Source organism: Pollicipes pollicipes, unplaced genomic scaffold (genome assembly GCF_011947565.3).
Source record: "Pollicipes pollicipes isolate AB1234 unplaced genomic scaffold, Ppol_2.1 Scaffold_2555;HRSCAF=2994_pilon_pilon_pilon, whole genome shotgun sequence".
In the NCBI taxonomy this organism is placed as follows: Eukaryota; Metazoa; Arthropoda; class Thecostraca; order Pollicipedomorpha; family Pollicipedidae; genus Pollicipes; species Pollicipes pollicipes.
In genome coordinates, this window is record NW_023596136.1 from 3,768,872 (window position 1) to 3,840,040 (window position 71,169).

Here is a 71,169-nt window from a genome sequence, read left to right on the forward strand (position 1 = left end):
TTGGGCTAAAGTAAGAAACTCCTCCGACTGTCTCGAACGGCTCGTTTTAGACAAAACGTGGTCAGGATCTGCGTTGGCATAGGCCGCGCTTTGGCCGCTCCGTGTCAAATTAGGGCACTGCATCTCGCCAATGTTCCAAACATTGCATCACTGATCCGCCGGTCACAGACCACTGACCTCCGGTCACAGACCACAGACCTCCGGCCACAGTTCACCATCCTCAGGTCACAGACCACCGGCCTCCGGCCACAGTTCACCATCCTCAGGTCACAGACCACCGACCTCCGGCCACAGTTCACCATCCTCAGATCACAGACCACCGGCCTCCGGCCACAGTTCACCATCCTCAGGTCACAGACCACCGGCCTCCGGCCACAGTTCACCATCCTCAGATCACAGACCACCGACCTCCGGCAGCAGTTCACCATCCTCAGATCACAGACCACCGGCCTCCGGCCACAGTTCACCATCCTCAGGTCACAGACCACCGGCCTCCGGCCACAGTTCACCATCCTCAGATCACAGACCACCGGCCTCCGGCCACAGTTCACCATCCTCAGATCACAGACCACCGACCTCCGGCCACAGACCACCGGCCTCAGTCTGGCTTATGTCTCAGTCGGCCTCATGGTCTGCGACCACCACCGGTCGCAGACCATGCTTCTCTTGTCATAGACTGCCCCCATTTAGTTTCATCACCATGCGGTTTCGTCAGTATTTGCTCTACTTGCGCCACGCCGTCTTAAGTCTCAGGTCTACGGGTCACTTTTCATCTCCAAATGACGCTGGCCTGGCTAGCTTCGAAGATGACACAGTCAAATTGCACGCGAGGTTGGCCTTCGGTCGCGGGTTGTCTTGCCAGGATGTCATCATAGGCCGTTACCTTCCTTCCGGCTGGAATGCATTGCATCACTCTGTAATAGGCCCCCATCCCCCACCGCCCCCTATAGACCGGGCGGGGGCGCGTGACGTCACGTAGAGCGTTGCATCAGACGCGGCGGCGGCGCGGCCGCTGGCGGGCGGGCCAGCGGCTCAGACGGAGCGCCGCCGGCCGACGTGGTGAGCGGCACAGAACAGGGGCGGGCGGCACGGGACGGGACGGCCCGACCGCACACGCCGCGTGGCGTCGACCGGTGTCGGATGAGGCGGAGCGGAGGGCGGAGTGGTGAGGCGTGGTGAGACCAGAGGCTGTTGGAGTGATCCGCTGGTGGTGACGCGGCTGTCGTCAGGCGGTGTGAACCGGAGTGGGGCCACGAGGTGCTGCGGCCAGGAAGCGGTGAGACTAAAAGCCCGCTAACGGAGGTAGAGAGGACGCGGATCATGGCGGAGGCTGCGTGTTTCGAGGTGAGCGCATTATGAGCCGGGAGGCGGAGCTTTGCTTTCTTAATCAGTCGCGAGAGGCGGTGACTCCAGACCCCCAAAGTTGGAAAGGACGTTGGTCAGAGCGCGAACAGTGCCGTTTTGTGAATATGGCAATTAGTTTCCGAAGCTTTTTATATACACATGTATACATGCATGTATATACATATATATGTATATATATATATGTATATATACATATATATATATATATATATATATATCTATGTGTGTGTGTGTGTGTGTGTGTGTATGCGTGCGTGCGTACGTGCGTGCGTGCGTGCGTGCTTATGTGCAGTTTGTTATCTGCTGCATCATCGAGCAAAACAGATGTGCGCATTAAAAGTTTAACTCACGCGACACAAACTCACCGTATCGGAGACGCACATGCGATGTCACGCGATCTACCTTCAGGGGCGCGGATAATGCCACCAATTTTGATAGGGGGGATGAGGTCGTAAAATTATGACCGCACTTGAATGAAAACATGGTTGATAAATCGAGGTATTTAATAACCGGCGTTCTCTGAAAGGAGCATTGCTATGTATATGCCTGATATGCCTTGCACTGCACCACCGTAAGACATGTGTGTGTGTGTGGGGGGGGGGGGGGGTACGGGAGCCAGGGATGGCGGCAGGACTGTCGCGCGCTGAAACTGCATTCAGCTGTGGCTGAACTGCGGGCAGGGTCATGAGAAGCCGATCAAGTTTGACGACTTCAGGTATGGGTTCCCCCGCATTGGGCTTCACATTGCGGAGAACAGGCTGGGGTGGTTTGGGAGGTGGGTGGATATCCGCCCCCTTCACAAACGGCGAGGGGGTAGTTGACCCCTGGCACCTCTGATGGCGCTGCTCCTGGACGCCTCATTAGGGTTGGTATAGGCAGGCTCTGCGCGACCAGAAATAATAGCGTTGCGATGTTGGAGAGCTCTCCAAGTTTGGAGCGGCCCCCCCCCCCGCCCCCTAGCTTTTAAGCTGGGGGCCAAGCTGCCCCCACTGCGTCTCCCGCGTCCTTGAAAGTGACGGAGTTAAAGCAAAACAAGACAGCTTTGGTCCGTCCCGATAGCCCAGTTGACAGAACGCATTCCTTCCGCTCTACCCGCCCGCGACGGTATGAGTTCGAGTCGCTTTAAGTGCTCACTAGTTGCTGGTGACAGGTATAGCTGCGGCCGGCGGCGGCAGCCGCGTTAAAGGTCAGCTGACTTCAGAGTGTATGGCAGACCCTGCCGTGCCCCACGGAGCGCTAAACTTCCGCCTCTAAATTCCGCCGCTGACCTGAAATGGCACGATCGATATTGGGAATGGCACGATAGGGATCAGGGCTCACAGAACAAGCAACGGTCTGTGTGAATTCAGGCCCCAGAAATCGATCCGTTCGAAAAGGTTCGGTTTAAAGCCCTGAAAGTTGCATACGTTCCTGGGCAGCACGAAAAAACCCGTGCCCAGCAAGTAGGAGCATTTATGACCCCGTTGTAGATTTTCTTTCTACCGAAGTATGCCGTCCCGTATTTCTAGTATTTTCTAGTATTCGTGAAAAAATACCCGCGAAATTCGCAGTATATTTTGCAAAGGCACGTATCCAAGACCTTTCTCACGACGGCCTAATGTCAAATGTCCTCTGAATTCCTGCGAAATCGTTCAACATCTCGAATAACTTCTTTTTTCAGGCTGCCATGGCCAAGTGGCCTTGGTACCATCCTGTTCGTTCCCAGAATATCTTTGGATGTTTTGCCTTCTATGTTTTTGGCAGCTTTATATGACATCGTGGGTCAGGTGTTGACAAAGGATAGGTCTTGATATATTTGGCCAAGTCTTGACAAGGGATAGGTAAAGTGCTGTACTGTTGGTGAAAAAAGTGTAAACAAGACAGAAGAATGCCCAAAGATTAAACGAAACCTGTCAATCATATGTCCACACATGAAAGTACGTTTCAGTAAAATTCATCAAATTTGTCCATTCCTAAACAAATTACGACAATCCTCGTTTTCGGACTTTGACCTCAGACTGGCCTTGGCTAGCGTAGTGACCTGCTTGGAACCCCAATGTTCCCCCGGGTGGCCACAACACAGCTACATAAGAAGACAGTTAAAGTTCCGTGTTGCTCCCCTCTGTTGTTTTTTTAGGCCCAGAAACATGATTGCATTACGTTGAATGACATTAGAATAGTATGCAATGATGCTATTATGCATGACACTTGCGTACAAAATGTTCAAAGTGCAATGCACAGAAAAGAGTCGCAAGAGTGCAAGGCCGTATCTAGTTGCCTTTTAAAGCTACTGCAAAAACGACAGTAGAAGTGGTGATGTCACGTGATGGTTGTTTAGAGGAGCGTACGAAAATTACAGTTGCACCTGGGAAATTAATGATATCGCACTGAATATTCATAGGTTATAGATACGTGTTACAGGCGCCATGCAAGTACAAATCAACCCCTAATCCAGCTTTAAACTATAGGCACGGAATACGTTGAATGTGCTCGGCTTGTAAAGGGGAATATGATCGAGTGGCCGTTGAGTGTTAGTAACATCGTATAAGCACTGGTGGCAGTGTTGACCTGCCGATGTGACGGTGGTTCAGCATTGTAAAATTTGTTCGGTGAGGCCCCGTGGAAGCGTGAAAAATATTTTTCTCACGCAAGAATTTTGTTGGGATAGGATGGACTGTCCCCTGACCTGGAAGACAGGGTCAGGTATGAATGATTGACATGGATGATGCTGGTATGTATATTTATTAATGCAATGACATACAACCAATTCTAATTTAACTCCTATTTCTAGAAGCGTATTTCGTTTTGTCACAATTTTTAATGTATACGATGAAGTCATGTGATTTGACGCAGGACATTTTTTAAATATATAAAAACTGTAAAGTGTGCACACCAAGCAAGGACTATGCCTACCCAAGGTGCCAAAATTAGAAGCCAAAACTGGGATGTCGCATGTAAATGCGTGTTCTCGTGTGGAGAGCGGGAGAGTTTTGCAAGAAATTTTCCCGTCCGGGTAGATTTGTCCAACCGCTGCTGAATGCAACTGCACAAGCTCCGGAGGGTGGAACCTATGTAGGATGCCCCACGCGAGGCACAAAAAACTTGTTAACAGCAGTCGATTGACAGTATTTAGATAACTAATCGTTATGTTCTAAGAAAGAACCTACTGAGAAGGAATTCACCAATGCAGTCCTAGGATCTTAAAATGCAAACAATTTTGACAGGAGTCTGATCAACTGGCCTTTAGGCCTGTAGAATCTTAGCCTAAATACGGCAGAATAAAATACTTTTGAATTTCAGAACGTCAAAAAGCCTAGCCGAGGAAAAGTGCGTTGAATAGAGGAGCCCACAAATCATTAAACGAGTGATAGTCAAGGGCAAACCGTTGTTACGGAAATGTCTCTTTATTTCAGCATGGAACTATTAATAAGTAGAGCTGAGATAGCTTGCTCTAAAGATAGCCTTCCATGTGGACTAAGCTTGAATGAATCTGAATTAAAACTGAAAGACTCGTGCTCAGCGCACAGAAAGTGGAATTTCAGTACAAAGTAAGTAAACGACCACCTTGCTTGTGGATGAGGACGTCCAGAAAGAAAATTTTGCCGTCCGAATGCTCCTCCATCATAAATATAATGCTTGGATGCTCACTTTTTAAGAAATTACCGAATAAAACAGCGTGATACTTATCCTAAAAAAAAACACAGCAGTGATCAACATATATACGATAAAAAGAGAAAATAATTCGGTCAGACAGGAACTAAACCGAAGTTTTTTCGTAACGACGCATATAAACGTTAACGAATGTTGGACCCAAGCGCAGACCCATTCTCAACCCTTCCCTCTGTGTGTAGAACTTCTCATCAAAAGTGCAAGTGCAAAAGTGCGCAGCATTCACTAAACACACACACACACACACACACACACACACGCACACACACACACACACACACACACACACACACACACACACACACACACACACACACACACACACACACACACACACACACACACACACGCACGCACGCACGCACGCACGCACGCACGCACGCACGCACGCACTAGCTATACCGTGCGTTCCGTGCCATGGCTAGTGCGTTCGGCATGTTAACATTTAAACATCGGATTGCAGTTCTTACAATAACCATCAACTACCGTAAGTTACAAACACCTTAATCACGCGCCCTACATAAGCAAGAAGCGTTACGAATTATGACAACATAAATCACAAACGAGTGCAGCAAAAATCCATTTCACTCGAACCCCGTCTTGCGGTCAGCAGGGAACTGGACTGAACTGAGCTGAACCGAACTGGACCGTACTGAACTGAACTGAACTGAACTGAACTGAACTGAACTGAACTGAACTGAACTGAACTAAACTAAACTAAACTAGACTGAGCTGAACTGAACTGAACTGAACTGATTTGAACTGAACAACTGAACTAGAAATAAACTATCTCAGGCGCCGACTGTCTTCTCTGCCAGGATACCTTAAACTCATCTTATCGGGTCACTCGATGAAGGGAGGAGTCACGAAAGTTTTCCGCGCCGCGAGATTAGCGTGCTGTGCGCCACTTTCCCGCATTCCAAGTCGACTTAATTTGGAGGCCAAACTCTCACTGGCAAGTTGCGTGTTGCATGAAAACAGTTGTTGATGCAATCGCTGGGAAGCCACATTCCGCGACATACAGCCCTTGATGAGAGGGGACCGCCATGCCAGTATTTCTGTTTATTTCATGAAGCCTCAGCGATAGCATACTTACAGCAGTTCAACGAATGTTGAATAGCGGTTCAGGTATGAATTCGTTCATGGTTGTGGTAATTCGCAATGTGAAATGTAACCATCCCCTGGATTTTGTGGGCAGCCGACAGTATTTTACTGATTTTAGCATAGGGTGTAACAATGCAGGATGTCTGTATTACGGAATATCCTCTGGCCCTAGCTGATATTTGGCAAATGTAACTGCAGGATCAACAATGTTGTGCTTGCTGCTTACAAATTACGGTAAAACATTGTGCTGATTTTGCAGAAAGCTTCACAACAAATGTCGCATGCTGGTTAGGTACGCGCGTGTTTGCCTCAAGATTGTTTTGTGTGTGACAGCACACTCTGGTTTTGTAAGGCATTGAGAATTTAAGGAATAGCAAAAGTAGGTACATTATTTTGCTTGTTAAAGCTTTTGACTCGCAAAAGCTCGCCAAGTTTGGCGCATAACTCAGCCAAAACCCCCCGGGTTATTGCAGATCAGAAATCAGTGGATTGGCAGACGGAAAACATGCGTCTCTAATGCTTATCATTTCAACATTCTGAAGTAGTCCGTTCCTTTGTTATGGGCTTGCTATGTTTCCTCATGTTATCATTGTCAGTCGAGTCATGTGACTCGATGACACAACATTGTATGAAACGATCAGCTCACGATTTAGCGCATGCAAATAGCAAATAATGTGGTTAAACTAATGACTCACAGGGGCATTTTTCCTAGTGAACTGACTCAGCTCGCGACTCATCTCAAAACTGTAGACTCACGAGCTGATTCATGGTTCAGCTTCAGTCGAACACAAGCCTGATTAAGACATTGCATGCGAATATTTCCTCGCCAGACATGTTAGTGAAGATGCATTGGTAGCTACGTAAGACATATGAATATTCGCATACAACATTTGCGGGCATTTACCAGAACATCTCAATACCCAAACCAAACCAAATACTCATCCCTAGCATGCAGCTTTAGATGTGCGGCGGATTGATGTTTCCAAAAGGTATTCTGGCTGTGCTCGAAGCCCGTGAAAGACACATTTCAGTCCATGGCTGTCCCTAATGAGGGCTGAGAAAGACTGCCCACTTGATTGCCCACCTTCCTATCGGCAGCTCCAATCCTGGTCTTGCAAAGCTTTACACGCACGTCGAAATCTTCGGGTGGTAGCCCCCAGAGCTTTGGTGGTTTCCCCGGACATGAAGTCGTCGTGGGGATGAGATGTGTGGTTCGGGCATGGGATATTCATTTATACTGAAGAGGTGAGAGGGTAGAATTAGAGAGTGCAACCTGTTTAAAGTGACAAAAGGAGCCCTGTGGGGGCCTACGCCGTTGCTACCGCCCTTTTGACTTAAGTTTAGTCAACTTCTTAGCAGCCGGCTGCCCCTCTTTAACGGGTTCGAGTCTGCTTAGGGTAGGCAACTCCAAGAACAGAACAGAAAGGTGAACAAAAACACTAGCACAACAGGTCTACAGCGCAGTGAAGGAAGGCTGTGGGGTTGTTTGTCTAGCTGGCAGTGAGTCAGGCACTCAATGAATTTCTCCCGAACAGAGGTGCGCAGCGCAAACTGAGTTGCAGCCCTGCAGGTTTTACGAACGTCGACAGACGGCGCAGACAGTAAACAGGAATGTACCGGCTTTCATTGTTGACGCATGTGTTCCATTGTGGCGCGGACAGCATTGCGTCTAGACGGCGTCAGGTGTGAAATATCCCTAGTGCGTGTGCTGAGATAGCGACGGATCTACCATCCTTGCGAATTTCCAGAACACCTGGGCTACCTTAACGGAGAGCGTCCCGTATGAGGTCTGTGTGAAAGACGAGTTTTGTCATACGTAGTATGTCGTTAGTCGGGTGTAGGTGTCTACCCGCAATGTATGTGTTACGTGCCATGCGGATTCCACAATAGGTTGGTCATGTGGGAACTTAAGATAAACCAATTGCGAATAGTTTGATGCACTCCCGGTGTGTGGCCTATGTCGAACGGCAGGCATGCAGCTAGAATTTCCTTAATGGAGGGATCGGGGGCTGGGTGTGTACGCATGGCTCCGATTGTGTTCTTTCTGTTAGGAGCTGTCTGTGGTGAAAGACAAAAATCCGGGGCTAAAGAAGGGGCGCACCCCACTCCCTCGCCAGGGCCCCTACCATGTATTGTGCCCGTGACGCCCCTGCCCATCAGCTTGTGTCTCCAGCGCCTCCAGCATTATCCAGGTTTGAGTAGATAGGTAGATTCCTGGACAGTTGGATTTAATAGTGCAATTTAAATGTGCCCGCTAAATTGTGTGCATACACAGCATTGCTGTCCGTGATAGGGAACGTATATAGATTTACGTGCTACCCAACGTTGTTTTATGGGATACATGTGGTAATCAGATGTGCATACACCATGTCTTTTTCGGTCTAGGGCTTTGAGTCAAGCAGCGTTCCTTGTGTTTATTCGCGGCCTCAGTTACAAATAACGTCTGTTCGTTTCCAGCCATCGCCAATGTGCGATGTGATGTCACTGGAGGATATGGACGCGGAGATGGGGGCCAGCTTCTTAGACGAGCTGCCGAAGGGCGGCTGCCCGCTGGCTGACCTAGAGCCGCTGGACACGCCGCCACCAACGCCAATCTTCCTCTCCGAGCTGGAGGGCTCCCCGCTCTCATCCACCGGTCTGGCCTCGCCCCTCGGAGAATCCGAGGTGAGCTACGCAAGGAAGGGGTAGAGGCGAGGCAACTGGGCGTAGTGAATTGAGCAGATAACAGGTTCTTAGCCGTGGCGTAAGTAATTCTTCATATACCCAAGTAAATTGAACTTGAGGAATTCTTCTTACGGCGAAACACGTGGGATGCGTCAGGGGAGAGGCACACATCATTGTGCCGCCCCCCCCCCCCGCCCCCATGGAGTTCGGTGCCCTCTTAAAAAGCCCCCCGATTACGGCCATTGAATTTACGGACATTGAATTTCAAAATTCTTATGTATGTTTTATTCAGAATGCGTGTCCCTAAGCGCAACACAAGAAAACTAGTCGTGATATGTATGCACGACACTATTCCAATGTTGGTTACGGCTAGCGGCTGGTCGATGTGATCAACTAATGGGCAATGAGCTGTGCAGAGTTCTTGTTTTGGCTGTGTTGAATTAGTGCAGCATATGCTAGCATTCAATGTGCGCTATGAACATGATGCACAAGTATACGGGGTGTTTTGCGAATTCAATAGCCGACGGAAATAACAAATACAACGGCGGTGGCGCGTAAAATAATCTCCGGCACTAACCCGTACTAATTCATCGGAACATACCTAGCTGCTGCTTGCTCTCTGTGGTTATAGCGCCGAGAAAAATCGTTATCGAGTAGATCTCGAACCCGTGTATGTAAATTAATTTAGCTAGGTTCGTGCATACGAGCAAGGAAAGCGTTATGAGTGACGGAGGTGCTGACGCTTGCGAGCACGTGTCTGACTTTCGGCAACAGCGTTAAGTCCTGACTTAATCGGTAGGGCCCAAAACCAACATGGAGGGCCCGGAGCGATCGAGTGAATGTCCCGGCCGGCTAACATTTAGGTCCCCATCAACAGCGTAGGCCAGCGACCTATACAAGTATGTTATACGTTCATGGTGTAGGCGCTCCAACAAAATGGAAAAAACCAGGATCGATAGGGACGGCACCTAAACGATTGAGGGTGTCGCGGCAGGTCAATGAAAAGGCCCCCAGAAACAGTGCAGGACCGTCCGGGCAACTGGAAAGAACGCGAGACCAACGTGAGGGGCTCCTGAGCAGCCGAGAGTAACCCGGCAGGTTAACACGTGGGACCTCCGGCGATAGCGTATAGAGTCTTTGGGGCGAATGGGGTGAAGTGGAAGGCCCCGAATCGATCAAGAGTGCCCCGACAGGCTAGCATACCGGGCCAGCGATAGCAGCAGCGGTCTCTTCGAGCAAATACAAAGAAATCGAGAGCGACCAGATTGCCGAGAATCGAGAGTTAGCGACCAGATTGCCCCGGTGAATGAACATGTAAGGTCCCGGCTAGCGCTCATGACCTCTTGATGAACTTTAAAGTGAGCCTAAAAACCTCCTCCATCTCCACTCAATCAGCGAAAAACGATTTTTGTATACTCATGGGCCCTTTACTGTCACTTGCGGCTGTGCCTAGTCGTCTTGAGGCCCAAAGACTTCTGAGGGGGGGGGGGGGGCAATTTTGGACCTCAGGTCATTTTATTACTACGTAAAGTAAATGCCCTTGAAAAATGCGAGGATGAGAAACTCACGTATTCATGCCAGCGATGCGATGTGGTGATTCCGGGGACGGGCTGTGATGAAACTAAATTAACGAGGGGCATCTCGGCTCTGTCACACTGCTTCCATCGCCCTAGGTCAGGCGTTCCCAACTGGGGAGGGGGAACACTCCCTAAGGGGGAATTTGAGGATGCCAGGGGAAATTGCGATACGGCCAAGCCATATCTGCGGCAATAAAGCTGGCCGTGCAAACAGCATCAACAGGTAAGAGCTAACTGGAAGGCGATGCTGTCACATGCATTGGCGTCAATTGCACAGCACAGAGCCAACGATGTCAAAAATGCCAACAGCGAAAAATGAGATCGTGACAGGATGGAGGGCTGATGTTGATCGAGCTTTATTTTTGGTGTGACTCCGGTTCAAATCACTATTCAATCAATGTTCACTGGGAAATGGAAACAGAAAGATCGAAAGCAGTGTCCTAGGCTGAGTACGTTTGGTACTTCAAAGCCTTCGATGCCCAAATGTACTGGCTACTCAGCACGGGCGGAGCTTCACGAGAAGTATTGGGTGGACGACCAGAACCCATATTTGAATGGGAGAGGGCCACCCGCATTGTTCTAGCCCCCTCCAATGTTTTTGACATTGGGGCTAGCGTGTTCATCCGGCTGTTTTATCTTCCGACTTGTCTTATCTTGCCTCATCCTGCATCCTCGCGACAACCCGCTTGTCCGGGGCAGGCTGTATGCGTCAGCCATGAGTGGGCGGAGAGGCCCCGTGGGAGTGGGGACCCCGACCAAGCACCCAGCGCACATGCGCGGGTCAAAGCTCGGCGGTTGGCCCCCAGGCGCATGTAAGCCTGCCCCACTGTTAACCATTATCCTTCATCCCATAGGCCTGAAATGATCCTTTCCGGTCGAAAAGGCTTAATTATCTTGTCTCTAATCCAAAAGGGCTATATTATCTAGCTCTAATCCAAGCAACCAAACCAAGCTAGTGTGTTATTGCGTGGTCCGGCTCAGCATGGCGGGGGGGGGGGGGGAGGGTCAGGGTGTTACGAGGCTCCACCCGGCCCGGCGAGGTTTAACGGCCAGCCACGTGGCCCAGAGCCATTAACATATTTTATCTTGGTAAAGTTTTTGCTCATATATTGTATTGCTGAAACCTGGCAGATTGTGGGCCTCTTTCTTTATTCTCGCTACGCCCGATCCGCAGCATTTAATTAAGTAGCTTCCCTTCTACACGCTTTCATGGTATCGCGCTATTTGCTAATGGCCTGCCAGGTATTCGGACCGGACATTTCCGCCCGGTTACGAAGTCAGGAATGAAAGCCCTCCGCCCCACCTTGATCACGTTTTTCCATTCCTAAGGTTCCGCAAACGCAGAGCACTGCGAAACACTGCGGTGTCACGTATGCATGGCATGCGCTCCATTCGGCTTCAAACGGTGGGCAGTGCGGATGAAGGGGAGCGTGTACAGCGGTGTTTTCGTAACAAGTTTGCAATTTCTCGCTGTTTAAACGCTCTCCGGAAGCCCGGTAGTAAATTGTTGTTATCGCCTGCTGCGACGTGGAAGGCGGAGCGGACCACTGCCGACGCAGTCCGATGGTGGGGCGGACCACTGCCGACGCGGTCCGATGGTGGAGCGGACCACTGCCGACGCGGTGCGATGGTGGACCGGACCACTGCCGACGCGGTCCGATGGTGGAGCGGACCACTGCCGACGCGGTCCGATGGTGGAGCGGACCACTGCCGACGTGGTCCGATGGTGGAGCGGACCACTGCCGACGCGGTCCGATGATGGAGCGGACCACTGCCGACGTGGTCCGATGGTGGAGCGGACCACTGCCGACGCGGTCCGATGGTGGAGCGAACCACTGCCGACGCGGTCCGATGATGGACCGGACCACTGCCGACGCGGTCCGATGGTGGACCGGACCACTGCCGACGCGGTCCGATGGTGGAGCGGACCACTGCCGCGCTATCTGATGCATTACGGCTGCTCATCAACTGTGGCTGTAGGCAGCATGGTTCCAGAGCTGTAATGGATGTCACCGGGTCTGTTTTGCGCACCTGACCCCAGCTGTGGCCTGTCTTCATGCGTGACGGCAACCCCATCTACGCCTTTTGCTGCAACTACGATCCGAAAGCCAACCGCAAACGTAAGTCCTGCCATAATATCGAATCACCCAGCGCTAATACCAGCCACGGAAGCATCCTGAAACATACATATCACAAACTCAAACACCAGTTATTTGAGGCTTATCCTACCCCAAGGCTTATCCTGACCACAACGTCACGAAACGGACCTCCGGAGCCGGGTCCCCGGACGCCGTATAAGCCACGCAGTGGACGCGTCCTAAACCCCAGCTCGTCATCCTCATCACCTGGGCCGGGCTCCGTCGCACGCCTGCCGAAGTCATCCCGTCTCGAGCGGGCGGTCGCACGGCGCGCCGCTGCTCCCGCGCAGCAGCCGGGCTGCGACCCGGGCTGCGACCCGACCCGACCCGCCTCGCCGTATGAAAAGTCTCGCCGCTGATCAAAATGCCCTGTGGGCCTCGTAGCTCAGCCTCCGTGACGCGGCCGCCATCATCAGCCGGCCCGTCCGCAGAGGCCCGCAGGTGGAGTGAGCGTTGTCGCGGGCCCGGTCCGACCCGGCCCGACAGCTGCTGGCCGGCGCTCGGCCGGTCCGGACGGCAGGGTCACAAGGGAACATCTCATCAGTCAGGGGCCTCGTGGGCCTGGCCGCCAGCCGGTGATCGATGGCGACGTCGTGACCAGGGGGCTGCAGCCGTTCCGGTGACATTTACGGAGGCAGGCGGCTGATGAGCCGACATCTGTCAACGACTGCGATGCCGTCCAACTCCGAACTCGAGTGGGGCACGTTATTCCGTGGCTATGTGATGGCCATCAAAATGAAACGATACGTAATTGAAGGCGGCTTTCGTATTTAGTTGCTGCAGCTGTGTAAGGAGAACGTGGGTACCCAATCGTTGATTTTTTGGTGATGTGAAATTAAGAAACATTGGTAGCTGGCACTTGGTGACTTTGGCGCACAATTTGAGGCTGCTCTTCCTTGCTGTTGACCTATGCTGACATGGCTGGGCCTTAATTCGTCCCAAACCAGGCTTTTTGGTTGGGTCTGGTTCAGGGAACCATTTTTGCGCCTGATTTGCTCATATCGTGGTATTTGCGGGAGGACACCTTAATCTTTCATCTTCGCTCGCTTAAGCATGCATTGACTTGGCCTTAAAGATCTTTGATGAGCTGAAAAGGGTCAAACTTGACGCCGTAGAATTTCTCAGGTAGTGGGCCAGCAATTGTGCACTTGAGGGTCTAGTAGGGTCCATATGGCGAGGGGTCAGTTAACAGACCACAGTTTGCGGTCTCCGCAGTCTCCACGTTCCTGGACGAGGCAGTGGACGCAACGGTCAGTGGGGTTGTGCAGGAGCGGTGTTCTCGCAGTCATATATGTAATGCTCCATGTTGTCAGGGTAAAAGGCGAAAATGCCCGCCGCACCAGCCGTATGCTTTACCCCGCCTAAGGCATTTCTCAACGTCGCCAAGGTTCACGGTGGAACGCTGGTCAGACCGCATTGCTCAATGCGCTGAACGGCTGACTCTCATAAAACTAAAACATGGTAAGTATATACATACTGTAATGCACCTTTACAACAAAGACATGAGGTGCATGCGCCATGTGGCAGAGTTTCGGCTTAGGCAAATTACAGTCAAATATCGTTTGGCGTTGTTGAAGTAGGCCCGGCTGAAAGCAAGTTTTACCCGTGCTGCGGATTGGAGGTGGGTCGACACGCTGTCGCCATGTAGCTTATAGCCAACCTGGGACCTGGAATAAGTCAACAGCTGGCTGAGCTGCCAAGAAATTCAACGATTTCCGGTTCAATTATCCAACGAGGCACACTACGTTAACTAATGGTGGTCTTATGCCGCAAGTGAAGCGACTGTATTCTGTGACCCACACAAGTGTTTTTGGGTCAAATAAGGCTCGTATTTGCTCCATGAATCCGATTTAGCACAACGACGGCCTTAAGGATCAATGCCATGTCAACCAGGGCGCCAGCCAGGCCATTGCCGCACCAGAACAGCCATTGATATAGACCAGTTTGACCTGACAGATCATTGGGATATGTAAAGTAGCGTGTGGTCAGATCATTGGGATATGTTGAGTAGCGCGGTCACTCAAGCCTGGGCAGTTGGTATGGGATTTATCGCTCCGTTTCATCATTTTGAGGCGTGCGTTGCTATGGAACCACGTACACCTCAATGCACGCTCCAAATTTGCCGAAATAACCTACTTTCGATGAACGCAGAATCGTCCCTCGAGCCTGTGGGTAAACCATCGGACGTCCTGGCTCAGTTGAATCGGATATGTGAATTGGCACCCCAGAGGCCGAGTTTGTGTGACTCTGTCTTGTGTCCTGTGGGTCATTTGGTGACCGGCCAAGAGTGTGCGGTAGATATAGTGGCTGCCGGGCCACGCTGGTGGGACGTACGTTACACGCGGCAAAAGTTATTCGTCGACCTGCAATTACCCTCCCTGGTGGCTGGGTTAGGGCCTTTGTAACTGACTGTGCGTAGTAGGGATTTAGGTTTAAAAGCCATCCCTGCAAAACTTTTCGAAAGTTTATAAAAAGCAGTACAACGTGCGTTCAGTTGTGCAGTGCCAGGCCCGTGTGTGTCGTATCACTCAATAACACCACGCTACCTTAGGTCACGCTACCTAAGATTGCCAGGCCATCCTGTTAAAATGGCCATGTTGACACGACGAGGGACTCTAAAAGCTCATACCAGAAATATATTTTTCGAGCGTTTTTTCCAGCGTGGACGAATGAAATGTTCCATAGGTGACTTGCTCAAGCTCAGGTACAAACTGCGTGTGAGTTAACTCGTGGGAACGATTTTTCAGGATAAAATGGATAGTGGCGTCTTTTTATACCCTTTGGGGCGGGAGGGGGGGTGTGGCGGAAATCTGGGAAGAAACCTGGGAAGAAAATCTGGGAAGAAAGGTATTAGATATAAGTTAGGTTAACCTTTTCGGCCGAGCGCCCCTACCCGCCCCCCCCCTCTCCCCCCCCCCCCCCCCTCCACCCACCCAATCGATATTATAAAGTGACATCCCGGATAACAGATGAGAATGAGAAATCATTACTTTCTTGTCAGTTTGTTGTCCATTCACCGAACGGCGAGTGATATTCTACGTCGATTTAGTCCACACAAGCGGAAAGCAGAAGGGGGGGGGGGGGCTTTATTGTGGGTTTTAAGCGACTGGGAAGCTGGGATTGCCAGCGTTGGTTGCTGTTGTCCATGGCTACCATTTCGCATGAACCATTTTGGAGTGACTGTGTGCTGCCGTGGAGTGCTAAGGGGAAGTCCCGTTAGCGCACGATGCCGTGCCGTTCTTGGAAAGCTCCGGCCGTGGTCGGTGCTCACCTTCCTATAGCCACAAAAAAACCTGCCATCCCTGGGCGCCTGGCCATTTCTCACGCTTTTATCGCCCGCCGCCCAAGGCGGTGATCGCGGGCGAAAGCGCCGTTCTAAGACAGTTTGTAGACATTAGTCTGGAAGTTGTCTGTGGCTGAGACTTGTTGACGGAGGCGGTGCGTTCCGTCCGCCTGCCAGTGGAGTCGGCGACCCTCGCAGTTCCAAAAGTGTGGCGCAGCTGCGCAATGGCGCCGTCGTGCTGCCTCCAGCTGCGCAGGTCGGGAGCGGTCGTGGGCGAAACCACGGTTCTTCTAGATAAGCGGAAGGTCTTGTCGCCAGCCGAGACCGTGACTACGTCAGAACACCAGAGCATCTGCGGGCCTGGCCCCGTGCGGTGGCTCATCGGCCGCCGGCCGGACCCGTACTCCCCCCCCCCCTTTTCCCCCAACATCGCTGCTGGCTGGACCCGTGCCTCCCCCAACACCGCTGCTGGCTGGACCCGTGCCTCCCCAAACACCGCTGTCGACCGGACCCGTGCCTTCCCCAACACCGCTGTCGACCGGACTCGTGCCTTCCCCAACACCGCTGCTGGCTGGACCCGTGCCTCCCCAACACCGCTGTCGACCGGACCCGTGCCTTCCGCAACACCGCTGCTGGCTGGACCCGTGCCTCCCCAACACCGTTGCCGGCTGGACCCATGCCTCCCCAACACCGCTGCCGGCTGGACCCGTGCCTCCCCAACATCACCGCCAGCTGGACCCGTGCCTGACAGGCCTGAATGGGACCGATTCAGCCAATAATGTGCGCGCGCCGCTGCCGGGTTGAGAGCCGGGACGCCTGTTACCAGGCGGCGGCGGGCCTCGCCGTTCGCCGGACTCCAAAGAGCTGCAGTTTTACGGCCGAACGAGGGAACCGTCGGACGAGGCGAGACCGACGGCTGTCTCACTCCTGCCGGGCTCGCCGCGGCGCCGTACGGCTGCAGTTTCAGGGCCGAACGAGGCGACCGTTGGACGAGACGAAACCGCCGGCCGGCTCGCTCCTCACCACCAGGTCCGCCGCGGCGCCGGACTGAGGAATGTGGTCAGGTCATGCAACGTCGTGGCTGGCGGGGACGGACGTGCCCGGCGAGGCAGCGGCCCCGCCGGACCGACGCCACACGGTGTCTGGCTGATACCAGCCAGCGCCGGACGGCTGGCAGCATCGGACTGACACCAGCCAGTGCCAGCTGACACCACTCGACCAGGCTCACCGACGACCAGGCGATCATCGCCGGCTCGCGCTGGACATCCGAGAACGGGTGCGGCCGGACTCGACCGATGGGGCTCGCTCTAGGCAGCGGGCCAGACCCGACCGATGGGGCTCGCTCGAGGCAGCGGGCCGGACCCGCCGACTGTTGGGGCTCGCTCTGGTCAGCGGGCTGGACTCGACTGATGGGGCTCGCTCTAGGCAGCGGACCGAACTCGACCGATGGGGCTCGCTCTAGGCAGCGGACCGGACTCGACTGATGGGGCTCGCTCTGGTCAGCGGGGCGGACTCGACCGATGGGGCTCGCTCCAGTCCTCGGGCCGAACTCGACTGATGGGGCTCGCTCCAGTCAGCGGGCCGGACTCGGCGTCCCCAGACGGCCGGTGGCGTCGGCAGTCGGGTGGGGACGGCCGTGGGGACGGGCCCGGCTCGGGCCGGCACCGACCTTGGCGCCGTCTCCGCCATCCGGCGGCGTCGCGCCGCCTGTGGGTCTGGTCCTGTGCGCCGGATCGGGGTCCACGTGGTTCCGGGTCCGTCCAGTCTAGTCCGCAGGCCGGCCAGCACGTCGCTAGCCCGAGGGTATTACTACCGTCGATCAGGCCGAACGGAGGACCGTGTGAGGTCAGCAGTGACCCGGGCTGACCCTGTCTGACCCGAGGGAGGCCCGAGGGAGACCCGAGGGTATTACTACCGTCGATCAGGCCGAACGGAGGAACGTGTGAGGTCAGCAGTGACCCGGGCTGACCCTGTCTGACCCGAGGGAGGCCCGAGGGAGGCCCGAGGGTATTGCTACCGTCGATCAGGCCGAACGGAGGAACGTGTGAGGTCAGCAGTGACCCGGGCTGACCCCGTCTGACCCGAGGGAGACCCGAGGGTATTACTACCGTCGATCAGGCCGAACGGAGGACCGTGCGAGGTCAGCAGTGACCCGGGCTGACCTCGTCTGACCCGAGGGAGGCCCGAGGGAGGCCCGAGGGTATTACTACCGTCGATCAGGCCGAACGGAGGACCGTGCGAGGTCAGCAGTGACCCGGGCTGACCCCGTCTGACCCGAGGGAGGCCCGAGGGAGACCCGAGGGTATTACTACCGTCGATATATAGGCCGAACGGAGGACCGTGTGAGGTCAGCAGTGACCCGGGCTGACCTCGTCTGACCCGAGGGAGGCCCGAGGGAGACCCGAGGGTATTGCTACCGTCGACCAGGCCGAACTGAGGAACGTGTGAGGTCAGCAGTGACCCAGGCTGACCCCGTCTGACCCGAGGGAGGCCCGAGGGAGACCCGAGGGTATTACTACCGTCGATATATAGGCCGAACGGAGGACCGTGTGAGGTCAGCAGTGACCCGGGCTGACCTCGTCTGACCCGAGGGAGGCCCGAGGGAGACCCGAGGGTATTGCTACCGTCGACCAGGCCGAACTGAGGAACGTGTGAGGTCAGCAGTGACCCAGGCTGACCCCGTCTGACCCGAGGGAGGCCCGAGGGAGACCCGAGGGTATTGCTACCGTCGACCAGGCCGAACTGAGGAACGTGTGAGGTCAGCAGTGACCCAGGCTGACCCCGTCTGACCCGAGGGAGGCCCGAGGGAGACCCGAGGGTATTACTACCGTCGATCAGGCCGAACGGAGGACCGTGTGAGGTCAGCAGTGACCCGGGCTGACCTCGTCTGACCCGAGGGAGGCCCGAGGGAGACCCGAGGGTATTGCTACCGTCGACCAGGCCGAACGGAGGACCGTGTGAGGTCAGCAGTGACCCGGGCTGACCCCGTCTGACCCGAGGGAGGCCCGAGGGAGACCCGAGGGTATTACTACCGTCGATCAGGCCGAACTGAGGAACGTGTGAGGTCAGCAGTGACCCAGGCTGACCCCGTCTGACCCGAGGGAGGCCCGAGGGAGACCCGAGGGTATTACTACCGTCGATCAGGCCGAACTGAGGAACGTGTGAGGTCAGCAGTGACCCGGGCTGACCTCGTCTGACCCGAGGGAGGCCCGAGGGAGACCCGAGGGTATTACTACCGTCGATCAGGCCGAACGGAGGACCGTGTGAGGTCAGCAGTGACCCGGGCTGACCCCGTCTGACCCGAGGGAGGCCCGAGGGAGACCCGAGGGTATTACTACCGTCGATCAGGCCGAACTGAGGAACGTGTGAGGTCAGCAGTGACCCGGGCTGACCCTGTCTGACCCGAGGGAGGCCCGAGGGAGACCCGAGGGTATTACTACCGTCGATCAGGCCGAACGGAGGACCGTGTGAGGTCAGCAGTGACCCAGGCTGACCCCGTCTGACCCGAGGGAGGCCCGAGGGAGACCCGAGGGTATTACTACCGTCGATCAGGCCGAACTGAGGAACGTGTGAGGTCAGCAGTGACCCGGGCTGACCCTGTCTGACCCGAGGGAGGCCCGAGGGAGACCCGAGGGTATTACTACCGTCGATCAGGCCGAACGGAGGACCGTGTGGGGTCAGCAGTGACCCGGGCTGACCCCGTCCGACCCGAGGGAGGCCCGAGGGAGACCCGAGGGTATTACTACCGTCGATCAGGCCGAACTGAGGAACGTGCGAGGTCAGCAGTGACCCGAGCTGACCCTGCCTGACCTGAGGCGCCAGACCCCGAGCTGACCCACAGTGGTGCCGTGGGTCTGCTGACTGGTGACTCAGTTAGAGGGGGAGAGGGAGGGATGGCGCCGACCCTTCGTCCCGCAGCCGATGGCGACTGATGACGGCGTGACGCCTCCGCGGTCAGGCAGGGCAGTGACGCTGCTGGCTGGTGGTGTGCGGCGCGACGGCCGGCCGCCGCCCAGCGTCGGCTCCGGCTGACACCGGCAGGGCCGGCACCCGAGCCGGACCGAGCCGCTTCCGTCTCACCCGGGACGCCGCTGGAACCGGTGCTGCGGATGGTCTTAACTAGTTGTAGAATTCGCAACAGGCGCCGTACACTGGATGACATGGGCCTTCGCTAAAGAAGGTGCTAAGATAACAGGAACTATTTTTTATGACATATATATATATATATATATGTATATATACATACACCAATATAGTATGGAATAGTACTTTCTTTGATGCATATATGATTGAAAACGACCGGCATTCATACGCTTTTATGCGCGGCCCGAGGTTCCGGGCTTTTGACTGTGCAGTATCGTCAATGTAAAAGGTTGTTCATATAAATACACTTGTACCTAAAACGTGGTGTAACACATTTTAATCCTATCCATCGTCGCCTAGGACGTATTCACGCGGTGTCATACGCAGATGTACGCCTGCATATATGAGACCCATGAGTTTGAGAGTGCAATACATGCCCTCAGTTCCCAGTTCAGCGCCGAGGGCATTTCAGTATTCCCGACGTCATGAGACCAGTTAACTTCCACTTTGTTCTCGGCAGCAACAGCCTCTGGCCGCCGGCTGGGCCATGCATTCAGAGGAGGCTGTAGCGGGTCGCCGGGTCGCCGGGCCGCCGGGCCGCCGGCCGCCGGCCGCCGGGCAGTCGGCCGCGGCCGTCTCAGATGGCGGCCGCCTGCCGCAAGCCGGCACCGTCTGGTGGGGCGGGGCCGGCCGGCGGCGCGCGAACGGTGGCGGGAGCCGGCCCTGGTCGTGGTGAGAGCCGGCCCGGGTGGTGGCAGGGGCTGGCCCGATCGGTGGCGGGGGCTGGCCCGGGTGGTGGCGGGAGCCGGCCCGGGTGGTGGCGGGAGCCGGCCCGAGCGGTGGTGAGAGCTGATCCGAGCGGTGGGAAGTGGCCCGAGTAGCGGCCGGTCCTTCCCTTGCCTGGGCGCTGAACAGTGAAGATGTACCTCTGTCCGACCGACGCGCCGTGTCCTGCTTCGGGCCCGTTGAAGGGACCCTTCCACGTTTCCGTTGGGTTTTGAACTATTCACGTTTATTATTTAGCACATTTCTGTTGGGTTTTCTGTTAGGTTTTTGCCTTTTGGATTATAATTCTCTGCAGGTTACAGCCACATCCTTTCTAAGACTTCAAATCGTCTGGTTTTTGACGTGGATGGTCGTAAACTTGTACTGCCTATCACGCGCCGCGTATGGGAATTTCACCCAGATATTTATGACGTCATAGCCAGGCCATACGAACATACCACCTCATTGGCTGTGTTGTGCTCATGGTCAAGAAAAACATGGTTGCTGAACCTTCGTGTCTGTGGCGATACAGCACAAAGTGTCCCAACGCCAGGGGACAATTGGCTCACAGTCAGCTTGCGCAGCTGATGCCTTTATCGACCACGGCTTAGGTTGTTTCGACTAAAGCATTTCGGTCAGTCATGATCATTTTAGGGTTATAAGATAAAAAGGAGCGTGAGTAACGGTTGGACATGACTACACGCGCCGGGGGGTTCATCGGCCGAGAGTAAGCCCGCGCTCCTTGCGGTTTTTGCACGGCGTGATGACGAGGCCCCCACCAGGAAACACTGAAGTCCACTCATGGCTGGACCATGCAACTTGTCCCGGGAAATGTGGTGTCACGAGGTTTTAGGATGAAGCTAGAATGATCACATTAGGGCGTATATCTCGACCACGCGCCGCGTTTCGTCACAAATAGCACAGCCATTTAGACGTGTATTAGATATGACGGACACTAGGCTGAGAACCGACTAACTAAGCAGTTATGTCGTTACCGAAAATGCAAATGCAAGTAAAAAAGTGGCATATCGGCAGAATATATCAGGACACCGTGCAAAAATACCAAAACACGCGCGCATAACGATTGTACATTAAGTCTGCACTCAAAGGCAACATCACCTTTCGGCGCATATAGGTACCACAAGTGCGTCATGTTATCCGCTACAGCGATAACTTTGATGCGGTGACTTTGGTATCGACTCTCACATCATAAGGACGTCTTATGGCTTAATCAAACGATGACGTTTTGAGGATCATATACACTAAGTAGTCAAATAGTGCTATTTAGAGCACTTTTGCACCTAACACTGGATTTCCTGCTCACCACTATGAAAGTAATACATTTTCTTTGCTTTCCGTCCGTCAACGTATGTGTTCTGTAATCATTACAGCACATCAATTCGTCAAAATGTTTGCATAATAGATACTACGAAAGCTTCAAACACTGTTTACACAACCATACATACGAATGTAAAACCATTATCCCGCGAATTCAACGAAACGTGCACTATGGCTTTGATTCCTCCGGTATGACGTTTACCACCTTGGCTTTTTTCAAGGCACACCTTGGCTGTGGGAATGAGAGTATCACATAGTCTACAGTGACGCACTGGTTCCAACTATAACCAATGCGGTCCTCGATAACAGTCCCTTGCCGCCCGCTAGGCCAACACAAACGTTGTTTTACTCTTTCCAGAAGTCCCACGACGGTTGTCATGGTAACGACGAAAGCGACAACTGCAGGGAAGAAGCGTTGTGTCGTTACAAATAGTTGACAGCGTATATTGGGACTCTAAAATAATTAGAATGGATCTCCTTATAATGTTTTGACGGTGCTGCAATGACACCGCCCAGTGATATCTTGACGTACTTGGACCTGAGGTTTCACTAGAGAATGTGTTTGAAATATGCCCCAAAGGTGGGACACTCCCCTGAAGAGGACACTCGCAAATAATGCGATGTTATTTGATTTTATTGCGTTGCGCTAGATACGTGGACCGCCTTCACAGGCGGTTTGTTAACCAGGTCCGGGGCGTCCTGCAGCCGCCTGCTATCGATTCCTGCAGCTGCACTGCCGAATGACAACCAATTAGTCGAATTACCTTGGTGAACGGATGGCGTGCCGAACGTAATGATAGTCCGCCTTCAAATACGGCGCTGTCTGAACGGTTGCCATACAGAGACCGCAACACATATGTAATGGGTGGGCGTGTAACGTCCCAACGCCTCAGTCATAATCGCTCGTAATGATCTCACTAATCGTCCTGTAACGTAAAGGACGTCGCCTGGAGAGGTGCAATTTAAAGTTTAAGCAGCTCGGTGGGTATCGAGTCATTGCCAGGTCTGATGTGAGCAATAGGTGTGAACACATGTGACGTGGATGTGAGCCTGTGTGTCGAGGTGCCGTCGGCCGGCTGCTGAGACGAGCTGGGGTATGATTGGACCAGGCATGATGGGCACAATTCCATCGGGCCAGTCATGATGGGCTCTGCGTGTCTCCTTACTCTCATCCTCTCCAGTCAAACGGCTGGCTCGGCCGCCAGTCTTGCGTCTGCTGAATAACCAGCCGGCCGTTGTCACCGTGCCGAAGAACCCCACTCTTCTCAACATGGCGCTGAATGCAACGGGACGGCTTGATTTGCTGAACGCCAGGTCGTCCGTGGAGTTCGAAGCGGGTTCATGGCTGCCGCACGGCGACCTTGAAATGGCGATCAATGCCAACACCACGGACGGCGCTCAGCTGACTGGGGATACATTCCGCTTGACCTATGGTGACGCTCTGGGGAGCGTGGTATCGGCTGCTGACCTCTGCTGACCTCTGCCGGCGCGCTGCCCGCCTCATCAGGCCGGCCGCTCTAATTGGACCCTTAAAGTGGTCCGGCGGCGGCGGCGGCGGCGCGTCCGACAGCGGCTGGGCCACGTCAGCGGTAGCGTCCCTCCGCACTGGAAGCCGCCCGGCCCGCGTCCAGCACCGTCGCACGGGCGGCCGACGAGCCGCGGTCTGCTGCTCAGCTCATCTGGAATGGGCTGAGCACAGACAGCCTTGTTTACAAGTTATGACATTTGGGAGAGGTCGTTCAACTGTATTTATGTATGGGAATGGAAACCTTCCATTCGGTAGATAGAATGGTTGTGACCCTACTGTAGTCGAGACTGAAATGAGAGGAAAACTCAGTGTTCAGGTTTATTGGCGGACCCTGTCAATTGAACGTCGTATTCTGGCCACGATGACCATTCGGTAATTACCACCTTCAAACCAGAATGGCCGTATCCCTGGTGCACCTGCCTCATGTCGAACGTCTGTCGTTTCGAGCCGTGGTGTTGCCTGCTCTGTGGAGACCGTGGCAGGACGGCCGTCACGCGTCGTGCCTGGATGCCCTCCCACCTCCCCGGTTCACGGTGGGGGGACGACCTCGTGACCCAGTGCCGCCGCCCGGGCGTCCTGTTACGTGACCTTGAACAGTGGACAGCTGATCCCCGGCCGGCTGAACGCACGCCGCTCGGGTGGGGCGGGGGAGGGGCGTGTTACATCAGGCCGTAACGGTAATCAGCGCCGGTGCCGGGGTCCACGGCGGCGGCAGCGGCAGAGTAGACTCAGTGCGGCGGCAGCGGCAGAGTAGACTCAGTGCGGCTGGCTGCGGCGGCGAGCTTTGACGATCGGTTGCGTGCCGCTCCTGGCGCCCAGAGAGAAGACGCCCGTGGCGGGCGGTGCTCATGGTGGGCCGCGCTCTGCGGCGGGCCACGGGTGTGTCAAGCGCAGCCTAGCCTGGTGTCATTGTCAGCCGGACCTGGCCTGATCTAGTGTGACCTGACCTGACCGGACCTGACCTGACCTGAGCTGTGCCGGTGAGCGCGTGGCCGGCTGACGGGCGCCTCACTCACTGCCGACAGCTGGAGGGCCCGGACCAGGACCCGCTGACCATGGAGGCGCTGCTGAGCTCGTGCGACGCCGTCAGTCCGCCGGCCGACAGCCCGCTGCTCTCTTCGCTGGACCTCATGTGGGGCGCCAGTACGACCTCCGTCCAGCTCCAGGCGACCAGCGGCGCCACGCAGCCGGCCCCACACCACCAGCAGCGGCAGCAGGCGCAGCAGCATGCGCAGAAGCAGCAGCAACAGCAACAGGAGCAGCAGCAGCAGAAGCAGCAGCAGCAGGCGCAGAAGGAGCAGCGGGAGCAGCGGGAGCAGCAGCAGCAGCATCAACAGCAGCAGGAGCAGGCGCAACAGCAGCAGACGCAGCAGCAGCGACACCAACAGGCGCAGAACCAACACCATCATCTGCTGCTGCGTCAACAGAAGCAACAACAACGACAGCAGCAGCGGCAAAAACTGCAACAACATCAGCAGGAGCAGTTGCATCAGCAGCAGCAACGGCAGTCCAAACAACACCAGCCACAACGGCATTCCAAGCAATCGCAGGAACGGCATGACATCAGCAGGTAAAAGAGTGGTGTACATCTGCGTTGTGCATGCTATGCGCGGGATTACAGTAACCAGTGCGTGATCGATACCAGCTACAGCCAGGTGTGATGCAATGTATGATATTATAGGGGTTACTTCGGGATATTCGAATGCATCACTTGCCCAGTGGAGCAGCCATGTTGTGCCGTGACATGCACTATATCGTCGTTCAATATTCGTGCCGATACGAAGCGTGTTTTGAACGTCTCCTTTTCCCGAAAGCCGCCTGAAGGCTTAGCCAGCTTTCACCGTGCCCAGTGATCATGCCACGAAACTCGTGTTTCTGGAGCGGTTTCAACGACCTGGCTGAACATGCGCCCGGCCTGAGCTGTAAGGCGAGTGTGTGGCCGTGCGGCGTATCGGCGGCGACCAGGCCCTGTGTGATGTGCGGTGTGCGTGCGACAGCCGGCAGCCGGCGGAGCGCCCCCCGGCCAAGGTGCGGCGCAAGACGCGCCTCATCACCGTGCCGACGTCAGCGGGCTGCGCCGGCGTGCCGCACATCGTCATCTGCACACCAAGCGTCATCAACGCGCGGCCAGCCACCTCTTCATTGCCCATTACTCTCGCCGTGCATGGTGAGTGAGCCCAAGCGTCATCAACGCGCGGCCAGCCACCTCCTCACTGCCCATTACTCTCTCCGTGCATGGTCAGTGAGCTGCTCCGGCGGCGGCTGCCTGTCGGTGAGCTGCTCCAGCGATGGGTGTCTGTCGGTGAGCTGCTCCGGCGATGGCTGTCCGTCGGTGAGTTGCTCCGGCGGCGGCTGTCTGTCGGTGAGCTGCTCCGGCGGCGGTTGCCTGTCGGTGAGCTGCTCCGGCGATGGCTGTCTGTCGGTGAGCTGCTCCGGCGGCGGCTGCCTGTCGGTGAGTTGCTCCGGCGGCGGCTGCCTGTCGGTGAGCTGCTCCGGCGGCGGCTGTCTGTCGGTGAGTTGCTCCGGCGGCGGCTGCCTGTCGGTGAGCTGCTCCGGCGGCGGCTGTCTGTCGGTAGGCGTGTTAGCGTCCGGCGCTGGCGTCCGGCCGTCCTCCAGTGACTCGTGTGCGCCCACCGCCGGCGGCCCGCCGCTCCCGCACACACGCCCCTGAAGCAGTGGGTGGCTGGCCCGGCGCCGCGCCCAGGCGGGGTCGGGCCGACCGTTTTCAGTGCTGGAGACCGGACGCGGTCTGGTTCTGCTGCTGGTGGTCAGTCTTTCCTGCTGTCTTGGGTGGGTGCGCCTACGTGCGTGCGTGCGTGCGTGCGTGCGTGCGTGCGTGCGTGCGTGTGTGCGTGCGTGCGTTCGTGTGTGTGTGTGTGTGTGTGTGTGTGTGTGTGTGTGTGTGTGTGTGTGTGTGTGTGTGTGTGTGTGTGTGTGTGTGTGTGTGTGTGTACGTGCGTGCGTGCGTGCGCGCATGCGACTGACGGGGTAGATGCGAGGCGCGTTATTGCATTTAAAGCTCCGTAGAGTTCTGGCCCGACTCCAGCCGTGTGATTTGATCGCCTGTTGAATTGGGGACGAGTGCACGGCAGCAGGTCTTCTGTCGCCATGCTGGCCACTAAATGGAATGCTATTGCGGTTTATGGGACAGTTAGGCCACTCGGGGCAATCTACGTTAGGAGGCGAGGTGATTTCGACAGTTAAGACTCTTCCTGAAGATGTCATGTGCATCGCACACCGGTCAGTTGTAGGGACAGGCAATGGTGTGTCGGCTGTGGTGGTGGGTGCCGGTTTGTCAGGTTTGAGGGCAGGCAAATGGTGTGTCAGGTCCGGGGGCAGGAAATGACGCGCCAGATCTGGGGACATGCGACGGTGTTTCGGATCTAGGGGTAGGTGGCGGTGTGTCAGGTCTGGGGGCAGGTGGTAGTGTGTCAGGTCTGGGGGCAGATGGTGGTGTGTCAGATTTGGGGGCAGATGATATTGTGTCAGGTCTGTGGGTAGGTGATGATGTGTCATATATGGGACCAGGTGGTGGTGTGCCTGCTCGGGGGGGGGGGGCAGGTGATGATGTGTCATATATGGGACCAGGTGGTGGTGTGCCAAATCTGAGGGCAGGTGATGGTGTGTCATATATGGGACCAGGTGGTGGTGTGCCTGCTCGGGGGGGGGGGGCAGGTGATGATGTCATATATGGGACCAGGTGGTGGTTGCCTGCTCGGGGGGGGGCAGGGTGATGATGTGTAATTAGGGGACCAGGTGGTGTGTGCCTGCTCGGGGGGGGGGGGCAGGTGATGATGTGTCATATATGGGACCAGGTGGTGGTGTGCCTGCTGGGGGGGGGGGGCAGGTGATGATGTGTCATATATGGGACCAGGTGGTGGTGTGCTGCTCGGGGGGGGGGGGGCAGGTGATGATGGTGTCATATATGGGACCAGGTGGTGGTGTGCCTGCTCGGGGGGGGGGGGCAGGTGATGATGTGTCATATATGGGACCAGGGTGGTGTGTGCCTATCGGGGGGGGGGGCAGGTGATGATTGTGTCATATATGGGACCAGGTGGTGGTTGTGCCTGCTCGGGGGGGGCAGGTGATGTGTCATATATGGGACCAGGGTGGTGGTGTGCCTGCTCGGGGGGGGGGGGGCAGGTGATGATGTGTCATATATGGGACCAGGTGGTGGTGTGCCTGCTCGGGGGGGGGGCAGGTGATGATGTGTCATATATGGGACCAGGTGGTGGTGTTGCCTGCTCGGGGGGGGGGGCAGGTGACGGTATGTCATGTCTGGGAACAGGCGATGGTGGTGCCAATCTGAGGGCAGGTGATGATGTGTCAGGGTCAGGGGCAGGTAGTGGTGTGGTCAGATCTGGGCGCAGTTTGAAAGTGTGTCAGGTCTGGGGGCAAGTGATGGTGTGTCAGGTCTGGGGCAGGTGATAGGTATGTCAGGCCTCGGGGCAGGTGATGGTGTATCTCATCACTGGCTTCTCGCCGTTCACATGCCAAGTTGACTGGGTCCGAATGGTCCCAGCCAAGTTCCTTGTTCAGGAATGGTTCTTTCTCTGCTTCCCAACACATTCATGCGGGCAAATCTGCGCGAATGATGGTCGTCCCAGCTGCCTCCGTGTGTCATTGGGGCTTTACGACACACCCACCTGCTGAGGCTATATGGCGTCGCCTGCCTCTCAGCCTGGCAGGAAGGGTGGGCACCGCGGTTAATCGAACCCTTTACCTCTGGTTTCCCAGACGCGCAGTGGTCAACGCAGACGCGCCAACCACTACACTACCGCACCCTCCCAGCTGTCTCCCTCTGTTGGCTGAAGCATACGATCGGATTGGGCTAAAGCCAACGCAAGCGGCCGGCACTGGCACTGGTGTCGTTCAGCTAAGCGGGCCGTTGCATTTGAATGCAAATGCTTTAACTGTCGCTATTCGGACGCGATTTTGGCACCGATTGCCTGCGAGAGACAATCTGGTCGCCGTCGGGCGGGCTCTATTGGGGCGCTTCTGGAAAGCGGCGCCGCTGGGCTGTCGACGAGCGGTGACCTTTCGCGGCCGCGCCTCGCTGTCTGCGCCGCGGGCCTGGCCCGTATCGAACTGCAGACCGTAGAGCAGCTGACTGTGGCCGTGGCGGCGCCCCGGGGCGCGGGGCGGGAGCGGCGGCAGCCGGGGCGCAACTCCACAGCCTCAGGCGTCAGCTGGGCGGCGGGGGCCCGGCGCTGGCGGCGCCGCTGCCGGACTGACAGTGAAGCGGCGACCGGCCGGCCTTCAGCCGGGCGCCGGGCGGACATCGATCCCAGCCCGGCGGCGACCCCGCTGCTCGGGAGCGGGCGCCGCCGGCCTGTGCCGCTCCGCCGCGGCCCTGCGGCCCGACGGACGGACCGCGGGCGCGCGGTGTGCGGCGACCTGGGAGGTGTGCCCTCGACCGCGGACGCTACGCGCCCTCTCCCGGTTGTGCTGCGGCGTTACACCCGCCGGCGAGGGCCCCGTACCTGTCCCATCCCTGAGTCCACCACGGGCCGCGGTGTGGCGACTGCGCGCCGCCGCACGGCCACCGCCGCCGAGCCGGCGATGTCAGCGGCGGCAGCGGGACGGGCTCCGCCCCCGCCGCCGGCCCGCCCCGCCGTCCGGACCAGAAACGAAACCTAACCCAGAAAGTCGGCGGGCGGCCTGGCTCGCGTCAGCAGCCAGCTTTGATCCAGGCCGCGACAGGCCGCCTCACGGCCCGTCCGGCCCGGCCCCAGCCCTCCCAGAGCATTCCAACACGTGGGACTCGCGGCGGCATGTGACTGGCTGTTCAAGTCCAACCGGCGGCGATTGCATGGCGTTACGTAATGGCACTTGAATGTCAATCACAGAAGTCATGTCCGTGACGATTTATGGCGGCTGATTTAAGTGCTGAGGGGCCAGTGAGACTGGCATGTGAGACATTTTCTCAACCAGGGTATATAGATCGTAAGAATGCCGACTAAATAAAGTTAAACTTATATGCGCTACTGGATTTTTCTTATTTTTGTGCCCGGAAGCTTTAGTCTCCATTGGTTGAATCTGAGCAATGCACGAAGTAGTCCAACAGTCACAAGTCTTTGAGAAGTGAAGCATGTCAGAGGCTCCACATTACATGCCTTGTGACGAATGAAATTTGATTCAAATGAGATGGACCATGCATAAACTATTCATTGTGTTATATGCTCAAATGACTGTTGGAAATCATACAAATTTTGCACTGTTTAAGGTAACGAAGTTTTCGCCTCAATAGCAGACGTTGTGAATTCGGTTTTTCATGGAGTTTGAACTTGTCCATGTACGTGACTGCCTGATTTTGATCACAGCAGTGTACCGACTTTATGCGGTCACCGAAACATTACTAAAATCAGCAATTACAAAAACGATCAGCTGGCGGGACCACAGGTGGGATGGCCCTCCCGGACCCCTCGAGTTGCGGCGTTTAGGTCAGCACCAGTTCAGGGATTGGCCAGCTCGAAGAACAGCATGTCTCTTCGCAGCTGTTGGCTTGGAGTCTAGAGTAACCACTTTCTGAAAAAGATGGGCTTACAATGGGCTTACAATGGGCCGTACAGTGCTCCGCGTGCATCACGCCAGAACAATTGGGCACGCCGCACGGGCTATACTTGCATTCCCCGTGTACGACAGAGTATGGCGACAGGACCATACTTGCATTCCCCGTGTACGGGAGAGTACGGCGACAGGACCATCCTTGCATTCCCCGTGTACGCAGACTATGGCGACAGGACCATACTTGCATTCCCCGGCGGCAGGACCAGACCGTTCTCGGAGAGGTCCACAGCGGTATTCACCTTCCTCCGTTTTGATCCTGCTGCAGCTAGAGCCGTTTCAGCTACGCCACTATGATACCTCTGAACCAGGAAGTTCTTGGAGCACTTCTAACGCTTCTGGCCCATGGAGTACGTCGGCTTTCCATCTCCGTCGAGCACCTCTTCCTTGGTGAAAAGGTCACAGCAATCCGTAACGGCACCCGGCCCGCTATGGACCGGATCGGGAGGCTCTGCTTCCAGAACCGGTCGAACGTCACGGTCGCGTGGTCACTGACTACACCGCAGCGTGGAACTGACTGTTCGACAGACATGAACGAGCTTGGAGTTCTTCAGGTGCACGAAACGCTCTCATCTCTCCAGTGGCCTCCGGCTTACACTGAAGAGGGCATCAATGCCGGGCTTGGGTTGGTCGTTGACGCGGTTCACGTCCTCGTGCAAGCGCGAGCCCTCCAGCCGGGGCCCGGGGAACTCCCCTGCGTCCTGCCGCTGATAGCCTACGAATCGAGTCGCGAACCTCTGGAGCTATGCCTTCAATGGGCAGGTGGTCAGCGCCCGGTCAGCCTCATCAGAACTCTTCCATGGATTTTGCATTAGGTTTGCAAATTCTCTGATGAATGCGCCCTTCATGGCGGAGGTGGTTGGGTTGATGTCTCTCGAGCACTCGTCCCGCAGCATGTCGTGCAGGGCGCGGGGTCTGCTCGGACATTGCAGCAGCACGTTCATGGGACACGTGTTGCCGATGTGTTGGAGGCCCGTAAGACCGAGTGACCGTGTCGCAGACCGCGCTCTACCGCCCATCCCATTCTCGGCGTTCGTAGCTTTTTCTTTTGGCGACGCAGTAGGTTGTCGCGACATGCCATCTTTGTGGCGTACAAAGTGCACCGCTTGGTTACTGTTGGTAAGTGTGACTTGGTGTAGTGTTGCACATGGGCGAGGCCTCCTTGCTGAAATAAAAACAGCAGACGGTCCAGCCCTTCACGCGTACGGCGAGCGAGTGTTGAAGTAGTGCCAAGTGGTGTCAAGTGGTGAAGAGGTGTGAGTCGGAGCGGAGTGTGGTGAAGTGGTGCGTAGCGTGGCCACAAGCACAAGTTCATGTTTGATGTATTGATCAAACTAGTTTTGATGTTGATAGATATATAATCACATAAATATGGTAACATTGTAAATATGCTAGAAATCCAATGCCAAACGAAAACGAAAACCAAACGAATGACGTGAGTCGCCATAGGCAGACGTGTGTTTGGTTACCAATGTCGGTTCGTAGTTTCCGCTCATTGATTTGGAAGATCAGAACCCTGGATCGTGGCTCCCATTGCTTCTTTCACAAATCCAGTCATTGCATCCATGATCCCCTCGGATCTTCTGCAAAACCGGACTTTGTATCCTCGTTTCCACTGGCCATGTGGCAAAGAAGGTATGCCGTCCGGCCTGAAGTGACGGTCCGTAAGGGAGCGTTATAGCCCCTCACGAGATGGATGGGCTCTTGGCACACAAATGGCTTTGCCCTTTGAGAGTTTTGCCGCTATAGCCAATGCTGTGAGGCGGCGTTCCTTGACGCATACCAGCTGGACATGACGTCACGTTCGTCATCAGCTTTAGGTAAGCACATCTGTGCAGTCTGGGCTGCGCTCCAGCAGCTATAGCGTTTACCGAGTGTAGGCTTTTGCCAGTACTCGCCTCGTTGTAAAGATGTAGAATTTTGTGAAGAGTGTTGATAGCGTTTTTCCTTCAAGGTGTTCATAACGTGATATGTGCGATCCCTGAAAGCGTATGCATTACAGTTAGGCCAAAATGTCCATCCCACACAAGCTCGGCAACGTTGACCCATCACTTGGCAAATAGTCTGTTGGCTGGTGCCGGGCAAGGAGTGCGAAGTCGGTGGATCAAAAATGGTGTGTCTGAACTGGACCCGGCCGCAGAATCAACTGGTCCTCTGCTCAAGGACACGGCTGGCCGGGGATGGTGGTGGCCGCCGCCGGCCCAGGGCAGTCCCATGGACGGCCAGTGGCCGCGGTCAACGCAGCGGCTCAGAGCAGTCACATGGACGGCCGGTGGCTGCTGTCACCACACCGGCCCAGGGCAGTCACATGGACGGCCGGTGGCTGCTGTCACCACACCGGCCCAGGGCAGTCCCACGGACGGCCGGTGGCTGCTGTCACCACACCGGCCCAGGGCAGTCCCATGGACGGCCAGTGGCCGCGGTCACCACACCGGCCCAGGGCAGTCCCACGGATGGCCAGTGGCCGCGGTCACCACACCGGCCCAGGGCAGTCCCACGGATGGCCAGTGGCCGCGGTCACCACACCGGCCCAGGGCAGTCCCACGGATGGCCAGTGGCCGCGGTCACCACACCGGCCCAGGGCAGTCCCACGGATGGCCAGTGGCCGCGGTCACCACACCGGCCCAGGGCAGTCCCATGGACGGCCAGTGGCCGCGGTCACCACACCGGCCCAGGGCAGTCCCACGGATGGCCAGTGGCTGCTGTCACCACACCGGCCCAGGGCAGTCCCACGGATGGCCAGTGGCCGCGGTCACCACACCGGCCCAGGGCAGTCCCATGGACGGCCGGTGGCTGCTGTCACCACACCGGTCCAGGGCAGTCCCATGGACGGCCAGTGGCCGCGGTCAACGCAGCGGCCCAGGGCAGTCCCACGGATGGCCAGTGGCCGCGGTCACCACACCGGTCCAGGGCAGTCCCATGGACGGCCGGTGGCTGCTGTCACCACACCGGCCCAGGGCAGTCCCACGGACGGCCAGTGGCCGCGGTCAACGCAGCGGCTCAGAGCAGTCACATGGACGGCCAGTGGCCGCGGTCACCACACCGGCCCAGGGCAGTCCCATGGACGGCCGGTGGCTGCTGTCACCACACCGGCCCAGGGCAGTCCCACGGACGGCCAGTGGCCGCGGTCAACGCAGCGGCTCAGAGCAGTCCCATGGACGGCCAGTGGCCGCGGTCACCACACCGGCCCAGGGCAGTCCCATGGACGGCCGGTGGCTGCTGTCACCACACCGGCCCAGGGCAGTCCCACGGACGGCCAGTGGCCGCGGTCAACGCAGCGGCTCAGAGCAGTCCCACGGACGGCCAGTGGCCGCGGTCACCACACCGGCCCAGGGCAGTCCCATGGACGGCCAGTGGCCGCGGTCAACGCAGCGGCTCAGAGCAGTCCCACGGACGGCCAGTGGCCGCGGTCACCACACCGGCCCAGGGCAGTCCCACGGATGGCCAGTGGCCGCGGTCAACGCAGCGGCCCAGGACAGTCCCATGGACGGCTGGAAGCCGCGTACACGACTAGACTTATGTTCGACTCAATTTTTTAAAGCTGACTGGACTGGTTCACTGACTTTGGGATCCGATTCACCTCATGGCTAATAGTTGTTAAAATATTATTTTTATTCACCTCAGTTCAGACTCATCGCTTTCGTTAAATCATTTGTATATGGCTCACGCGGCTTGCGAAACCAAAGATCCCATAATATGTACATAGATGCATGCATGCATACATACATACATGTATACATTCATTCATTCATTCATATATACATACAAGCATGCATTATATATATATATATATATATATATATATATATATATAACATGGAAATCGGCACAAATAGCTTAGAAGGAAATTTGTAGTTAACCCAGCCAATGCGTGCAGCAAACAATCCCTTTACTGTAACGTGTTACCAACAAGCTCTCTCAAGTGTTAGCTCCAGGCTGGCGTGTTCTGCTTGGCACCTACGACCCAGACCCATAAGTGTAGACCCATGTAGAATGTCTACACCATGCGATATCATCTAGTTCCTTGCTGAGATTTGGCAATGTTCAGATCTGGATCAACAATGTTGTGCTTGCTGCTTAGAAATGAATAAATAAGATTGTGCTGGCTTTGCAAAACGGCTTATAACTGATGTCGCATGGCGTCCGTTTTAACACTCGAACATGGTCTGTAAATTCGTATGAGGCGTGGCGTTTCCTCATGTTGCCATTCTAATTCGAGCCATATGACTCACGGACACGACATTGTTAGAAATGATCAGCCCATGGTTCAGCTCATGACATTTACGACAAATAGACTCCGGGTCATGGCCCAAAGCGGCACTTTTCCTGGCGAGCCGCCTCAGCCCGCCGCTCACCCTTGCGCGACTGGTTCGTGAGCCAACTCACGACTCAGCTCGCGTCGGACACAGGTCTGGTCACCACCCTGGACCGCTGCTGCCCCGGCCGCCTCGCCGGGCAGCTCCGGAGCGGTCTAAGTCACTGCCCCGGCCGCCTCCCCGGGCAGCTCCGGAGCGGTCGAAGTCACCACCCGGAACCGCTGCTGCCCCGGCCGCCTCCCCGGGCAGCTCCGGAGCGGTCTAAGTCACCACCCCGGATCGCTGCTGCCCCGGCCGCCTCGTCGGGCAGCTCCGGAGCGGTCTAAGTCACCACCCGGGGCCGATGCTGCCCCGGCCGCCTCGCCGGGCAGCGCCGGGGCGGCCCAAGTGGCCGCCGGGCCGCCTCAGCAAGCCTTCAGCGCCAGCTGTGCAAACGTGCACCGCTGTGTGCAGGCGTGACCGTACACGGCACCAGGGGCCGGTGGTGGGGCTGCACCGGGCTGACCTGGTGACCCCTGGTGGTCATGACCGTACACGGCACCAGGGGCCGGTGGTGGGGCTGTACCGGGCTGACCTGGTGACCCCTGGTGGTCATGACCGTACACGGCACCAGGGGCCGGTGGTGGGGCTGTACCGGGCTGACCTGGTGACCCCTGGCGGTCATGACCGCACACGGCACCAGGGGCCGGTGGTGGGGCTGTACCGGGCTGACCTGGTGACCCCTGGCGGGCGTGGCCGTACACGGCACCAGGGGCCGGTGATGGGGCGCGCCGATCTGGTGACCCCCGGCGCGGGCGTGGTCAGCATGCATATCTAGAGCAGAGGCCAGCTGATGCTGAGCAGGCGCGTTTTATCGGCGGCGGCTTGGTACGCTGCCCCGGGGCTCGCCAGTGTCTCAGAGTCGGGTGGCTGTGGACAGGAGCGAGCCCAGCTATCCAGTGATTATGGAGCGGCCTGCGCCAGCTCCGCTTATGGTGTCGCCTTATGGTGGCGACAGCGCTTCAAACAAAGGTCATTCGTCTACCTAACAATAGCTGACAAGTGGAACAAGATTAATTACATGCGTGTTATTCCATGGTTTAAGCAGAAATATCCACCTTTATATAAATATCCACCTCAGAAATATCCACCTTTTGATGGTTACCAACGCAGTTGGACATCCTCAACTGTACGCCAAGGTTCATTAGCAGAACTCCTGTGTGACACCCCTCTTTTGTGATGAAAACGGCGGTACTACGCACGCCAAATAGCGTGCGAGGGAGCTCTCTCCGAACTCAGCGCCCCGACGCACCTCGCGGGTGGCCATGTTTAACAACCACGCGTCCATCGCCGCCTCGTGCGTTGATTAGCTGCATGGGCCACGCAGATTTGGCCACGACTACAAATATCACATCAAGGCTGGCCAGTGCATGCAAACAAAGTTAAGCCTTGGATTCCATGATCATGAATGCTCACGCCACTCGTGGTGCGTTTCTGCTGTATATGATGCGTCGTGCAAGGGCGTTACATGGGAGAACGTGCCATTGACCTCTTTGAAATGCGAGGCTAGCATATTCAGGACGTTGTATCGAACGGAGCGCTGGCTGGGTGTGCGGAGGCGTCGGTGTCGGCACATTGTTGTGCGGCTCACGTGCCTGTCGATGGCAAGCGATGGCGCCGGCACATTGTTGTGTGGCTCACGTGCCTGTCGATGGCAAGCGATGGCGCCGGCACATTGTTGTGTGGCTCACGTGCCTGTCGATGGCAAGCGATGGCGCCGGCACATTGTTGTGTGGCTCACGTGCCTGTCGATGGCAAGCGACAGCGCCAGGCTCTGACGTCACTGAAGAACAGAGGACGTCTTACAGCACCAGTTCCCATGGCATGAGTGCGTTGTTGGATTTCGTCGAACCGTTCATAACAGCCGGAAAAGTTAGCCGAAAGCACCGGACCTGGAAACAGTGGGGTGTGTCGATGGCCACCATAGTCCGATGCACCTGTGAAAGACACAGTACGGGAGGCGAAGAAAGGCCAGTCTGCTGGGCGGCAGACGCAGGGATCCCGCCAGCCACCCATCCTTTCTTGGAAGCGGCCGCTGTCGGGCCGCCCTGTCGGTAGGGGCCGGCCGGGTACGCGGCGCTGGCTCACAAAAGACAGCCGTTGTTCGAAGGTATGCAAGGTGACCGATGAGTTGGCGCCCTCTGCCGCCAACATAAGCCATCGGCGGGGCGCGATGCTGCCAGCCCTGTCCCGTCCCCAGTCTCGTCACCCGCCCTACGTCCACCGTCCTCCGTCCCCCTTCCTCCGTCCTCCGTGCTCCGTCCCCCGTCTCCCGTCCCCCGTCCACGTCCGACGTCCGACGTCCCACGTCCTCCATCCTCCGTACCCGTTCCCCGTCCATTCCGTTCTCCCGTCCTCCGTGCTCTGTGCTCCGTGCTCCGTACCCCGTCCCCCGTCCCCCGTCCCCCGTCCCCAGTGTCCCCGTCCCCCGTCCCCCGTCCCCCGTCCCCAGTGTCCCCGTCCCCCGTCTTCCGTCCCCTGTCCCGTCCCCCGCCCCTCGTCCCACGTCCCACGTCCCACGTCCAGGGCACGTGATCCGGTGACTCAGCTCTAGACGCCGTCCGTGTCGCATGTACCGTGACGGTGTCGTGACGCGGCCAAGGCTTGCAGTGCCATGCCTGCAGCAACCGTCGCTGTGATGTCCCCGCCGTCTCCTGGTCGTGAGTCGACCGGTGAGCGGGGCCGTGAGCGGGGCCGTGAGCGACTGCCGTGAGCAGGGTCGTGAGCGGCTACCGTGAGCAGGGCTGCGAACGGGGCCGTGAGCGTCTGCCATGGGCGGCTGCCGTGAACGGCTACTGTGAGCAGCTACCGTGAGCGGGGCCGTGAACGGCTACCGTGAGCGAGGCCGTGAGCGGCTGCCGTGAACGGCTGCCGTGAGCAGCTGCTGTGAGCAGGGCCGTGAGTGGCTACCGTGAGCGGCTACCGTGAGCGGGGTCGTGAGCGGGGCCGTGAGCAGCTGCCGTGAGCGGCTGCCGTGACTGGAGCCTGCCGTGCCGGGAGGCGGCGCTGGCGCCAGACGGCGGCTGTTAGCTCGCCAGGCCGGTAATGGGTCGCGTGCAGCCACAAACCGCTCTGTTGACCGCGACGCACGTGCTGTGCCCTAGGGAGCTGCTGCGGGCTACCACAGCTATAGCACGGAACACGATGCGGCGTAGACGCCTCACATAATGTGGCGTTTGCATACACGAGGCACGTGATGGAAAGATCGAGACACAGGCGGCTCTCATACAACAACCATACGTCGGGCCTTAGCCAGGACATTGCGCCGGCTCTCTGGGAGGGCTCTAATGAACAGATGTCTTTTAAAAAGTATTAAGTGTTTCATTGGGCCGATGTGCGTTTGTTCGACGTTGCATAGGGTCCCATGCCACCACCTACAGTTCGCAGTGTCGTACTTCAAGCTATTGATTCAGTGCAGTGTCGCCAGTTAATAGGACGGTGTAGGGTCTGATAAAGCTGCCATAAATTTCGTGTTGACGGGCCGCGGTGTTATGTAATTAAACCGCTTGTCGGGACTTGGCTGGGCCGCTTGCTGTTGCTGAGGAAGGCCAGTTCTTCGATGTGGGCTACTGAGCCTCCACTCGACGGCTCAGCCCCCATCCGTCTCTGACTGCTCTCCCGTCTGGGGCGTCTGAGCTTCCCCTCGGTGGTTTAGCCCCCGCCCGTCTCTGACTGCTCTCCCGTCTGGAGCGTCTGAGCTTCCCTTCGGTGGTTTAGTCCCCACCCGTCTCTGACTGCTCTCCCGTCTGGAGCGTCTGAGCTTCCCTTCGGTGGTTTAGCCCCCACCCGCCTCTGACTGCTCTCCCGTCTGGAGCGTCTGAGCTTCCCCTCGGTGGTTGAGCCCGCGCCCGCCTCTGACTGCTCTCCCGTCTGGAGCGTCTGAGCTGCTCTCGGCGGCCGGCCGTCACCCCCGCTCCCAGCTCCGCCATGACCGCGGCCGCCTGGGAACGCCGCTATGGCGCCCTTGAGGACCGCTGAGCTCGTCAGACTCGGGTCCGATCAGCGATTACAGGCCGTTGTCCCAGCCCATCGTCCAGTAAATGACCGAGTTCATTTAGCCGTGTGTTTGGATCAGTAGATCCGAAAGTGTACTGTTTTGCATCCCTCTCAGCTGTTATTAGGCAGAGTTCCCGTGAAGACCGGTTGGATCACATCCAGGAATGCGGTTCGTGCTCGCGTGCGGGACGGAGGCCGCGTATGCTGCTGATCACAATCGCATGGCGCTCTCGAGCCGACTCAATACGTTTTGTGGTAGCACTGCCAACAGTGGCGCGGGCGGACCGATCTGTGATCTATGACAGCGGCGAGCAGGCCGCTGTCGCGCCGCCGGTAGTGGAGGTCAGTGACTGGGATGAGCAGCTCTGACCGGCGGCTGGGCCCTGTTTCAGACCGGCAGGCTGCGGCGCGGCTGGGCGGCCGGCCGGGCGGCAGCGGCGCGCACGAGCCGGGCCTGGCGCTGGGCGTGCGGCGCCGCGTGGTTGGCCGTGCCGTCTCGCTGGCCAAACGGCATTCAGTTGAGTCGTCGCCGAGTTCGCCAGAGTCGCCTGGTCCGCACCGGCCACCGCCCAGGGTAAGTGGAGGGGAGGGGCGGCCACGGTCACTGACTGTCGGCCTGACCAGGGTCAGTGGAGGGGAGGGGCGTTCACGGTCACTGACTGTCGGCCTGACCAGGGTCAGTGGGGGGGAGGGGCGTTCACGGTCACTGACTGTCGGCCTGACCAGGGTCAGTGGAGGGGAGGGGCGTTCACGGTCACTGACTGTCGGCCTGACCAGGGTCAGTGGAGGGGAGGGGCGGCCACGGTCACTGACTGTCGGCCTGACCAGGGTCAGTGGAGGGGAGGGGCGGCCACGGTCACTGACTGTCGGCCTGACCAGGGTCAGTGGAGGGGAGGGGCGTTCACGGTCACTGACTGTCGGCCTGACCAGGGTCAGTGGAGGGGAGGGGCGTTCACGGTCACTGACTGTCGGCCTGACCAGGGTCAGTGGAGGGGAGGGGCGTTCACGGTCACTGACTGTCGGCCTGACCAGGGTCAGTGGAGGGGAGGGGCGTTCACGGTCACTGACTGTCGGCCTGACCAGGGTCAGTGGAGGGGAGGGGCGGCCACGGTCACTGACTGTCGGGCTGGCCGGGGTCAGGCCGACACATTGCGTGCGTGACCCGGCACGTTGCACAAGTTCTGTTGCACGTGCCGCTCGGATGTTGACACGGGGCAGTCGGCGGGCGGGCGGACCGGCGGCGGCGGCGGGGCGGCGCAGCGCCTCTGGACCTCTGGGTTCGGACCGGCGGCAGCGGCGGCGGCGGTGACCTGCTGCTGCCGGTCGCGCGGCTCCGCGGCCCGTCTGGTCCCGCACAGACCGCCGTGTCGACGGGCTCTGGCCGACTTTGGAAAGACGAGAGCAACACTTCCGCGCGTCTCCAGGGTAAACGCTTGAAAACTGGCGATCGAAGCTCGAACACCGTCTGCACCGGTGGCTTTTCATCCGTCGAGGGCTACACGCAGGTCGAAAACCGTATGTGCCTATTCAGGAGGCGTGTCCGGACGAGACGTCTTACGGCATCATGCGTATTGAAAGATTCGAAGCATCTGCTTCCTAAAATCTGAGATGCAGCGTTGCGCATCATTCTCAGCTGCGAATAAGTGGAAACACTATTTAAGACAGTGTTCCGCATTTAGGTGGCTTTTGAAGTGAAAGAGCATTATTGAAGATCATTCGGTGCAGTTCACAGCCCTGCTCTTTTGAAGACCTAAACCGCTTTACTTTCTGAGCTACACGCGAAGATTTGCAGACTATTTCAGGGAGACTATCTCAATATCACCCAGGCATCTATAACGCCATAGTGCCATCATTCAAATACTGCCATTCCAATAGCCATGCGACGATCAAGTTAAAAAATAGAGTTGTTGAGTTGTTCAAATCTGGCGTTCGTGAGCACGATCTCCGGACATAACGACCGTCAATTGGCTCTCAATCAATGTCGTCCAAAATACCAAGACGTACCTTGTAATAAAAAAGTAAAGTAATCAAAACAACGATCAAACAACGTAATCAAACGGAGACGCTTGAAGAGGCATATCTGCTTAAGAGAGATTGTGTCTTCTGGAGCTGTCTTTTCCACATAAAGGGCATATCAATAGTTTTAAGTGAGCTGAGTTCATCACATCTGATGTTTTAATGTTGTAGGAGAAAATTAATGTTTCATGAAGGCCTTCGTCCAAAAGTAAACAAGCTGAGTTCAACAATTTCAGATCAAACTACACATCCAGCTTACCGAGTGGTCTGCTTTCATAACAGCATATCTTAATGGTGTGAAGGCAGACAAAGCTTTTCCTTTATTACTGGCTATAACGTGGCATTCTGTGTGGGCATGTCTGAGCCGGGCAGCATTGTGTCAGATAATTCTGCAGAAAGGTCGTCGTGGCGTAATTGCACATTTTGGAGGTATTTTTCGTGCAAATCAAGTCATTTTCAGAAGAAAAAAAATGTCGCTTCCGTTGCACCCCTGCCATCTTGACCTTGATCTACCTCTTTCTGGAACTAATTGTCTATAGAGCAAACAAACCATAATATTAACTCCCAGTGCCCTGGTGTATGTGTATGGTGGGGGGTGGTTAGGGCATCTCTTAATTCTGGTAATAGCTATGGAACCGTGCAGGGTACGTCCACCAAACACTCAGTGCCTGGCAAGTGATCCATCTTACACATCTTGAGGTCCGTGCTCGATGTTTAATTCACACCACTGAGTTATGACATCAGCAGTGAAGGTTTGCACGGCGATTCCCGCTTCTGCAGAAATTGCAATTTCATTTTCTGTTTTGGATTGCTCCTATGCAATTTGTCGATCCGTTTGGTAGGCTGTTTTTCGCAGCCAGTCCATTATGTGACACCACACTTAGGTTATCATCAAAGGTCATGTGAAGTATACTTGCAGACGTTGAACCGAAATGGTTCGTATGACTGAACATCTTTTAAAACGCATGACTTCCAAGAATGAAATGAACCGGAGCAGTAGAAAGGCCATGTCCAATTAGCCGTCATGCTCTTGTGACACGCCCTTTACCCTTAACATTGTTAACATCGTATCGCTTCGAGTTGCACCAGCACGCTTTTCGTTTGGTGCCGCCTGCAAAGCACTAAGCAGTACGCTCGATATAACGGGTACTCAGCGACGCAGCCGGGGGCTGCGACGTCCCTATGACGTCATTGGCCCCCATCCCAGGCCAATTCACCGTGCCCACGCACTGTGAACAGGTGGGAGACACTACACACGCCAAAAGGTGCAGTACCTAAGGCAGTAACGGGCTGTAAACGTTGTGATGCGTTGACCCCGAAAACAGTCGTCTCAGCTGCGTGCCGTACTGCGGTGCGCTCGGCCACCCTCTGGCCCTGTCGCCAACTGACTACTGCTGTGCGCGACATACCGCTGCGCGTGGCAGTCAACGAGACTCAAAGTCAAACGATCAAAATAATTTTCCTGTTCATCAGATTGTGGAATTATGTAGGTGTCAAAGTGTTGCGGTAAAAAAGCTGTTCTTTCATGACGGGGGTGGAGTGGGGCGTGCGCTTTAACAGGGGCATGTGGCGCGTTAGCTGCGCTTCTGCAGGGGTCAGACTACGCTAAAGCTCTCAAAGGATTTTTGTGTCTTTTTTTAGGGTGTTTGCGTGACTCTTAAGGGTATCAGTCGCCTGAAAAATATGAACATTCCGATACAGATGACGACTGTGGGGTAAGATGACAAGGGCTATCATTTACCATTTGGACTTGTCGTATCCAACAGTTTAATCCTGATATATCTGTGGAGGATTTAAAGTATTACTCGCCCGATGAGGGTACTCTGTGCCTGGCCCAACGCCTCCATGTCTCGTCTCGTGGCGCCGCTCCGTGTCGAGCCGGCGAGCGGCTCTGGTGCGGCTCTGGTGTGGATCTGGTGCGGATCTGGTGTGGACCTGGTGTGGCGTGGTACACAGCTTCAGAGACGTTGGGCCGAGCAGGGCTTCCGCCAGGGACTGCGAGCGGGCACCGGCGCGCGCGCTAGAATCCCCCCCCCCCCCCCCCGGAATGCCAGTCAGCTCTGAGTCGGCGGCTGCCTTACTGACATCAAGCCGGGACATGAAGGCGAGCGGTGCGTTTTTGCCTGTTTGCCTGCATGCCCCCGCTACACAAGTGACAGTGGTGGGTGGAAGCGGCGGCCTGGGCTGTCGTGTCTCATCTGCCTGCCACGAGCGTCGACTCGGCGGCGCTTGCTCCGCGGGGAGGGGACCGTCTCGCTCACGTACACCTGTCACACAGGTGGAGGGTGTGCCGCGGGCCGTGGCCGCTCGATGGTACGGCCTGAACGGCTGTCGGTGCCTCCGCTCTGAGCTGTTATCGGTACCTCCGCTCCGACAAAACGGCCGCGCGCCGAGCTAAAGCTCCCGACTAAAGCTCGCTGCCGGCCTTCCGAAGCCCGGGACCGTGAGCAGTACTCGTGTAGGAAACAGGCATCAGCCTGGCTGACAGATGTCGATGTACTCGCGGAGAACAGCAAGTGGACCAAATGTCCAAACCTTTTTCAATATTGCGGTTGCGGGGAACGCCTGAACATTGATAAAATAACCGCAGAAAAGACCGTTCTCGACCTATCCTTGTTTTTGCGACCTGGCAACTTTATCATCGGAAGGTGCCGCCACCCATGTCGGATGCTGCCACACATCGGCGGAGCTGAGAAGCATGTACGTCTGATTTCATGTCAGCATCGCTTCATGCCATACAATTGTACATTCCCAACCAAGCCCATTCTCATCACTGTTCTGTGCATCACTGTTGGTGATGGGACCATGTTTGGCAAGGTGCCGAGCAGTTCGGGAGTAATTGCCTTCAGTTTACGTTTTATGTAAGGCCTAATTTGATTTCATAAGACCGTTGTCTAACCCGTTTGGCACGTGCCTGCGGCGAGGCCCGACCAGTGACCCATCGGGTGAGCCCGGCCCACTGCGAGACCCAGCCCGGCCAACGGCGAGGCGCTGTCTTTGCCCCATGAGGTTAGCCCGGCCCGCGGCGGGGCCCAGACGCCTAGCCCGGCCCTGGCGAGTGCCGGCTCATACCACACTGATTTGTCGGACTGTAGCGTAAATGCCGTCTCAGCCCGTCAAAATGATGTTGCAATCGTTCATGTCACGTGCCCGCTGCTTTAGACACGGCAGCATAGGCACGCATAGGCAGCATAGACAGCATAGGCAGCATAGGCACGGCAGCATGAGAATGGTTTTCCATGGATACGCGGCCATGGCTGAGTACCGGCCGGTCTTTCTGACTCGCATTAGTCGTCCTAGGTGCTGGCACGGCCTCACTCACGAAGGCAGCTGACGCTAATGATCATCAGCACGGCGCCGTGCCCATTAGTTGTAGCCGTTTGCCGATGGTCAGACGTTCAGTGGATGTGTCGTCCATGTCGAAGCCCGACAGTGTGGCCCGGCCGGGCGTGGTCGGGCGGTAGTGGTCCGGTGAGCGCGAAGTGTGGGCTGTGGGGCGCTGGGCTGGCGCCGGACAGGCCGTGGAGAGCTGGGCCGGCGCCGGACAGGCCGTGTAGAGCTGGGCCGGCGCCGGACAGGCCGTGGAGAGCTGGGCCGGCGCACCTGTCGGCACCGTCTCATGCGCGCGCGCCGCTTGGGCGGCTGGCTGGTCGCCGCCAGCAGGCTGACACGCGCCGCCACGCCGCGTGTCAGCTCCACACCCCGCCACACGCGCTCCCCGTCCGTCTCCGAGCGGCAGCTGTCAGGTCTCCGCAACGGCAGAGACGGGCGGCGGACTCAACTGTCTGGCCAGAGCAGTCATGGTCTGTGACTAATGGGGCACGAAGCGTGATCGAAGTCATAGCTACATCGCCACCGTAGGCCAGTCATGCGCGCCAGTTATACCGCTGCACGGTCTGGCCCATGCCGACATCGCGCAGCCAGCAGAGAAGCCTTTTGTCATGCCAGACATGACATGGTCTCCAGAGCACTTCTGTGTCCGAACTGATGCGACCGTACTGTGCCTGATGGCGTGGTGGCCCCGCCGTCCGCCGTGGTGGGCTCCGCCGGCGGGTGTGACCACGCTCTTGCCGTCCGCCGCCGGTCGGCCCCTGCTGACCACCCGGCTCGGGTCGGGTCTGGCCAGCCTGTGGCGCCGGCTCGGGCCGGGTCTGGCCAGCCTGTGGCGCCAGCCCGGGCTGAGTCTGCCCAGCCTGTGGCGCCAGCTGGGGCCGGGTCCCCGCACAGCGGACGCGCATGGCGCACCTGTTGCCGGCTCTGGCCGACCGGCCGTTCCAGCTGCAGCCCGCTGACAGGGCGGCGCGGCCCAGCCGACGGCGAGCGGCCGACGCCGGGGCTACCCCGGCCGGGTGGAGGCTGCCAGTGCTCGCCGGTGCCCGCCGGCTGGCGCCGTGACCCGGCCACCTTGACCTTTGTCATGCCGCCGCCCGTCCGGGCTGTTGGCAAGGCTGGTCAGAGTGGATCATCAGACGCTTGTTTTGACTGTGGCGTCACCTGTCGCAGGAGGCCTATATTTATCGCCCTGGGAGCGGGGAGCTGACATGCACGTCCGGCCTGAAATGTCTTTGGACATACTTCGGCCTTGATGACGAAGTGCTCAGCCGACACCCGATCTCCTGTCGTCCGGGTGTCATTTCCGCTGGCTGTGGCGCGCGCTGTATTTTGCCGGGGGATTGGAAACGATTCACAAGCTCAGCGCGGGGCAGTGCGAGCAGGTTATCGTGCGGTGCTGGCGCGGCTCCACTTTCATCCGCCGTCACGTGCGGCGTGCGATGTGTGACGATCAGGGAAAAAATCTCATTAGGACGACGACCGGTGACGGCTCGTTTCGGGAAGTGGGCGGCCGGTGGTATGACACTCGGCCGTTATTATATAGCTCCATTGCTGCGGTGGCCGTCGGGGCGCAGGGAACCAGCCGTGTGCGGTCGGTCCGTGTATCATGTCCGCCTGCTGCCAGCCGTATGCGGTTGGTCCCATGACATGTTTGCCTGCCGCTGCCGCAGAGGACGGTGCTGAAGGTGACGACGGCGACGCAGACGGGGGAGGCGGTGGACGACGTCCTGCGCAACAACGACTCCACCCTGATCCGGCTGTTGGTCACCGGACAGGATCTCACCAATGGCTACAGACTGTGCCCCGACGGACAGGTAAACAGCAGCACCGCTCGCTGAGGCAGGCCCGACGGCAGGGCACCGCCGGCACCGATGGTTGACGGCTGCAGCTACACGCCGCCGGAGGGACAGACTGCTGCACCAGCCGCTTCGGCGTGTGCGCCAGCGGCCAGTGAAACAACCGCGACCTCGTTTGCCCGACGGACGGGCGAGCCATGTCTGTGACGGCCTCAGACCGCACGGAGCCGGCAGCGGCCGTGTCGCCTCGGCGTCGGTTTAAGCTGGCCGGCGCTGGCTGGGTCGCGTCCCGCCGCGGACGTCGGCAGCCGTCTTGAGGGCGGGTCGCCACGAGGCCGCCTGAGGGGTTCGGCACGAGGCAGCCCTGCCCGCCGGCGCCTATCACCTGCCGCCGGCGGAGGAGGCAGCCTGAGGGCGGCCGCCCTGGCCGAGGACCGCCGCCTCCGCCGCCGCCGCCGGTCGATGACTGGGAGGACTTTCCGCCGGCCCCGCTGGCGCCGACGGACGTGATGAGCCCGCCTGCGATAGCTCTCTTCAATCACGCTCCGCTATTTGGGAATTGGGCCGGATCTGTGCTTGATGCGCGCCATAGCGCGCTCCGCCGGTCTAAGTCATCAGTGCTCAGCGTCGGACGCCCAATCTGTCTGGGTCTCCGCCTGATCGGCCTGTAATCGGTGCCGGTCGTGTCGCCCCGCCTGGCTCAGTCGCGGCTGTCAGTCTTCTGGTCCAGTTGGTGACGATCGCGCCGACGGGTCGCTCAGCTGCTAAACGGCTGCTAAACAGCGGTCATTACAGTCGTGGTTTGCTGGCCGGCGTTCGATTGCATGTCGTTGAATACTGGCGACCGGTGCTTGCTGTCTGGCAGCCCAGTTCGGAGCGTGTGTCCTGTGTCAATAAGCGCGGACTGGTGAGGCATGCACTGAGGACCGGTGAGGTCTTCACTGAGGACCGGTGAGGTCTGCACTGAGGACCGGTGAGGTCCACACGGAGGACCGGTGAGGTCCACACTAAAGACCGGTGAGGTCCACACTAAAGACCGGTGAGTTCCATACTGAGGACCGGTGAGGTCTTCACTGAGGACCGGTGAGGTCTTCACTGAGGACTGGCGAGATCAACGCTGGGAGCTGTGTTGTGGCTGGTCGGCGCTCCAGTTCGGGTGCCGCAAGCCCGGCCGTGGGTCCAGTTCGGATGCCGCAAGCCCGGCCGTGGGTCCAGTTCGGGTGCCGCAAGCCCGGCCGTGGGTTCAGTTCGGGTGCCGCAAGCCCGGCCGTGGGTCCAGTTCGGATACCGCAAGCCCGGCCGTGGGTCCAGTTCGGGTGCCGCAAGCCCGGCCGTGGGTCCAGTTCGGATGCCGCAAGCCCGGCCGTGGGTCCAGTTCGGATGCCGCAAGCCCGGCCGTGGGTCCAGTTCGGGTGCCGCAAGCCCGGCCGTGGGTCCAGTTCGGGTGCCGCAAGCCCGGCCGTGGGTCCAGTTCGGGTGCCGCAAGCCCGGCCGTGGGTCCAGTTCGCATGCCGCAAGCCCGGCCGTGGGTCCTGTTCGGGTGCCGCAAGCCCGGCCGTGGGTCCTTCCAACAGGCGTCAGGCTTACCGGCACAATGGTCGGCTCCTGGACGGCCCGCGCCGACGCGCCCGTCTGTGCCAGCCCCCCCCCCCCCCCTCCCCCGGGCCAGGGGTCAGGGTCAGCCGACCAGCATTCCAAAACTCATCCAGTTGAGTGTGCAAGATGTAAATATAAATTCACACTGCCATAATGATGGTTCCCGGCAGCCACCGCACTCGCAACCTTTCGTTGGCTGCTCATCCGTTGCCCTTTGACCCCGAACCCTGACACGCCCCCGGCGATTTGTCCAGCCCGAAACGCGCAGATGCTGGGCTGGCCGCCGTCCGGCTCGGTGCTTATTGGCCGACGCTGGGGGAGGGAGAGAGCAGCAGGCAGAAAACCTCGAGGCGGGGGTTCGACAGCATGAAAAAGCATGGACATCCCTGTCACCGAAGAGACTGAGTACCGTCACCCTGCAGCCGACCCGCGGCCGCTCCCTTGGCGTCGCGGGGCCGGGCCGGACGGCCGGACGGCCGGCGGCCGGTGCAGGCCAGCAGAGCGCCTCCCGTCCGGCCGCCGACACGCCCGGAGAGAGCCGCCCGGACACAAGGTCTGTCGGTAACGCAGCTCTGGGCCGCCGCTCAGCTCCGTCTGCTTTGTAGTCGGACGGCGCTCGGCGGCGACCGGGGTCGGGCATGGTTCGGAGCGGCTCTGGCCAGAGATCGGACCTAGCTCGTAGCGGCTCGCTCGGAGCAGCTCTGGCCAGGGTTCTGACATGGTTCGGAGCGGCTCTGGCTCTGGTCAGAGATGGGATCTGGCTCGGAGTGGCTCTGGTCAAAGATCGGACCTGGCCCGGAGCGGCCCTGGTCAGAGATCGGACCTGGCTCAGAGCGGCTCTAGCCAGTGATCGGACCTGGCTTAGATCGGCTCTGGTCAGAGATCGGACCTGGCTCGGAGCGGCTCTGGTCAGAGATTAGGTCTGGCTTGGAGCGGCTGTGACCAGGGTGGCCCAGATCTGGAGCTGATCCTGAGTCTCCCACGAGCGGCAGGCTAATGTAAAGCTTATTTAGACTGCTGTCGTTGGTGTGTCGGTGGGGCACGTTCGAAAGCCATTGGCGATCCATGTCACTCGCGAGTGCTAGTGCCATTACCAATACTTGTACCTCTGTACTTGTATCTGTACCTGCTAGCTGTTGCCGTGAACGCTCGTAAGTCATAGCTGGACTACTTCACTCACCACCACACAGGCGGCTGCTTCGGACACTAGGGAAATGCCGCCTCATCCTGCCCTTCAAAGCCCTGGCGTCAGGCGAGCGCCGAGCGAGTGTCGTCCGGACATTGTTGGGCCGGCAATCAGTGTGTGTGCAAGTGCAGCTTTCAGGCATTGTTGGCAGCAGTTGGCTGAAATGGTTTCCGCCAGCCGGTTTTAATCGGTTAAAACCGGCTGGCGGAATATGTTGGTGGCGAAACGGGCAGAAACTGGCTGTAACTCAAGTGTGGTGGAGCATATTCGTGGCCGATGTAGAAAATGAGGACGGCTAATAGCAAAAGATGGTAAAAAATGAGTTAATCGCAAGTCTTGGCATGCCTTGAGGGTTGAGAAGCATAATAAGAATGAGAGCTGGTTGAAAGGAGTTTCAAGATATTGGAAATTGTTAAGGAAATGGGTGGAATTGATTGCTGTTGATGCCAGTGGACGACAAAATATTGACCATCTCCCTGAGATATACGTCCATTGCGTAAGTGTATAACATTTATAAAGCGGTAATGTAAGGGAGACACATCTACCTCAGATTTGTCCCTTCCGAAAAGGGAACACCGTCAGGGTGGTCGCCGTCAACTAGGAACAATTGATAGCGGCCTGCTTGATTAAGCTCCACCAGTTGGTTATTGCCCAAGCCAGTCAGAACAAACTGGCAGAAACTATTGGCAGGAAAGCCGGCAGAACTTGCCACTGTTTTTGCACACAGCATCCACAAAATGGTGCGCTGCCTATACAATAAAAATGCAGCTGTTTGTTTCGGCATGCAACCCTAGTTCCAGAGTTGTGTAATGTGACAAATGGATAATCGATAGGCTTACAATGGTATGTTTGCGTTTGAAGGGCGAAAGGTATAGCCTAAAATGAATGCGGTAAAAATTAGTGAGAGAACCGCTGTCGAAGCATGCGAGGATAGGCCCACGTCCAGCTTTTGGACAGGACAAACACGAAATTGCTCTATCTGTCTGTCTGTCTTGTCTGTCTGTCTGTCTGTCTGTCTGTCTGTCTGTTCTGTCTGTCTGTCTGTCTGTCTGTCTGTCTGTCTGTCTTTCTGTCTGTTCCTGTCTGTCTGTCTGTCTGTCTGTCTGTTCTGTCTGTCTGTCTGTCTGTCTGTCGTCTGTCTGTCTGTTCTGTCTGTCTGTCTGTCTGTCTGTCTGTCTGTCTGTCTGTCTGTCTGTCTGTCTGTCTGTCTGTCTGTCTGTCTGTCTATCTAGTCTGTCTGTCTGTCTGTCTGTCTGTCTGTCTTCTGTCTGTCTGTCTGTCTGTCTGTCTGTCTGTCTGTCTGTCTGTCTGTCTGTCTGTCTGTCTGTCTGTCTGTCTGGTCTGTCTTCTGTCTGTCTGTCTGTCTGTCTGTCTGTCTGTCTGTCTGTCTGTCTGTTTGTCTGTCTGCCTGTGTATCTATCTATCTATCTATATATCTATCTATCCATCTATGTGTATGTATATGCATACATACATACATACATATATATATATATATATATATATATATATATATATATATATATATGTGCGGTCAGCGTACGCCAAAACCCCAGTCAACAACAGCTGAAATGTCAGCCATGCCCTGCTGTGCGGCGGCTGCAGACCTCAGCCTGGGCCGGCGGCCGGTTATGGAGCCGCGGGTGGCAACCGGCCGTGGACTGACGCGCCGCTGGGTTGTATGAGTTGTGTGAGCAGTTCAGCACAGCGTTGATATATGCGGCTTTGTTTACCGGGACGGACAGGGGCGCTGAGGTGTAGCGGCTGTTAGTCGTCGGCCGCGGCCGTCTCGCGACCGCCCTGTCCTGGCAGTGTCATCACCGCTGGTCGCTGACGGCGACCGGCTGTCCGGGGCGGACGGAGCAGCCGTCTTCGATTGCGGAACAATGTACACCAACGACTGTTTGTATTGAGCAAAGAAGTCGGTGCGACCTAAAACCCCAGTCATCGTTTTGATCTGCCCAACTTATGCGTGCACGACCTTACCGCACCGCCATCGTCTGTTGTCACCTGACCTGGCGGCGACCTTACCGCACTGCCATCGTCTGTTGTCACCTGACCTGGAGGCGACCTTACCACACCGCCATCGTCTGTTGTCACCGGATCTGGCGGCGGCCGTACCGTACCGCCATCGTCTGTTGTCACTTGAATTGGGAGCGACCTTGCCGTACCACCACCGTCTGTAGTGGCCTGACCTGATGGCAACCGTGTCGTACCACCAGTCTGTCATGACCTGATCTGTGGGCAAGACCCTCCTGTGACGGGACCGGACCGACTGTCGCAGTGTGTGACGTTGGAGTGGCTCCAGACCCGCCTGTGACGGGACCGGACCGACTACCGCAGTGTGTGACGCTGGAGCGGTTCCAGACCCGCTTGTGACGGGACCGGACCGACTGTCGCAGTGTGTGACGTTGGAGCGGCTCCAGACCCGCCTGTGACGGACCGGTCTGACTGCCGCAGTGTGTGACGCCGGAGCGGCCGCCGGCGCCGCCGTCGCTGTTCGCCGGCCTGCCGGACCGCGGCTCGTCCGGTCTGCTGTCGCTGCTCTCGCACGACGACGGCCAGCAGCTGGCGGCGCTCTTCCCCGCCGAGACCGCACGGCTGCTCGACGATCAACTCTGACGGCGCTAGGCGGCGCTAGCGGCGATGCGTAGTTACAGGTGGCGCTGGTGGGGTCGGGGCGCGGCACTCGGTGCGGCCGGGGCGATGAAGCGGGCGCCGAGTGATAGTCCTGCTGTGTCTGTGTCTGGAGAGGTGCCGCCCCCTAAGGGGCGCCTGTCCGGCGGTGCGCGCGGTAGCTGTAGCAGGGCGGTGGGTGGTGGAGGACGCTTGACGACTGTGGGTGCATTGAGGCTGGTGCCGTAGACCGCCGTGGTGCCGGGCGGAGTTGTTGACGAGCGTGAGAGCGGGGGCAGTAGACTGTGTGTCCCCCGGACGCGAGCACTGCCGCTCTGCCATGTGTGCTGCACGCCTCACAAACCCCTGTGGACGCATGCAATAACGCCCCGAACAAACCTAGGTACAAAATGTAGCTCGGTCGTCACGGACTCTTCATTCGTGGTCCCCATGTTTCATTCTTGGTCTCCATGTCTTACACCTGCTGGCAGCCCAGAGCGTCACCCCGGGCTGTACGTTGTTAACGTGGCAGTTTTGAGGCCAGACGGACGAGTGCTGTGTCGATGTTCAGGCTGGGCTCCCTACCAGACCTGCATTTAAATGTATGTCCCGCAGACAATCAAAATTACGTCCATGTCGCATTCATCTGTCGTCGAATTATCGCCGTACACCTGTTTCACTATATGTTCGTGTGGCACCCTAGCCGCTGTCGGGCTCCGGTCCCGCGCCCCCGAGCCCCAGTCCTGTGGTGTCCTCCCGGTTCCGCGCCACCAGGTCCCAGTCCCTTTGGTGTCCTCCCGGTCCTGCGCCACCAGGCCCCAGTCCCTCTGGTGTCCTCCCGGTCCCGCGCCCCCGGGCCCCAGTCTCTGTGGTGTCCTCGCGGTTCCGCGCCCCCAGGCCCCAGTCCCTGTGGTGTCCTCCCGGTCCCGCGCCCCCGGGCCCCAGTCTCTGTGGTGCCCTTGCGGTTCCGCGCCACCAGGCCCCAGTCCCTGTGGTGTCCTCCCGGTCCCGCGCCCCCGGGCCCCAGATCCTGTGACGTCCTCCCGGTCCCGCGCCCCCAGGCCCCAGACCCTGTGACGTCCTCCCGGTCCCGCGCCCTCGGGCCCCAGTCCCTGTGGTGTCCTCGCGGTTCCGCGCCCTCAGGCCCCAGTCCCTGTGGTGTCCTCCCGGTTCCGCGCCCCCGTGCCCCGGGCCCCGTGACGTCCACGCGGCTCGCGCTCTGTCCAGCCGGCTGTCGATGTGGCGTGATTGTGAAATAAAGACTGAGCGGCTTCCCTCGGCATCCGTAGGCGTATATCAGACGTTGATGTCGCATGATTTTGTGCAGTCGCACGTCGTCGTCATATCGATGTGAGCGTCGCACTGTCGCCCCGCTGGGTGGTGCCTGATAGCCCCCGACAGGTGGTCCAGTAGGGATGTGGGCCTGGAGAGACCCTACCAACAGAGACGCCCTATCCCTCTGCCCTGTGCTGCCATCTGTGTAGCCGGCGCGGCTCCGTCCCCCCCCCCCTCCCTCCGCCCCCTGGCCGGCCTCTCCAAGCAGGGCCAGTTGGTGCTGCCGCCTAGCGGAGCGCCCTCGAACAGGACTGCCGTTGTCCAGAGGCGGGTGTGGTTTCGATCGTGTTGCTGCCGCTGTGTCAGGCGTGCTCTACGGGCCCCACAACGGGCCGTGGATGCCTGTGGACATGACTGCTGTGTGTCCAGAGGCGAGTGTGGTTTCGGTCGTGTTGCTGCCGCTGTGTGAGGCGTGCTCTACGGGCCCCACAACGGGCCACTGCCGTGTGTCCAGAGGCGGGTGTGGTTTCGATCGTGTTACTACCGCTGTGTCAGGCGTGCTCCACGGGCCCCACAACTGACCGTGGATGCCTGTGGACACGACAACGGTCACAGGCACACAGGTGCGGAGCAGACCATCAGACGGGTGCATGTACGCGTCGGGGCATGCGGCTCCGAGGGCGCCGGGTGGTGGCCGCTAGCTCCCTGGCGGAGGCGTCTTCACGTGTTCGGATGTGGGCGATGCCATGTTATTGAAATAAACTCTAAGTACACACATTTGAAAGGACGGCGGCACCGTGATTGAGCAACCAGAGGCTCTGAAAATACAGGTGAATGAGAGAACAGCAGCAAACTTACGTACGTTTCAAAACGGATGTAAATACGGTATCGAGTAATATCGAGCACATTGTTAATACAAATGATGCAATGAAATGCATTGCCAACGTCTAACATGCACCAAAAATGGCACACGTGAGTTGGCAACGATCGCTGCATTATCCAACATCCTATGCGTAGGGGGACCATTGCCAGCCAGCAGGGTCCGGCCGGGCGGGGTCTGGCCGCCGGGCGGATGAGGCTTCCTATCGGTTGACCTCCGGCTGCCAGCGTGTGTCGTCGCGGACAGCCCGTCCTGGAAGCGGAGTATGTTCCACGCCCATCCGGCGCGCAGGACACGGCCGTCATCTGCACGGCTACTGTGCTGCCACCTCTTGAGCTCGACTGTGCTGCCACCTCTTGAGCTCGACTGTGCTGCCATCTCTTGAGCTCGACTGTGCTGCCACCTCTTGAGCTCGACTGTGCTGCCACCTCTTGAGCTCGACTGTGCTGCCACCTCTTGAGCTCGACTGTGCTGCCACCTCTTGAGCTCGACTGTGCTGCCACCTCTTGAGCTCGACTGTGCTGCCAGCTCTTGGGATCGCCTGTGCTGCCAGCTCTTGAGATCGTGCAGTGCGTGACGGGAGGGTGCCGTCACCTGTGCTATATCCATCCTTACAGGTCAGCTGTTGATGTGGCGGGTCCACTGCTGGTGGCGCCCAGCCACATCAAGTGGTGACTCAGATGTCGCGGTGGTGCCACCGCGGTGGTGCTGCTCTTGTTTGCTGGCCGGGAGGGGCCCAGAAATATCCGAACAATTTGTCCGCTATGGGCATAAAAAGCTGAGAGGAACCTCAGTATTCCAAACTCGGTGAATCATTGTGCCGTGGAAGCCAGTCCGTGACCCGTGCAATGGAGATAGCCCTCAGTGTGGCGGAAGCAGGCCTTCTTCCGTTGACTGTTACAGTGGAGCGGTCCTCAGTGTGGCGGAAGCACGCCGCGCCGTTCGGAAACCATTCTGGAAAAACCTTGCGGGGTAAATTTGACCCTCCTCCCCCCCACCCGAGCGCGTGTTAAAAAAATGCCTTCGACCCAGACCTCCGACGGCATGACCCTTGTAATGGCCATTTTCGAAGTGTTAGAAGCTGACCATCTCATAACCAGTGCGCCTCATCTACTTCCTGGGTGCTGAATCTTTGTCCTGGATATAAACAGCTTCCAGCGCTTTTAGCAACTATTTTATGGCATAAGTTTCCTTTAGAACGTGACACCACACAAATCGAGCCATGCCCTGTGTTGACGTTTATCTCGCTCCCACCAAGGTAATTACCTGGTTATGTGCCGAAGCCTGGACACGAACTCATGCCTTTGCCATGATTGTGACTTATGTCCTTGACTGGAATGATGCTTTGGTTGAAATATAGCCCAGAATTTTCTTTTTGTATAATCATATGGTCAAATGCTTTTACTTCTTTGAATCTAATCTCTCGAAGAAATGAACGCTGCAGACAATGTTGTTCTAAGGTCCGTTCACATCTTGCGGACCGCCAGCAGTCGCCTTATGCTCAAATGATGCAGCACCGGTGTAGCAAAGTTGTACTCCTTCGTATTTGTACTCCAAACATGCAGCAAAGCCTTGTTTTGCTCTCATCCTAATGACACTAAGTATTTGATTTGACACTGGGAGCTAGCCTTGTATTAACCGGCAGAAAGCATATGACATGAAAGGCTTACAACTTTTACTGACCTCGCCGCTTTCTGCTGCACCATTGACACAGATTTACGTGTCATGAGATGTTGCGTGGTTCATATTTATTTGCAATTCGTGTGCAAGTGACCGGTTTTGTTTTCAACCACTCCCTGTAAGGTGAGCCACCTACCAAAGACAATCTCTTGCAGTCTTCACCACCCGTAAGCTGACGAAATCTTGTCATTTACGTTGTTACCTTGCCAGCCTTCGAGCGCAGTTACCAGCCAACCTTAAGTCGTTGTGTCATGTGCTCTTTGAGCTTCTCAGCATAAGACTGGCAGGATTCACCAATTCGTAAAGAATATAATCGCGTCCCATATACTTACATACCATGTCGAGCTATTAACGGTGCGCAGAGGAAAACCAGAGGAAAAAAGTTCGCGGTGGAAATTAAATACCAATTTAAAAATCGAGTGGCCAAAAGCTGAGGACTTTCTTCACGGAGAAATGAGAAAGCAAAACGGCGTCGCGTTGTCCTCTTGATAAGATGCTGGGTCCCCTGGGTGAGGGTTCGTTCAGCTGCAGTTCAGTGCTGCAGCCCGCCCACTCCTGGGCGCCTCGTAGATTGGGTGGTACTGCCATCTGTGACTGTATTGTGCTGCCATCTTTTAATAAGCCTGCGCGCCCTGTGGCTGTATGGTCTCGCCACCTGTGATATTTAATTCCATCCGCGCATGTTTTTAGGCAGGTACGTAAAGCCACGTGTCACCATGTGCTAACCAGCTTGGCGGGCCGAGGTGGGTCAGTTGTTTGCTTCCGGGAAAGATACAGAATGATCTGAATGGCTCGCTCTGGCTTGGTTCTGTAGACCTTAGGAAGATGTGGTCATTCAAAGTCAAAAGCGTTTAACATTTCGACTGCGCAAGAAAATAAATCATCTCTATAGCAAATGGTTTTTTACATATAGACTACGGGTGGCTAATTTTGCCCAAAAAATGCGCTACGCGACAAAGAATATGCCGCAAGCTCTTATCTGCAGTGAGTCTTGAATCTATCGCACTTGCTGTAGCCTCAATATAAATGACACTAGCCAAAAGCTTTTGTCAACATATCCAACAGGAACGATCAACATAACCAACAGATGCAATCAACATGACCAACAGGTAAAATCTACATCACCATTCATCAACCTTCAAATATTCATAAATATCCGGTACTTGGTTTTTATCGGTGCCGACCTTTGGCCATGTACTGTAGCAGTTTTGGTAGATTTTGATTTAACTAGATTGACATGGCGTTGCAAAAAAGACAGGCTTGGCTAGAGCGAAATTTCATCATGACCTAGCGGCAGTGTTCCACGTCGTTTGCCTCTTGGGGCTATACCGTCAAAAAGTAGCTGCACTAATGTTGAGCCACTCAGGACTGTCTAACCATATCATGGGGGCTTTCTTATTACAATCCTCCAGACGTCTGGCAAGTCAAAACGGGGCAAAAGCATGGCTTGACAATGCATTTTGGCATTCCACTGAGCAGAAATTGTAAGGTATCCCATACTTGTCTGGCTTGTGTATCGCTTTTAACCCTTCTAGATCCAAATAGTTTCGTGACATTTGTGTTGTAGTGATATTTTTCCTGTGAATGCGAATGAACTTCACTTAAGCTGACGTCAAATAACGACGAAGCTAAGCGTATCTGAACCAGGATCTATTTTCATAGCTGGTGGCTCCACCAGGCTTGTCAACAGCTGTACAGACTTAACATTTGGAAATCTTCAACAATCAACACCGAACTTGGCGCAGAACTGACGGAATATGAGCTTGGCATTACTACGCCATCCATAACACAGGAAAAAAACGCATGTGCTGTTAGTGCACTTGGATCTAATACAAAAACGGCTTGGAATGCACGGATAAAATCCGGCATCACTCATAGCTGCTCATCCCCCCTTATTAGTAGTAACAGTTTGGCACGGTTACTGTCACTGATTATTTCTCTTCGGGTATGATGCAGTTGAAAAGTCTATACCCGTGCAAAATTTGAAATCCAGATCCTGCGTTCTCCCCGAAGAAAAAATCGTTGATAACGTGGGGCTTGGCATCGAATAACGAATGTAACTCATGATGTCTTGATTGCAAATAGCACTACATTAAATCTTACTTTGGTTTAAGTTTTCTGATCAGTATGTTGAATGTTGTGTGAAGAAACTTCTGAGCCATTCCACAAGAGCTCCACGGCCTTTTATATAGCCTCTCTTGAAGGCCGTGTCCAGCGTGGGGTGTTGATCACACTGGTATTCCACCGTACGGTGTTGATGGCGATGCTGTGCATAATAGTCCGTGGCGATGGTGTTCCGTCATGTGGTGTCCGTGGCGATGGTATTCCGTCGTGCGGTGCTCGTGGCGATGGTGTTCCGTCGTGTGGAGTTTGTGGTGATGGGGTTTTGTTGTGCGGCGTTCGTGGCGATGATGTTCTGTGGTGTTGTGTTCGTGGTGATGGTGTTCCGTCGTGCGGAAGTTCGCGGCGATGATATTCTGTGGTGTTGTTTCGTGGTGATGGTGTTCCGTCGTGCGGAATTCGTGGTGATGGTGTTTCATCGTGCGGAGTTGTGGTGATGGTGTTCCGTGGATGTTGTGCTCATGGTGATTGTGTTTTGTCGTGCGGTGTTCGTGACGACGATGTTCCGTGTGTTGTATTCGTGGCGATGGTGTTCCGTGGTGTTGTGTTCGTGGCGATGGTGTTCCATGGTGTGTGTTCGTGGTGATGGTGTTCCGTCGTGCGGAGTTCGTGGCGATGGTGTTCCGTGGTGTTTGTGTCCGTGGTGATGACGTTCCGTCGTGCGGAGTTCGTGGCGATGGGTGTTCCGTCGTGCGGAGTTCGCGGCGATGACACGCCGTCGTGCGGTGCTCCTCGGTGGTGCCGAACCGGCGGCCGTTTCGCGCGCCTCGGCCGGGCGCGCGGAATGTGCGCCGCGCCTGTGAATGGCCGCGAGCCGGACCGGCTCGACAAAGGGCGCCCGATTCATGAGCGCCGGTCGAGTGACGGGGCGGGACCGCCGCCGCTGCCGCCCAGTTTATTGATGGCCGCGCCTTTTTGTCAAATTAGGTGCGATTATTACTGGGGCCGTCGCGGCTCATTGTAGCGTTCCCAATGCGGTATTGTCGCGCTTTGTCGATCGGTGACAAATTAGAGAGAAGTCAACGCCAGCTGGCGCATCGCTGCCGGCGCTGAATGCGCCCTTTACAGGTCTTTAGCGCTCATTATGCACGTGCCGGGAAGCGGCCGGCCGGCTGCCGGCGCCGGCCCGGTGCTCAACAGCGGCCGCCGCGCGCCGCCGACTCGTAAACGGCCTCCCCCGCGTCCCAGCTCTGTAAAGGGCGCGTGTCCTGTCGCCGCCGGTCGTAAAGGCGCGTGCGTGATTGGAGCCCGGGCCAGCGTCTGTGTTTGCGCCGGTGCGGTGGACATATGATAGCACAGGCCTGACGAGAGAGCACAATATTTGCCGCCGCTTCGCTCATCCATCACTGCTGTCGAAGCGCTCGGGACAAAGCGACTCATTCACGACTCGGCGAGGACCGGCCGGAATCCGGCGCCACCCCTGAATGGTGACTCGGGCTGGGCCCGGCCGCGTAAGCTGGGTGCGTGCCCCCAGTGTGACCTGGTGTGTTGACATCCTGCCGAGAGCTGGCGTGCCCCCCCCCTCGGCGAGCAAACAGCGACCAATTCCAGTGGGCGGCCAGTTCTCTCGCCCACCCCACCGGACAAAAGTCCGTTTGTAGCTGTGATCTAACCAGAGGACAAATACGCACCGCAAATATTTCCTTAAAGTAAAGTAGATTTAATAATTTGGCAAACAACAAAAGTGCAGACTCGGGACTTTTAAGACGTTGACACTGGCTAAACACGGCGAGCCGGTGCGCCGAGGGTGGTTTTAGAAACAGATGAATGAAGAAACACCAGTAGCAGGCGAAGGCAAACACACTTGCCCTCAACGAGGACGTGGTGTTTGCTGAGGTTGGGTGCGAACGCGCTGGGGGGTCTTTATCCCGGACAGACGGGCTGGGCGTCTGACCGGCGGGCGGTGTTCACGAGCACGCGCGAGCGCGGCGTCGGACGGCACGCCCGGGGGTCTCCAGACGCGGCGGCAGCGGCGCTGGAGTCGGCCAGCGACCCTGGAGCTCTCGGCACGTCCTGGAGCTTCCAGACGCGGCGGCAGCGGCGATGGAACCGGCCGGCGACCCTGGAGCTCTCGGCACGCCCGGGGGCCTCCAGACGCGGCGGCAGCGGCGCTGGAGCCGGCCGGCGACCCTGGAGCCCTCGGCGCGCCCTGGAGCCTTCGCACGCGGCGGGCGCGGCGCCGAACCTCAGGGCCACGTCGCTCGTCACGTGACGTGGCAGACTGTCTGCCGGCTGGGAGCGGGCTCCGGCAGACCTGGAGGTGGGAGCTGGCCGCTCGCCAGTGTGGGTGCTGCGCTGGCTCGTGGACAAACTCCTCGGCTGGGTCCACCCTGCGTCTGGGTTGTGGACAGACTGCTCGGCTGGGTCCCCCCTGCGTCTGGCTTGTGGACAGACTGTTCGGCTGGGTCCCCCCCCCCCTGCGTCTGGCTTGTGGACAGACTGCTCGGGTGGGTCTCCCCGGCACTCTCCGCCGTCAGCCGTCAGGGCATTGACTCACGCGGCAGAGCAAGCCGCAATGAACTCGCTTTCGGTTTTGATGTAAGGCATCCTACGACAGGAATCGGATGCAGCAATCGGCATCGTATCTGGGAAACAATCTTGGAAGTATCGTGAGTGTTTCGCGTCACAGCACAATACAACGCAACACCACAAAGCACAACACAACACTGAAAGTGACAGAATGCGTAATTGGCCAAACTTCGCGTCCCTGCTTCTTCCTTCTAACATTGCAAAAAGACGGAACGCCTCTTCATCCAAAGTTTGCCTTAGAGCTGAGTGAGGCATACAATACTAAAGTAAGCACACCTTGGGATGATTCGTCGTGACCGGCAATGCATTGCAACAGCAGGCGGCTGATTGAATGCATAACTCGGCGTGCGGTTCACGCCGGCCGTTCGGACACCGATCCTGGTCAGCTGATATCAACATGCGGTTAGAGAAGCTGCTGACAGCCGGTCATGTCAGTTGTACCTCTAACGAGGAGTCAGTCAGCGGCACGACCGGACACCGATCCTGGTCAGCTGATATCAACACGCGGTTAGAGAGGTTGCTGACAGCCGGTCACGTCAGCTGTACCTCTAACGAGGCGTCAGTCAGCGGCACGACCGGACACCGATCCTGGTCAGCTGATATCAACATGCGGTTAGAGAAGCTGCTGACAGCCGGTCACGTCAGCTGTACCTCTAAAGAGGAGTCAGTCAGCGGCACGACCGGACACCGATCCTGGTCAGCTGATATCAACATGCGATTAGAGAAGCTGCTGACAGCCGGTCACGTCAGCTGTGCCTCTAACGAGGGGTCAGTCAGCGGCACGACAGACCGGCGCACTCGACCACCGTGGGCGCTCCGTGCAAATGGGCACGTCTGTGGTGTTTGGTCAGTAAAATATTGCCATATATCGGTCGTGGACTCCACCAAAATTGAATTTGAAAGAGACAGAATTAACTACCATTGGGGTAAAGGGGATAGAGACGCTGAAAGTAAACGGATCCGACAAACAGCCGCGACCTGCTCGCAAATTTCGCTCCGCACTTATCACTCCTCGGAAAAAGCCTGTCCCATCCACCCAATCAGTGCGCGCCGGCTCTGCTCAACAGCCCGGCATCGGCCCCGACCGTCCCAGCGCAGGCCGCCGTAATTGGGCAAACATCGTTAATGGCGGTCCGCCGGAGAGCGGAGCAGACGGCCGATCCGCCCACTGGGCGTCTCCGATTCTGTGTGCGCCACCGATCGTTTTTCTTCATTATTCTTGTGGGCCGCGGCGCAGCTGTCCGTTCCCTGCAGTGTTTGCGCCGCGCGCGCTGTGTGCAGTCGTCGAGAGGCGGCCGACGACGACGCTCGCCATTGTTCCAGCGGTAACGCGATAGCCCACATTAGCTAAATCAACCGGCCGACGGGCGGTCGGGCCGCGCGCTGTTTGCTCTTTTGATGGATTGGACGTGGAGACGCGGTTCGGGATGCTGCGCGGCCGGCGGCGCCGACCATTGCGCCATGCCTCGATGGCGGCGGCCCGGTTACCTGCGGTGACGGCGCACCACCGGCGACGGGAGAGTGGCCGGCGGCCGCGTGCCAGTGACGCCGCCGCTCCTGCCGGACGGACAGCGTCAGCGACAGCACCGGCGGCCCAGGCACAGCGCGGAGCGGCGGGCGGGCAAACGCACGTCAATGACGGCGGCGGCAGAGAACGGCGTCAGGGACAATAGCGTGTGGCAGGTTTGGGAGCATGGCTGGCTAGGAAAGACTCTGACTGACGTGAATTGTATCGAAAATGATAATAAGACATGGTGGGGGATTCAAAACGGGTCACATATCGAGCCATCAGCCGCTGCTGCGGATACGCTGATGGAGTCGCGGGCCTGGCCATGACGAGAGGGTCGGCGGGGCTGCAACGCCAGAGCTGATGGCGCCGAGCTTCCTCTGCGCTGCCAGAGCTGATGGCGCCGAGCTTCCTCTGCGGTGCCAGAGCTGATGGCGCCGAGCTTCCTCTGCGGTGCCAGAACTGATGGCGCTGAGTCTCCTCTGCGGTGCCAGAACTGACGGTGCTGAGCCTCCTCTGCAGCGCTACAGCTGATGGTACTGAGCCTCCCCTGCGGTGCCAGAGCTGATGGCGCCGAGCTTCCTCTGCAGCGCCAGAGCTGATGGTGCTGAGCTTCCTGCGCTGTCATCTGCCGCGCCTCAGCGGACCTAAAGAAAGAACGCGAGCGGGATAGGGTGAAGGAGGGAGGAGGTAGGGAAGGGAGGAAGGAGCATACGAGCTAGCTGAGCGAACCGACGGTGAGCACGACGGGCGATCGGCTGCGCAGCACTGCAGCGATGTTTTTCTCAGTTCAGCGGAGCGTAGCCACTCTTAAAACAGCCGACGAGCTCTCGGCTCGCCGATCGCTCAGTGCGCCGCACCTTCAGCTGCTCCCGACGCCCGGCCGAACAAAGCATGGAAATCGGCAGCGTATCCCGGCCGAAGCGAACAACAGACCGTTCTGTCCGGCTGAAATTGCGCCTTTTTGTAGGCGCCAGGATTATTCTGGCCCGACGCCCTCGTTCTAATTTAATTACATTGTTATCCCTATCAATTAGCCCAAGGCAGCTGTGAAAACAGGCGGTTGTTGGGCTCTCCCCTGGACGAGCCATCGGCACACCAGCCCGTCTGAAGCACGGGGGCGGCAGTGGCGGCGAGGGGCCGTCTCTGGCGCAGCAGCCCGGCGCGTGAACCTCACCGGGTGCGGTGGAACGGGTGCAGCCGAGCGGGTGCAGCGCCTTGGCCGGGCCGATGCTGTTATCCGTGCCGCGCGGCGAGCCGTCGTCAGCCGTAGCGCACCGCAACCGAACGGCATGAGCAGGCGGGCTGCTGAGACGGAAGACGGCGCTCGTGCGCCACTATTGGCACTGTGTCTCCATACTATGCCCCGTCTGAGCGGTCGCTGCCCACTCCGCCAAACTTGGGTTTCCCCCTCCCCCTACCCCACCCTGAACCTTGAGAAGAAAGTGAACCAAATCCGCAAAACCGGTTTGTTGGCGTATTTCAACGGTGGTTTCGACATCTTTTACCGCTCAGAGTTTGTTCCCCAACTTATTTTGCGGACTTACGCCCTTGCTCGGGTTGCCACCTTTCGAATCCGGCCGTGCAGCCTAGGCAGACTATTCTGCCAAACACGAGAATCATGAAAGAATCACTCTGATTTTATGGATCAATTCTGCCTACTATCAGGCATCAACGAAACACAAACCACATGCTCAGTGTTTGTTTGGTTACGTGTACCGTAACCAAACAAACACTGTAGGCGGGTAAATTATCTTGCCGAATGTGGTTGAACTTAGCCTCCTTATCTTTTGCTACCCAGCACAGCACTTTCGCTAATGGAGGACGGTGGTAACCCAGCTAAACAAATTCAAACTCAAGAGGAATGACATGATTCTAACCTAACTGGCGTGCACTGGCCTAACGCAATCATAACATTTGGCATGTATACTAAGCTAACCTATTCTTCTTCCCCCCGGCTCAACTCACTTCTGAATGCTTAATGAAATCTCGCTTCAGTTTCCGCGCACACACGCCTAACTTCTGTAATACTCCCCACCAAACTTATTGGCGACTATCGCCATGGGCCCAGCCAAGAGGAGGCCCAAGGCCTCCCCTTGGCTGGGTCTGGGTCTATACTGGGTCTTGGCTGGGCTTGGCTAAGTGATTTACACTAAATGCCTCCCAGGGTTTTCGACGACATTTAGCATTTGCCTCCCTGAGAACAATTTTGACTACGTACCTGACGATAGCTTAGTCAGGGGTGTACGTGCACATCAGAACGTGGACGGGCTACGCCCCCTTCGGCGTCCATGCTCTATGCGTCACGATGAGTTTAGTGCAGCCGACTTATTTGCTCATTTACTGCACTCTCCCAGGGGAGCTTGGGATGAGTCATATCATGCCCAAGAAGTACCAGGGTGATTTATTTCAAATAAATGCAATGGGTGGCAGTCTTGAGTCATTCAGCTGACCTACAGCAGCTCCCCCTACTTTTCAGTGTAATTCAGGCCATATACGTGCACGTGTCTTAGGGTGTGCACGACGATTTGTTTAGTTGCATACCCTTGAAAGCTCTAGCGATCGGTGTCGATGTGTGTTCAAGGATTCACGGCATAACTAGACTTATCCGGATGCTGTGCTGTGTGGTGGGGAAGTACACGTGTCGTACGTGCTGCAAGGCATTTGGCATCTGTTAGCGAAGGATGTCGGGGTGGCGTGAGCTTTCTTCTAAGATCTTGGGCGGTACATGTTGTATCAGATGAGCATGGGCATGTTGTGTTATAGATGCGCCGACTTCAGGTAATTGACTAACTTGCTACCAATGATTGACTGACATGATTGTCATGACTTATAGGCATCCAGACAACAGGCCGACATATACTTTACCTGCGCAAATCCAGGATTCCTACCTAAGCAGCCGAAGCTGAGATGGCGGTTGTGAAACCAATGCTGACTGATTTAAAGGGCAAGCATTTGTCATCACGTAATCATGACGAACTACAAAATTAAACAGCCGAGCGCATTTGATCTATGCGTCGTAACACATTCATGCTGTTTGCGATGCATTCTCCTGATATGCTTTTTCATCAGAATAGCTTCCCCTACCATGTGATACAATTTACCCCAGTGTTAGACAAGTTGTTTCATTTGAAAACGGTTATGGGTTCTGGCCCCTGGGCTCAGCACCTGTGGCTTAGTTATAGTCTTAATAAACTTAAACGTAGTGGACTAGTCCACTTTTCCGTACTTTCCTTTTTTGTATTGGAGAAGTACTTTCGTTACCCTGAATCTGAGAATTTGAGCTTTCGCGGTATTTTCTTTGCTTAAAAGGTCATCATCACAAACTTAATGGTAAAGGCGCTTCCGAACTAGGAATCATTTCATGATTTCTATTTAAGAGTAGGAGGCAGGGCCGGCAGGCTGTGAAGTTTGTATTCCTGCCGACATGACGCAGTATAGGCGATAATGCACACACACCTGTGTCTGATAATGCGATGTCATTGTTCGCAGCACAGTGACGCGGCACGTCCAACAGCAAGGTCGCCGAGGTCATGGCATCACCTTTCCCAAGCCAGCCTTTTGCCATGCCGCGCAGTGTTCATGCCAACTGAGCAGTTTACTTAAGTAAGAGCTGTTCCTTTTGCTGGTCGGCACTGGTTCTCCCGCGAACGTTGTCTGGGTTTAGCTGTGCTGGTCGGCGCTGGTTCTTCCGCGAACGTTGTCTGGGTTCAGCTGTTCTGGTCGTGTCTGCTCTGCTGACGTCATTTTCCGGGGTTGAAGTGGAGCCGATAGCGCGGAGCCTGGCTCACGCGCTGTCACGCGGGGTCGCCAGCTGCTGATACCGGACCGCCTCACTTCCGTCGATCCGCCGTCCCTCTCCGGGTACCAAGGCGGCGCCGGCGCTCCGAGAAACCGCTGACGGCTCTGAAAAACGCCGTGTGATGAAATCCTCGGGACTGTCTGCCTCGGGGCTGTCTGAGCTGCGACGCCTTTCGGGTGTGCTGAACTTTGCCAGCAGACGTTAACTGATCTGAAACGCGTTGGAGCCCTGGCTGTTTAGTCAACAGCTGCCCATCGCCTGTCTCAGATACGTCGGTGTAGTGCCGTGGTTCGCTTCAATCCGCTTAACGGGTGGAGTTAGCCAGTTAGACCAAACCTGGCATTGAATTGCCAAAGCCAATCGAAAACTGCACATCCTCCCGGTTGTGGCCAAACCCCAGTTTAATGTCGGCGGCCCTCAAAATAGGAAGTGCCGCCAACGCACCAGCTGCGAGGGACACTTCGGAGCCACCAAGGTGCAGACATGCACCGCGCTTGCTCAGCCGAGCGCATGCGATGAAGTCGAAAATCGTGTTGTGCCCAAACAGGCTGCTTAGAATAGTCAACCAGGTAGTGAAACACCTTTTGAAGCCATGTTGTCTGTTGACATCACGCACGACACAAGCCGAGTTGAAATTAGGTGCGTGACTGGTTTAAGCGAGTGTTCATAATATGCTGTCTAGCCAACAAAATGCGAGCCCATTTATGTTTGTAAATTTTCCATAACTGCAGGAGATCACCACAAGCTCAGCGGCTCAGCTTAAACATTGTATTGGCGGTGGATCTGTCTCTGAGTTGGAAGCCGGATTTTCACCGGGCGCTCCCTCCTGCCGCGAAATGCCATAGGATTGTTCTTAATATGTTCCAGCGTTGGAAAGCAACTGCCAGCTACCCCTTCTGTCCCCCCTAATCTGCTGTCCTTGATCAAACGTCTCCCGGTATGTGTGGTGTGATCAGGTCACACATCTGCCGGTGTGTGGGATGTGACCGGGTCACACGCCTGCCGGTGTGTTTGGTGTGATCAGGTCATACATCTGCCGGTGCGTGTGTGTGATGTGACCAGGTCACACGTCTGCCGGTGCGAGGTGTGATCAGGTCACACGTCTGCCGTAGTGAGGTGTGATCAGGTCACACGTCTACCGGTGCGGGATGTGATCAGGTCATACGTCTGCTCACTGAAAGGTGTTCCGAATAAATAGAAGACAGTGCTGCACCATCTCTGACACTAAACTTGGAAGGCAAAACTGACGCAAGAGAACTTGATACGAATGAGACTGGAAATATCCAGAAGAAGAATGACTTGGACAGTGTGCAGATAACGTGCTTGCGACGGTCGTACCTATCAGATCAGGTCTCTGGTAACCCGATAAGAAATTTGTGTTGCACTCGATCGATCAGCACTGTGTGGGAGTTTGCTGCTCGCGTTCATTTCATGATACAAAGATATCACAGCAGATATGATGAAGGGGTATGCGGGCAGCAGTCCATCCCGATCACCATAAGGGCCTTCCAAGCCGCTTTCAAGTAGACAAATCAACAATTCGATGGATCGGCTGTGAGACACGAGGACTAAATATTAGCTGGAGATCTAGAGTAGCACCCAAGTCGCGAACATCTCCAATATATTGTTCCAGCTTCGTATCATTGATACAGTGTTTTGCCTGTGCAGACGCGCGCCCGAGGGACATCATGGTCCAGTGCTACACTTCTGTCGACGAGCATCATGCTCGTCTCATTCATTGTCGCCTCAAACATGCTCTAACTGGCTGAAAATGGCTGAACTCAGCAGGAGCCCATCAGCGCCGCCATTTTGCCGGCGTCCGATGCACGGGGCCTGAGCGCGCGGAAAAACACAGCGGCATTAGATGAAAATGGAAATTAATTTCCCATTCCCGGCGGCAGGGACGGGTAGCGGCTCCAACCCACCGAGTCCGGCACGTGCCAGACGGAAGAACAAACACGTGCCACGTGCCGCAGCCACGTGCTCTGTTTGCACAGCCCTGTTCATTTAGTTCACACGAGGCCACGGGCTGGCCGGCACACTCGACAAATATTTTCGCTAGAGATGAACCCTGTAAATCTGAACTTCATCTAGACGCCGTCAGAGACCGGCACGTAATGTTTTGTTGTGACCGAGCTTGCCCCATCTGCGCAATACACATCCAGATAGTATTTGAGGGCCGCCCGAGAAAAGCCGCCGGGTGTTATCAGGGAGATTGACTGATGTAACCAAGCACTCGCTTCCAAGAGGCCAGATGACAAGCCACCACGACGGGCACTGGAAACGAACATTCAATAGCCGCAAGCGCCAATGATGAAGATAACCTGGTCGCTCCCGAGCCTCCATCCTTCGACTACGCAGCATGCCTTCCTCTCCAGCCTGCCCCCTGCCCAGTCTGCTCTTCTCCCAGCCTGCCTGCTACCCTGCCCTCCCCCTCAGGCCGTGCCCTCCCAGACCTGACATATTCCTCAGGCTACCCTCTCTCAGAGCCTCCACTCCCCCCAGACTATCCTCCACCCACCCTCTCCCCCAAAGCTGCCAGCTGCCCAGCTTACACTCGTACTCAGTATGCCATTCCCCCCAGTATGACATCTTCCTGAGTCTGCTCTCGCACTGAGCCTGCCCGGCTGGCAGCCGAGCAGCGCCCTCTGCTGCCCGCGCGCCTCCGTCGACCGTCGAGAGCGACGCGCCGGTCTCGACGGAGCGCAATCACGGCGCGGCGACGGCGAATTGTGATGCAAATCCCCGTCTTGAGCAAACAGGAGGCGCGGGGCCAGGTTGCGAGGGGAGCCGGCGGCAAATACGGCCGCCGATTGTCAGGCTCGGAGGCCCGCGGGCCCCGCGGCGATAATCGGCCGGCTAATTGAACCGGCCCGATATTGAGCTGTCGGCCGTGTCGCGCCGAGAGCCCCCCCCCCCCCCTCCCATCCCGGGCCCCTCCCCGCGCTGTGACGGGCGACGGCGCTGGCCACGGCCGGGCCAGGGCGACGCGCTTGCCATGCAGCCGAGGTGCGAGGTGTACTCCATTGATGGGATGAATATGTCAACAGCTCACGGCTGAGTGGCGAATCAATAAAAACAGATCGTCGTAGTCACCAATGTCTATTGGAACAATATCTACAAAACCATGGCCAACTTGTGAGTGCGGACAAACGGGGAACTTCTTGGGGTGCGAACAGGCCCGGCGATTGACGCGTATGCGCGGCGTGTGAGCGTGCAGCAACGCCAAAACGTGACTACCTGAGCCTGAACGGCCACAGTAACCCTCAGATGCACATCCTTTGTTGTTAAAAATGGGAGGGTGGACATTCGTCAAGCGCACTACCCAAGCCGCACCAAAAACCATTATTGAGTGACACATGCTTGAATTTGAAGGATCCTTGCAAATTTGGTAACGTGGGTGTATTGATGTGCGGTCTGTCTAGAGATACTAGCAAACTCTTTCCTTCATCGCAATCGAGGAATAATTTTGTTGTTGTTTACCGTTATGAGCAATTGTCATATTTAAGACATCAAAAACATGAAGAATTGACCAACCAAGAGGACAGGCCCATCGCATGAGGCCCGCTCGGATCGACACATCCTCGACACCTATCTTCTATCTGACTGCCTGAATTACGGTAAATGAGATTGCATAAAATGTCGAACGATTGCTAGATCTTGTTAGGGAGGGAATTCCCACTTGTTTGCTGCTCTCCCAACAAGCTTTGAGCATGCGATACTAAGACGAGAACGCTTGTGCCTTCACTCGCATTTGGGTCCCTTATGTTTTCATCTGAGTCGGCCCACCTCTGATTGCGACCGATGCCGCGATTCAACTCCGACCCCGATTCCGATCCATACTCGTTTTCAAAGGCACCCATTCCACTCTGACTCAGAGAAATCTGTTTGATTTTGGAGTTGGATCAAGCTCCACACCCGAAATAAAGCACAAGTTTGCTGCCCACACATGTTTTTAGCATATACAAAGAAAGCGTCTTCAGATGGATCTTGTTGACAGCATGTTGAACGAGGCGGCAGCTTAATCGACTTGACCAATGCCACATATGCACACAGGAATCTTGTAAGAGAGTACCTGACTTCTAGGAGCCCGGGCGCCAGTCCACAAGATGTCCCGAGGGAACAGAAGTACAAATGTGTTATATCCGGCTTAGCTTTTGTCCATGTGAACTTGGCGCCGTTTCAGGGCCACTATTGTGTCATTTTCCCTGCTGGTCGACATGCTTTCCTCAATGCCTCGTAGCATTTACTGGAGGCTCGTGCGTCTTTTCACTGTACGTGTCTTTGATTAACACGCGCCCAGATGGCCGGCTAGATACCCTTCGCTCGCGTGAGGGGGATCAATTTGACCCCCTGAGATCTCGGGTACTAAGAAAGCTAGAGACACCAAATTTACAGGACGTATTGACCTGTACGTAAACTCACTTAGGGTAAAGTTTCAGATTCTTAGGTCATGACCTTTAAGTCAAAAAAGATCAAACAAGGCCAAGTGCCAGGTCGGACTCCAAAGTGCCCCAAGAACCTAGATAACCGTTTCTAAGCAAAAATTCACCTACTCATTTAAGGTCAGTGATCTTTTTTGACCTTTTGAAGGTCAACGTGACCAAAACCATACAAGATTGCTTTGATTTTTGCATTTGACTAAGCGACAAAGATAACGCTAGGCAGTATGTTCCTAAAACAAAATGTTGACCTGGGTCATTTTAGGTCAATGACCTATTCTGATCCCTGACAAGTCCATGGAATATGCATAATGCGGCTCCTGCTATCAATAAATTCAAAATGAGCGCCAGAAACCATCTCATACAGCAAGCCCTAGAGTAACAAAACAGATTGGCTTTGACCTTGGCGTGGCCTTCATACCTGACCTTAGGTTAGTGTAATTTGCTCATTCAACTGTTGCGTTGCCTAAAAAAGCATCTCAGAGATGTATGGCTCCGTCTAACACTCCGCTGTTGGATCAGGTTGAAGGATTCCCTAGAAATTGCCTTCGCTGAAACCATGGCCTGACTTTGACATGCCATAGATCAATGACCTTACAAGGCACATTTAGCTTATTGATGTCAAACGATCCGCTATTCAATTTTCTACAGCTATGCAACAATTGGCGCGGCTACGCGGCCGTTCGGAAACCCTTCCGGAAAAACATTTCGGGGGCAGGCAATTTGACCCCCACCCGCGCGCGTGTTGATGCTCCCAGTTCGATAGCAGATTTTACCATCGGCTGATTTCCGGGAGAGCAGATGTGGATGGCTACCGATGCTCTACTCGCTCCCACGTGTCGTGACATTTAAGCCGGCGTGCGCCGCAGCTACGCACTTCATGGCCCAGTGCCTGCTTGGTCGCGGGCTTCCCCTACTTAGCTACTTTCTCGCTTGGTTAGCATAAGACAAGTCCTGAGAGTGGTGTGCGAGTGTTTTTAGACTTGCATTCAGATGTTTATCCGGCGAATGCGTGTGATATTGGTGATGAATGAAATTTGATCGTGACGAGGCTCACTCCAAATAGAGCGAGCGTACGCGCGTGTATTTGGACTGCACACAATTTGTTTGCATCATATATAGATTAAGCAAACAGGATCATCCGCGAACAAACTCGCCGACAACTTGACTGAACAGTTTGTATATCCACGTCTAGCCACTGCGGCCGGCCGCCCTGTGAGCTCGTGGTAGCCACGCTGGAGTCGGGCAAACAGAGTGCTGATCCCATGATAAAACAGAGGCGTCATATCAGGTCTCTCTTGGCACGCCAGTATAGCTAGCTAGCGGGCGTTGTGCTCAGACTGTGCCCAGGCTATGCTCAGCCTGTGGTCAGCCTGCGTTAAGGGCAACACGCTTTCACGCCTAATTTTTCGAAAAGACATAAAGACCGCATAAAGTGACCATGTTTTGCTCGTGGTACTATGTTTTGTACAGGACTGAGAAAACAAGAAATGTAACTTAGAGCATGGGATTCCATTACTCACGATCGCGGCCACCTCCGTGCCAGACACATGCCATACTTAAATTGCTCACCATTATAATGACTGTTATTGTGCTCTTATCTCTCTCGCCCTCTCCCTCTCTCTCACTCTCCCTTCTCTTTCTCCCCCCCCCCCCCCACCCCTCTCTCTCTCTCACTCTCGCTCCCTCTTTTTTCCCTCTCCTCTCCTTTCCTCTCCTATCCTCTCCTCTCCTCTCCTCTCTCCTGCTCTCCTCCCCTCCCCTCTCCTCCCCTCTCCTCCCCTCTCCTTCCCTCTCCACCCCTCTCGTCTCCTCTCCTCTTCTCTTCTCTCCTCTCCTCTTCTCTTCTCTCCTCTCCTCTTCTCTCCTCTCCTCCCCTCTCCTCCCCTCTCTTTCCCTCTCCTCCCCTCTCTTCTCTCTCCTCCTTCTCCTCTCCTGTTATCCTCTCCCCTCTCCTCTCCCCTCTGTCCTGCCCCGGA

At 56.6% G+C, this 71,169-nt stretch overlaps 1 protein-coding gene across 1 annotated transcript; it reads left to right on the top strand.

Moving 5' to 3' along the window:
• The first annotated feature begins 8,595 nt into the window (after nucleotides 1-8,595).
• LOC119107533 (SWI/SNF chromatin-remodeling complex subunit SNF5) lies at nucleotides 8,596-53,002 on the top strand. Its single transcript, XM_037231017.1, has 7 exons — nucleotides 8,596-8,781; nucleotides 24,519-24,659; nucleotides 24,774-25,063; nucleotides 25,491-25,660; nucleotides 38,804-38,985; nucleotides 45,431-45,574; nucleotides 50,799-53,002. The coding sequence occupies exons 1-7, from the start codon at nucleotides 8,596-8,598 to the stop codon at nucleotides 50,958-50,960; spliced, it is 1,275 nt and encodes a 424-aa protein (XP_037086912.1). The 3' UTR covers nucleotides 50,961-53,002.
• Nucleotides 53,003-71,169: the final 18,167 nt, after the last annotated feature.

Bases quoted from the DNA above. Each gene is read 5' to 3' on its own strand.
- LOC119107533 (XM_037231017.1), top strand. From the start codon at position 8,596: ATGTCACTGGAGGATATGGACGCGGAGATGGGGGCCAGCTTCTTAGAC. The intron at 25,661-38,803 runs GTGAGTGAGCCC...GCCCTGTTTCAG, and splicing joins CATTACTCTCGCCGTGCATG to ACCGGCAGGCTGCGGCGCGG. The intron at 45,575-50,798 runs GTAAACAGCAGC...TGACTGCCGCAG, and splicing joins GACTGTGCCCCGACGGACAG to TGTGTGACGCCGGAGCGGCC.